The sequence below is a fragment of the Rhinolophus sinicus genome, linkage group LG07 (assembly GCF_036562045.2).
Source record: "Rhinolophus sinicus isolate RSC01 linkage group LG07, ASM3656204v1, whole genome shotgun sequence".
NCBI lineage: Eukaryota > Metazoa > Chordata > Mammalia > Chiroptera > Rhinolophidae > Rhinolophus > Rhinolophus sinicus.
Genome location: NC_133757.1, coordinates 19,544,463 through 19,616,551, shown reverse-complemented (window position 1 = coordinate 19,616,551; position 72,089 = coordinate 19,544,463). Strand labels below are relative to the sequence as shown.

The 72,089-nt window shown below is 37.2% G+C and overlaps 1 long non-coding RNA gene and 1 pseudogene across 1 annotated transcript; both read right to left on the bottom strand.

Moving 5' to 3' along the window:
• Positions 1 to 25,510: 25,510 nt before the first annotated feature.
• LOC109444057 (peptidyl-prolyl cis-trans isomerase A) lies at positions 25,511 to 25,889 on the bottom strand (annotated as a pseudogene).
• Positions 25,890 to 37,166: 11,277 nt separating this feature from the next.
• Positions 37,167 to 63,598, bottom strand: LOC141572791 (uncharacterized). Its single transcript, XR_012498286.1, has 3 exons — positions 63,369 to 63,598; positions 48,247 to 48,344; positions 37,167 to 37,972 (listed from the first exon to the last, which is right to left on the bottom strand). It is a non-coding gene; the product is annotated as an uncharacterized LOC141572791 (long non-coding RNA).
• Between the last annotated feature and the right edge of the window lie 8,491 nt (positions 63,599 to 72,089).

Here is a 72,089-nt window from a genome sequence, read left to right as displayed (position 1 = left end):
CATTTAACCAATCCTCTATTATTCCTTTGACCTCCTCTTTAACATTCTTCCTCTTCCCCACCCATTAGTCTTTCTGCTGAGGGAGAAGAGTTTCACACCCCTTCCCCTGTCTTCTCCTAATGGTGGCCTCCGTGAGGGACAACTGCAGAGCTGTAAAGCACAGTGACACTTGATTCGATGCTTAAAAACACAACATAGAGAGATTCTTCTGAGCATTTTAATGGGCTCTGTTTTCCTGGAACTGCAAAGAGAAGGAATAAAAGGTAGTACACAGGGTTCCTGCTTTTTTCTTACTGTTGCCATGGGGATAAAGATCAAAGTCTTTATCTGTGATTATCCATCAGACAAATGCAATAAAATGCCCAATTTGCAGTCAAGGCTAACTGTGTGCTGTCTTTCAGAACAGTTCATCTCCTAATCTTTTGAAAAGCTTCCCTCCCTGAGGCCCACAGGGCCTGTGAGGAAGCATCCTTGCCACTAGCAGCTCCAAAATCTATAGATTGTTATTAAATAATAGATTCCCTTGGGGCAGGGATCTGGCCCTGCCCTAGGCAAGTAGGGGGACTTAGTAAATGCTCCAGGAGCATAGGTATTTATGCATCCCTAGGAGGTGGTGGCATGCATTCTTAGGAAAGGATTCAGAGGCAACCAACATTGCATGTGCCCTTTAAGGACCTTGCTCTGGAGTTGAGCTCAGGGGTAGAGTAGATAACAGGCATATGACTCAGTTCATCAACAATACAGGGTAAATAAAATAAGGGGAAGTTGCTTGCAGGATTCAGACTTGTCTGAACTCAACTGGGATGCATGGGCCATAACCTACCCTCTCCCCTTTAGAATGTTTACTCCAAATGGGTCTCACTAATGTGGACAGCCTTGGGAGTGGATGGGGAACAGCCTGGCACACACTGAAAAGGATGGGCCACAAGGTAAAGAAGAAAATACATTTTTTTCCCACCATCAGAAGTTAACAGGAAGAAAAATGTTTGTCGTGCATATGGGAGGCCATAAAGAAAGCAAAGATTTTGAAGTGGTTTCTGTGGAAGGGATCTTTATTTTCTGTTCTCTCTTTTATCCCTTTATGTTTTTCTTCTTATTGTGTGTGGAGTGTGAGGGCCTCTCGTGTGATTGTTGAACCTGGGAGAACCTGACATGTGTGAGCCATTCATAGGAGGGCAGACAGGGCCACTATCTGAAATCCAGACAATGTGGGTCATCTCTCTCTTGGTTTCCTTGATCTTTTTTTCCTCTTAGCTTCTTGAGCTTCCTCCTTTTAGGAAGAGAGGGTTGAGTAATCAAGCAGAGTTTGCTTTTCGGGAGTCAGCAGGATGTCGTTCTCTTAGTTCTAGGTTCTCTGACTGCCGCAGTTCACTGTGGTCAGGCTGTATTCAAGTCTAGGATGAGGAGGGAGGTGGGAAAGCTTGCTGAATTCTCACACCAACTTTACCACGAGCAAATAAATCCACATTGGACTCAACGTCTTTTCCCAAGTGGTTGTAACACAGAGGGGAGTGTGGGTGATTCAACTCCATCCCAAACTTCAATGACTCTTAATTGGGATCACAATGTGTTATGTCTGGGACAGATGTCCCTCAGGATATTCTAGTCTAAATTTTATAATTTTCTAGGTAAAGTAAACTCGATATATTTTTATTGTGGTAAAATACCATAACATAAAATGTATTATTTTAACTATTTTAATTGTACAGGTCAGTGGCATTAAATATATTTACATTGTTGTGCAATCATCACCAGAACTTTTCCATTTTCCTAAATGGAAATTTCATATTCCTTAAATAATAACCTCACATTCCCTCCTCCCATCAGTCCATGGCAATGACCATCCCATTTTCTGTTTCTATGAATTTGACTACTCTAGATATCACGTATAAGTGGAATCATATAGTATTTATCCTTTTCTAACTGGTTATTTTCACTTAGCATAGTGTCCTGAAGGTTCATCCATGTTATAGCATGTGTCAAAATGTCCTTCCTTTTTAATACAATAATATTCCAGTGATGTATATACCACATTCTGTTTATCAATTCATTCATCATCTGTAAAGTAGGGAAAACGCTATTGCTTCTGCCATTATTTTAGAATGATGCTGTTTAATTGTCAGTTTGTTTTCATAGGAAGGCCCATTGGACTTACTCTTATCGGAAGCATGGAGCATGGTGACTCCAGACAAGTAATATTTTAAACCTTCAATGAAATTTTATGATTAAAAAATGTCAGGTAAATATATCATAATCTAACCCTTGTTAAATTTTATTGACTCCCTCTGGTCTGTTTATTTTTCTCACTTTAGATCAAAATCACAATTGCAATAACAAGCTGCCCATGCACTTAATTTAAAGCATCAAATGGTCTTACAAATTGTGGCGGGGGTAATAACTGTTCACCAAAATCTGTTGCCTCCTAGTTTTCCTTCCTACGCAATTTGGTTCCATTTTCCAACCTCTGTGGCAGTGAGGACTGGCCACGTGGCTGCGTTCTATCAAAGCAGTTGGGACAGAAGTGGTGTGACTCTCTGAGTCTCGCCCTTCACTACTTCCAGTGTGTGCTCCTTGCTCACCATGACAAGATGGGATAGTGATAAACTTGATTTAGATGTCAAGTTGAAAAAAGTAAACCTTCTTCCTAGCTGAGCTCATGGAAAAGAGCTGTACACACCATACAGAAACATTCACCTTGGGCTGTTAAATGTGAGAAATAAACTTGTTTTGTGTTTGAGGCCATTATAAATTCTGGGGTTTGTGTGTTACAACAGTTAGTGTCATCCTAATAATAATATACTGCCCTATAGCGGTAGTACTGTCTTGCCACCTCCATTATCTGTTCCCAGAGGCAAACATTTTCAACTCTCTAAATGGTTTATTTCAGTATTTACATCAGAATCTCTAAATAGTAAGCTTATATTGCTAGTTCTTTTTTTTCCTAATTGTCTATTGACTTTTCATTATGGAAGATAAGAATATATCTTTCACCACCATCCTGCCTACGCTTGCCCCACATTCTTACCTCATAGTTGTAATTTATACTAGGTCAATATTTATTATTTAAATTATTTTTTTGCCACACTAACACTGTGTAAGGTCTTTTGTTTGTATGTTTGTGTTTTTAATTTGGAATTTACTTCCTTTTCCTTCTCATCCACTTCACCCTTCTCTCTTTACTTGCTTAGTTTTCTAAGTACTTATCATTAATCCTATTCCAAATCCTTTACCAGCTGTTAAATCTTCTCTCAATATCATCAAATAAATTAATTTTTGTCAATTTCATTTTTTTTTTTGCCTTCCAACCACTTTCAATCTTGAAAGTAGCTCTCTGTAATCCTGCTGAATAATTGTCATTGTAAAAATTCCTTTTAACATCACCATAAGGAAATTTTTTACCTGCTATTTTTCTTTACTCTCCTATTTCCATATCACGTTTTGTCTTTTTTTGATTTTTCTCCATTACATTGATAAAACACATTTTCATATAGCTTTCCCCCGCCCCTTTTTAATAGCATACATAGCAGGTAACTTTTTTTTTCTTTTTTTGGGCACAACTGAGACTATCTGGACAATCTATCTGACTATACAATTCTATTTTGAAAAGAAAGTTTTCTCAGAACTTTGAAGATATTTCTCTATTGTGTTGTAGCATCTGAAATTGCTATTATGAATATAAATCTTAAGCTGTTATTATTCCTGATTCTTTATATGAATGTTTTTTCCTCATCTAGAAGCTTCTGGAACTTTCTTTTTATCACTTGTGTCTTCAAATTTGCAGTAATGCTCTTTGGTTTATATTTACTGGATAATCACATCTCTCATTTCTTGAAAGAAAAATTGAGTATGTCTTTGATGATATCCTCCCTCCATTTACTGTAGTCTCTTATTATTCAGACACTGTACTTCCAAATTGGTCCCCTAATTTTCCAATCATTTACCTTCTATTCTTCATCACTTTTCTTCTCCTTTGTTCTCTATGTGATTTTCTTTATATTCTAAATGGTCGATTATTTAAAAATGTTTCTCTATTATCAAGAGCTCATGTATGTTCTGTGCACGGCCCTTCATGTAGTCTTCTGTTCTCCTATCACAGATACAATACATCTATTTATCTTTTTGAGAATATTGATGACAGAAACTATTCAGAGTATATGAAACCAAAGATTTGAAAAATTGTTTATTTGGTTTTGGTCTCTGTTTCCCACATTTAGTGCCTCATCTAGTAACCCCCCCCCCTTTTTTTGCTTGTATTAAGTGGTGTGGGGGAGAGAGTTGATCAGAAACCTTATGGCCCTAACTCTAACACTATTTGAATAAGCTGTTTCCTTTGGGAATCCTTAATGCCAGTATCTTTGGTTCTTTTAGCTGAGATACATTAGAAGAGAGTTAATTCAATATTCCTATTTGGTGGGGGGTATAAGGTAGGTGCTAGTATTCTAGGGGCAATGCCATTTCTAACTATAAGATTATGTAATTTAATATTTCATTAATAATTCATTGAGTTATAGACTTCTAATGCAAGATTATTATCTAAATAGTTTGAGTTCTAACCTATTACCCATTCTAGGAAACTCTCCCCTTTCTGACAGTCACGCTATTCATGAGAAGGTGAGTCAATAAATATTTAAAGGGTAGTATAAAGTCTTTCAGCTTTCATTCAGCAAATATCTGTGACTGTGATATATCTTGTATTGAGGATACAACAGTTTACAATACATAATCCTATCTTTAGGAACTGTCCATGTGGTGAGGAATTCAGAAAAGTAAATATGAACAGACTACTAGAATGTCTTCAATATAGTTGACAACAGGGAATTCCAGAAGTAGGGTACCTACTATGATCAGAATGGATAAGAATTAAAGACATATTAGGAGTTAATATTTCCAAGAGAATATTTCAGGCAGATAAAATAGAAATAATGAAATTTTGGAGCTATAAGAGATCTGGTCAATTTAGGGAATGAAATATAATGCTAGAAAGAGATGGTAAGTCTAGACAGAAAGTTTGACATGAGCCAGATCATAAGAGGCTGTAGATGGCATGTTAAGTTGCTTAGACATTAACCTATGGACAATGATCAGACATAGAAAAGTCTTACCTGAGCATGACAGCTAAATGGAGTCATGTAAAAAACAAAAAAAAAAAACAACAACAAGAAATGAAATTACAAATGATCTACTAATGAGGATCCATAGTACTTTTGCCCATTCTGTTCTTCACTACCCAACTCATTTCCTTGTCCTTCCATGATTATTTAACTAATTGTGCTGCAATTAGTACAGCTCCCTGACACTCTTTGCAATCAGCCTAGCTCATTCATTGATTCTTAGTGCATTAACGACTCTCAGGAATTGTGCTTCAAAATTGTGTCTTCCACTTCTGAGAAAAGAGGTGAACCATCACGAAGCAAAGTTTTGTTCTGGTCCTTTTCCAAGCAGTAGAATGTGCTAGTTCTGATCCGGTGTTAAGTCATTAGAATGTAGAGTTAATAATGAATTAGATCTTGATTTAAGCCATTTTCTTTCAATTTGATGGCTGTAGATCATACATTAAATGATTTCCAGCCATCTAACAAATAAAAAGCTTTATCCTGTCAAAGTATCAGTCCCTCTGTTGGTGTCATTCAGAGTTGTGTGCCTTGGGAGAGTCTTATTATCACTATATAATCTAAAAGTTTCCTTTACACTACCCAACATGGTTGGGGATGGTGAATCTTTTTTATTTTATTTTTAGTTTTTAGTTTCAGGTGTACAAAACAATGTAATAGACGTTTATATCCCTCACAAAGTGATAACCCTTCCCCCCATCTACTGCCCCTCTGATATCTTACATAGCCACTACAACACCATTGACTATATTCCCTATGCTGTACCTTACATCCTGTGAATAAATACACACACACACACACACACACACACACATATATATTTAATTATAGTTGACATTCAGTGTTATTCTACTTCAGCTTCAGTTGTATAGCGCAGCGGTCAGGCACCTACATAGTCTATGAAGTGATTTCCCCTGGTAAGTCCAGTACTCATCTGGCATCCTACATTATCTTACAACAGTTATGATTATATTCCCCGTGACTAATTTGTATCATATCCCCGTGACTAATTTGTACTTTCTAATCTCTTCACCTTCCCCCATCCCCACCCCCGTCCCATCTAACAACCATCAGGTTTTTTTTTCCTGTATCTCTGAGTCTATTGTTATTTTGTTTGCTCATTTATTCTATTCTTTAGAGTCCACATATAAGTGAGATCATATGGTATTTGTCTTTCTCAGTCTGACTTATTTCACTTAGCATAATATTCTCTAGGTCATCCATGTTGTTGCAAATGGTAAGATTTCATTCTTTTTTATTGCTGAGTAATACTGTATTGCATAAATGTACCACAGTTTCTCTATCCAATCATCTATCGATGGGCATTTCAGTTGTTTCTATACCTTGGCTATTGTGAATAGCGCTGCAATAAACATAGGGGTGCATATATATTTTTGAATTAGTGTTTTGGATTTCTTTGGATAGATACCCAAGAATGGAATTGCTGGGTTATAATGTAGTCCCATTCTCAATTTTTTGAGGACTCTTCATACTGTTTTCCATAGTGGCTGTACTAATCTGCAATCCGACCAACAGTGCACGAGGGTTCCTTTTTTCCACTTGCTTGTCAACACTTGTTGTTTTTTGATTTACTGATGATAGCCATTCTGACCGGAGTGAGGTGGTGTCTCTTCATGTTTTTTATGTACATTTCTCTAATGGTTAGTGACATTGAGCATTTTTTCATATATCTTTTGGCCACCTGTATGTCCTCTTTAGAGAAATGTCTCTTCATGTTGTCTGCCCATTTTTTAATTGGGTTGTTTGTCTGGATGGTGAATCTCAATCTCCAATTCTCCAAGGAGGATAGAACAATGTAAGAAACAAGGCTGGATTGATAAGAATCAGACAAACTGATTAAAACCTTAGCTTTACCGCTTGCTCATAATATGACTACAGAGCACTAAGTCTCTGATGCCTTTCTATAAAATGGGGAAATATATGCATGTCCACAGGGTTATTCTAAGGGTTAAATGAGGTAATATAAGTAGAAGACAGTATTAGTATTTTAAATATTATCATGAATATTTTAATGTTCAATATTTCTACATAGCTAAGTGTGTATCTTACTTTTTGTATTTCTATTGGTTTAGTAGATGATAGGAATTTTGTCTTCTAATATTTTTATTATGATAAAATACACATAATATTCACCATCTTAACTATTTAAAATGTATGGTTTAGTGATATTAAATACATTCATTATATTGTGCTGCCATCATTAACATCCATCTCCAGAACTTTTTCATCTTGTAAAATTGTAGCTGTGCCCATTTAACAATAACTTCCCATTTCTCTCTTTTCCCCTGGGCTTCTGACAACCACCATTTTACTTTCTGTCACTTTGATTTTGACTACTCTAGTATGCGGAAGGGATTTAAAAAAGGAAATTATTGAATAAAAGAAGCCGCCCTCTAGGCTAAAGTTAGCTAGGTTTAAAACAGCTCTTGGAGAAACTGTGGATTCAACAAGGTTTTCTTTGAGTTAAGCTGGTCTCCACTTTCTATGACCTTTCAATTCTCCTTTTCCTGTCCTCCTTTGTCATCCTGGGTTCTTATATGTTCTTTCACTTTCTTTCTCCCATTTTAAAAATTAATTGCAGGAAAGAAGGAATGATTTATAGTATTCAAATATCATTTCTTTTCCAATTTAAGGAGATTTGGGGAACAAGTATCAGGAATTCCTTCTCTAACTGCTTCAAAGGTTATGGAAATAAAAATTTTAAATACATTAACTCCTGTATTAGGGCAGGATTCAGGTATGTCAATTCCACAGCTCAGTAGCATCATTAGGGACCTCTTTCTCTATTCTGCCAATTACAGCGTTGGCTTAGTCCTCAGGCTGGTAGCCTATGGAAAGATGGCTGCCTGTAATAACACCTGCTTCATTATTCACATCAAACATCCAAAAATTAGAAATAAAACAAAAAAATGTTTTTCATCACGATGGAATAAATGATCTTCCCTTCAGCCTCACTGGACCAAGTTAATTGCCTAATTCTACCTCAAGCATTGGTTTAAGAGTATTACTTTCCGCTGCTAATCAGCTCTGTCCTCAGGACTCTGAATGAGATCATCTTCCTCCAGGCCTGAAGGCTACCTGAGTGGCTTTGTTAGGAAGCAGGAATGGAGAAATTATGCTCTCTAGACAACTATTCATTTTAATGCACTTCTTCTTCCTCTAAAAATGACTTTTTCTTATAAAAGAGCCTTCATGACCTAGTGAGCAGGTAATAGGGTTAATTGGGAGGATGACAGAGCCAGTGCCAATGGTGCCATATGAATATGTGCCTGAAGGCCCACCCAACAGGGGACCAAGGCTTTTGTGGCTCTCATCAAGAATACTCATTCCCAGTGTGTTGTTTGAATGCCTGTGAACACAGAAAGTCAGTCTATACATATCCTCTGCTGGTTTTCTGGCTGAGTCAGCCTCAACTTTATCCCTAAGTCAGTCTAGCCTCTCCCACCCCCTGTACTTCCTACCCTCATTTCTTAGAGTCACTTAGAAAAGACAAGTGAAACACACATGTTGACACATTTTTCAGGAAAACCTCTTTTTTTCAAAAACCCTTCCAGAAACAGATGGTATCTGAATCCTCCAAAAATATGTCATAAAATGTCCTCCCTCCCCGCTACTTTTTACAAACAAAGGTGGAGTATAGAGATAGCATCTGAGGTTTGCCAATGATACAGGTTTTTACGTACCCACTCCAGTCTGTTTTCTCATAACCTCAGGGACAACTATTTGGTTCCATCAGCTTACCTTCATCACTACTGTCGGCTCTCCTGTATGCTCAATTCTCTTGGGTTTCTCTTCATCTCTCTGCCTCGCTCTGTCTTTCTCTTTGTCTGTCTTTCATTATTTTTGCATTTAGGAATGTGAGAGGTAGATTCATTGACATGCTTGCTAACATGGATTGTTGTATTCCTCACAAATTATATACTAAAAAAAAAGAAAAAAAAAGAAAAAGTAAAAGCCAGAGCTTGTGCCTTCATAAGTTTTGGAGACCAATAGTTTGTTTTTATATTTGGTTTCATTATAAAATCACAGATATTTGACAGAAACAGTAAAATTAGGCATTAAAAAATTAGGGATTTAAATATGAAAAAGAAAATTATTTACCCCTGTGTGATGTGTGTGATGGACAATCCACATAGAATTAGAATCTCAGGATCTTAAACATTTTATTAGCATGAACCCACTTGAAGACAAGTGACAAGACCCTAACTTTAAATAGATTACTGAGAGATTAGGAGATTTATTAGAAGAATGGCTCAGTATTGAGTAAAGAATGGAATAATCACATTTGTTAGAGACCAGAACCAGGACAATGATAATAATCAGTTTATCAAATATTACTATGGGCAGGCATTATTCCCAGAATTTTATTTTAACTCATTTAATCTTAAAGCAATTCTGTTTTTGTCATCTTGGTTTGGTTGCTGAAATCAACGGCCATTTTATTCTATCTCAGGCTTGTGTGGGTCAGGAATTCAGGCAGGGTGTGGCTCTGCACTATACTCCACACAGCATTAGCTTAAGTCACTTGGTGGTTTCCCACGAATGCGGAGAAGGTCTAGACCATCCAACATGCTTCTAACACACCCACAGCACGTTGAGAATGGCTGGAAGGCTGGGTTCAGCTGCACCCCTTTCACTCGCTATGTAATTTCATGGTCTCTTCAATAGAGTGTTAGCCTTGATCTCGCCACTAGACTGTTGGACACCTTATAAGGTGGCTTAGGGATACAAAAGGGATTGTTCCAAGAGAGATAAAGCGATAGCTGCCAGGTTCTTAAGGCAAGGAAACTGGCACAATGCCACTTTTTCTGAATTCTAAAGCAGTCACTGAGCCCTCCCTGATTCAAGAGGAGGGGACATAGACCATACCTCTCCTCTTGAGAGGAATATCAAAGACATTGAGGCCATCTTTAATCTGCCATAGCCCTGTGAGGTGGAGATGGTTATTCTCATTTTACTGAAATTTGCACGGAGCTAAAGAGAAGATACATAACTTTTTCAAGGTCTCACAGTTAGTGGAGAACTATGGATTTGAACCTAGGCAGTCTGGCTCTAAAACCTGTATTTTTAACCACTTGATGGTCCTTAATCGCTTCTGGATATTGGCATTTTCGTGCGTCGAAATTCTGCCTGCTTTTTGGAGGCTGACTTGTAGTTTTGCTTTCTTCTTTTGGTAACGGGCAGGGTCCTGGGCATCTCCAGGCTCAGAAAAAAAGTCCCCAGATCCTAATTAAAAAGTCTCAGGGAATGCCTTGGCTGGTACAACATGGGTAATGAGCCTATCCTTGGATCAATACAGATGGTCAAAGGGTAGAAATATCCTATTTGGTTTAGAGTAGGTTCTGGACAACCTTCATAACCAAGCAGACCACAGTATGTTTCTAGAGAGAGGAACGAAGGGCTGCAAGGCGGGCAATTTCCATTGAGACCCAAGACAATGGATAGCTAAGCAACACTGTAGCCTGCTACTTAAATCAATCCTCACTCGATTCCAGTGAAATGTTTCAAACAACTCAGTTTTCCAGGAAACTCATTGCCTTCCAAGGATGCCCATTACTCTGTAAAGAGTTTCCAGCTTCAGAGAGCAGATGAGAGAAGTGTTCTGGAGTGCTAAGGCCACTTCCAGTCTTTGCATTGGGATTGTGCTACCAAAACCCATCTGGTCTACCTCATCATCCATGTATTTCCACCATGCATCCCTAGAGTCCAGCACAGATGAATGGATGGGTGAACAAACCCAGTTCAGTGTAATTTAATAAGCACTTACTGCACCATCAGGTTGATTGGTTTTCTCCCCAGAAAAACTGATGATTTTGGCATTGAGGGTAATATCAGACTCAATAGATGTGATTGAGTCCTTAGGGAATCAAGATCCCCAGAGTCAAAAATGGCTGTGTAAATTCTCCAAAGGAAGGGAAGTTCTGTGCAGAAAGTCAGCAATAGCCCAGCCAAGTCCCTCTTTATAAAACAGAAGCTATCAAATCAAAGTTTCCATGAGGTCAAAGGGATCTGGACTATTAGGTGCAACACCTATTGAAGCAGTTACTCTCAGAGCTCAAATGTTAGCATTTAAGCTGTGTGATCAATCAGTTCTCTCCCAACACTGTCTATGATTTATAATTTTAGTGCTGAAAAGAACCATTTTCTGGAATGTTCTATATGATTTTTCTTTTGGAAATTAACTTATATTGTAAATGTGCTTGAGTAATGCAATTTAAAGGAACCCCTTCATGAAAAAACAAAATAATTATTTTCTATAATCTATCCATTACTCAGTATTTGTGTAAGTTCGAGTTTTCACAGATTAAATTTGCCTAAGCTGCCTCTGCAGTGTTTCATTTCCCACAAGACTTTTCTGGATTTGTTGTGGCCCCACATAGAGCCATGAAAAAGCTATTAGCTGATGATCTGCCAGCAGTACCTTCATCAATTGACTTTTAGGTAATCTAAGGAAATCCATTACAGTGGAGCACCAGACGAATTCAGAACCAACACAAAAGGGAGTTAGTTCTTTCAAACTGCCCCTGCAGATGGGAGGAGCTGAGTGGTGTGTTTCAAACACAAACAGACTTGGCTTTGTCACAGACAAAAATTATGGCACCAGAAATCACATCCATTGTTGCTTTCGGGGCATGTGGTCAATATGTCCTGGCTTACTAAGGGTCTATACAGAACTTCTAGAGTCACAAAATAGAATTTTGAAACTTATTTCAACTTCTTTTCCAAAACAGAGAAGGATTTAAATTCCTTGAGAATATTTATATTAACAACCCTAGTTATTATAGAAAATGACAAATACATATGTATGAGTGGGATTTTCACAGATACATGAATACATTCGTTACAAAAGATTCTAACTTCATTGTGCCAGGCAAATAAAAAACAAACAAACAAACAAACACATAAAAAACAATGCAAAACAAAATCCACCCCTGATAATCTTCTGGACCTGATTCAAAATGAACTAGTTACTCCTTTTTTCACGCAAGAATGTCCTGGGGATGAGAGACGCAGAACAAGATAAAAAGGACAGTTACCTCACTAAAGAAAATCAAATACCTGATCAAAAGGAAATATTAGACTTGGTCCACTAAGTCATGTTTTGTTTCATGTTTTCTGAATGCATCCCAACCGATGTAATGGGCAGATATTTTTTGTTTGTTTGTTTTTTGTTTTACTCTCTCAAATTATATGGCTTTAATCAAAATCCATGGTGTCAGGGAAATAAAAGTAAACAAAAATAAAATATCAGGGAGATATACTCCCTTTAGATTTGAAGTCAGGCCAATGCAAGGTGGCTTAAAGACTACACAGGCAGTCTCTCTCTCTCTCTCTCACACTCACACACACACACACACACACACACACACACAGAATTAACAAGTATGTAGGATCTATAGCAGGGTTTCTGAACAGTAGCATTATTGACATTTTGGACTCGATATTCTTTGTTGTGGGAGGATGTCTTGTGCCTTGTAGAATATTTAGCAGCATCTCTCACTCTGTGTACCAAATGCTAGTAGCATTCTTCCTCTCAACCAAGTGTCTCCAGACATTGCTAAATGTTGCTTGGTAGGCAAAATTGCTTCTGAATGCGAAGCAGTGTTCTATAGTAAGCACCTCAGTTACCTCTCCATTCTGACCATCCTAAACATTCTTAATCTACTATCGATATTATTATCAAACATTTATTGTTGAGGCACTTCATTTAGTTCTTTCTATTTAATTTTAGGGGTTTTTTTGTCTTAGGTTTTATTTCTTAGAAGAGGAGCCTGAGACCAGGATTTGTGTGCAAGCAGTTTGTCAAAAGAGTGTTCCATGGAGAAATCTGCACGGGAGGGAAGGAGATTAGGAAAGAGGAAGGAGCCCTAAATACATGGTTTCAGATGTGGTCTAGCCTCAGGCTGATCCCTTAGAAAGCTCTGTAGTGTAAATTGCACCAAGCAAATTGTCGGTTTTGAAGGACAAGTACTGGGCTTTTTGTACCCCACACTGGTCAGTGGTTATCTAAGTGCCACTGGGGTGAAGGTTGAAAATTGGCTACCCTGAACTGCACCAGAGCATCTGGTTATTTCCTGGGGGGGTTGGGTGGGATTGGATGAACTTGATTGGCTTAAAATATTTTATCCAGAGATGAATGATTATGAAAATGGAGGCATATTAAGAATGACCAATATTAGCATTAACCCTAATCTAACATCAATGCCTTCATTTAAAATACAGGTTTGTTTTTTGTTTTTTTTGTTTGTTTTTTGGGGGGTTTCGTTTGGTAAAAGATGTTTTAGTAGAAAGTAATTAGTGACATTTCTAAATGCCTTTTGACCATAACTATGTCCCCAAGCATAAATTTATAGGACATCTCTTAAATTTGTATTTGATCCACAGTGGAAATATAAATATAATGAGAATGGCAGCAACCCAAATCTCAAATATCCACTTGAAGTATGTCTTTTGTCCTCTTTTCCTATTAGTTTGTGCTCAGGGAAAGTGAAAATGATAATAAGAGCAGCACGGAAGGAAAACATTACCTTACACAAAAATGAGTAGGTTAGATTGGAAGAGGTGAGAGAAATTTAGAAAGAAAGAAACTACATTCTAAAAGCTAATGCCGATTAATTCCTAATTATGGTGTAGGGTTATCGTACCATTATTTTCCTGTATATTGGGGCAAAGCATACACACACACACACACACACACACACACACACACACACTGGAAATATGACTTAACATGAAAAAGCCCTTGTTTGAAAAAGATCTGTTTTTTTTTATATCTTCCTGAAACTTCATGAGAATGCCTTTTAATAGATCTATCATTTAGATATTATTTACAATTAAATGAGGTATAAAGTGTTATAAAAATTAACAAAACTGAACCTGGTTCAAACACGGTTATCTTTGTTTGAAAAATGGCAGTGCACACACTAGAGGCATTTAAATCATATGCTTACAAGTACTTTAACTGCTCTGATAATTGCTGCCATAGAAGACCTTACTTTTTCATAGTTTAGGTGAGTAGGTGGAATAAACACATGGGAGAAGATGACAATTACTTCAGGTCATACAAGTATGTAGAGAAACAGGTGGAGGCTATAGGATATGAGATAAGGAATTCTGGAGAGAGGGATGCTGTTTTCCTGAGTTAATTAGAACATACTATATGAAGAAGGTGGAATTTAAATTAGAATTTGAAGCTACCTTAAGTAACATATCTATTCTTAACAATCTTTAACTATTCAAAAAATTCAAAATTTATTTGTGATATTCTAAGTTCAAGTAGCAGTGCTAACTGCCTTAGGCAACCCTAAGGGAAAAGTGAGTTGTTCTCTTTAATTTTTTTTTTTTTTTTCTTTTCCTGTTGAAGAAATTATGTGTGCTTATTTTAAAAATTCCGAAAGTCTAAAAAAGAAATTAAAGATGGACCATAATGAGAACCCTGTGTAAACCATTATTATTTTTTTTATAAATATGAATGGATTTCTTGTAAGCGTCTGAGAGGCATAAAATTGCCTTAGACACTATAAATAGTCTAGAAGTGAGGTGAGAAGTTATAGTCTAACCTGTATTAGATGCTTTATCATCCACTCACCTACAAATAGCTATCCAATGTCTTCTGAAACCTCTCTGTGACAGGGAACCCACTAACTTTGGGGGAATCCCAGAACATGAGTATTTTCAGAGACTTAATGTAGTTTGAAAATGCTTAAATGTATTAAATGTAAGTCTTCCACCTGTCAGTTCCTATGTATATCCCTGATCCTGGGTGCCCCAAGAATAAATCAAATCTTTCAACTGTGAGGTTTTTGTGGCTTCTTTGTTCCCTTCTCTGTCTTTTCACCAAGACCCTGTTCACTGTCCACTGAATACTGTTGGAGGTGTTCACAAAATTTGCAGCAGTAGTATATAATGGAAGAAATTCGAGATATTCTCTAAATTGTGCACAGATAGATCAAAACTGTATTGTGTTTTGAAAAAAAAAAGTAATATATCTAATCATTGTCACATAGTATGAACAAAAGTATTGCTATTATGCAGAAAAGTCCTTATTACTCACTAACCAACTGCCCCTCACAAACTCCTACAATGAAAAGCTCAATAATATCTCCTGGGCTTTTTTATTCAGTGTCTAACAATAATTATGTGTGTCAGCTTTCAGATGTCAAAAATATAAAAGAGAGAAGATGACTTATAACCGAAAAATTGAAATTTTAACAGTTTGCATTTTTATAAATTCCTGTGTTTTTTAAGGGAGCATGTGTTGTTACGCAGTAGCTTGAATTCTTTTGAAATCTCTGTGTCTGTACCACCATTTATTCTCAGTGGTCACCAGGGAGTGTGAATGCTCTGTACAAGAAAGACAGGCAATGAATTCTTTTAGTACCAGTGTCCCCTGAATAATGTTAAGAGAAAAAAATCAGTGGAAAGATAAACTTATGGTGGGGAAGTTCATACTGAGCACGGTAGGTAATACCCTTATCCGACTCCCAACTACTCTATCTAGGGGTCTCAAACTCATATAGGGGTTAGGCAACTACCTTACATGAGTAACAAGGGCTAGGTGAAGGCATTGTTCACTGAAGAGGTCACAGACCATCTAAAGGCAGAAGGTACATCTCAGCATCAAATGAGTATTCCTCTGTGAGAGTTTGGCCCCATTCGCTGTTGTCAGATATTTTTCAATACATGCCCCCACATCTTTACTTGTATGCAAAATTGCTTGCATTTCTACTGTTGGTAATTAATTAACTTAAAAGCATAATGTGGGTCAAACAAAAAAGTTATGTGGGCTGAATTTGGACAAAGGTAATACCTGTCTGAGACCCCAGATGTAGAAATTCCTTTGATGCCAACTAGTGAGCCTAATAAGCTGCTCGATGAAAGATCTAAGAAGGGGTCACAGTGCCCCTTGAAGGGCGAATAGGGGTGAGATCTGTGGAAGGAAATGGGAACATCTGACATAGAACAAATCAACACATCTGAAAATAGAGTAATGGGAATAATCACTAATGTGTGGATGTGGCAGCAGAGTATTGCAGTGTTTGAAGTATGTGGTACTAACTGAAGAGGAGAAGAGAATTATTGGATAAGCTGTATGGGTCGTGACAATGGAGGATATTTAATGCCAGCCAGAGGAGGAAATATATATATATATATTTGTGTTCACCACCCAGAGTCAGTTCTCTTTCCATCACCATATATTGAATCCCCCTTACCTTCATCTACCAACTCCCTCCCCACTTATCCTCTGGTAACCAGTAAACTATTGTCTGTGTCTATGAGTTTTTGTTTCTTCATTTGTTTGTCTTGTTCTTTTGTTGTTTTCAGTTTTATATACCACATATCAGTGAGATCATATGGTTCTCGACTTTTTCTGTCTGACTTATTTCGCTTAGCATAATAATCTCAAGATCCATCCATGTTGTCACAAATGGTACTATTTCATCTTTTCTTATGGCAGAATAGTATTCCATTGTGTATATATACCACAACTTCTTTATCCAATCATCTATCGAAGGACACTTTGGTTGTTTCTATGTCTTGGCCACCATAAAGCTGCAATGAACATTGGAGCACACGAGTCTTTATGGATAAATGTTTTCAGATTTTTTTGGGTACATACCAAGGAGAGGGATTGCTGGGTCATATGGTAATTCTATTCTTAATTTTTTGAGGAAACTCCACACTGCCTTCCATAGTGGGTGCACCAATCTGCATTCCCATCAAAAGTATATGAGGGTTCCTTTCCGCAGCCTCTCCAACACTTGTTACTATGTCTTGTTAATGATAACCATTTTAACTGATGTGAGGTTTTATATCATTGTGGTTTTTATTTGCATTTCTCTGATGATTGGTGATGAACATTTTTCAAATGTCTATTGGGCATTTTTATGTCTTCTTTGGAGAAATGTCTATTCAGGTACTCTGCCATTTTTTAATTGGATTGTGTTTTGTTGTTATTGTTGTTGTTGTTGAGTTGTATGAGTTCCTTATATATTTTGGATATTAGCCCTTATCAGAGGCATTGTTTGCAAAAATCTTCTCCCATTCATTTGGTGGTTGCCTCTTTATTTTGTTGATGGTTTCTTTTGGTGTGCAGAAGCTTCTTAATTTGATACAGTCCCATTCATTTATTTTAGCTTTTGCTTCCCTTGCCTTTGGGGTCAAATTCATAAAATGCTCTTTTAACCCAAGGTCCATAAGTTCAGCACCTATGTTTTCTTCTATGCATTTTATTGTTTCAGGTCTTATGTTTAGGTCTTTGATCCATTTTGAGTTAATTTTGGTACACAGTGACAGATAACAGTCTAGTTTCATTCTTTTGCATGTGGCTTTTCAGTTCACCCAGCACCATTTATTGAAGAGGCTGTCTTTTCTTCATTGTATGTTTTTGGCTTCTTTGTCGAAAATTATCTGTCCATATTTATGTGGGTATATTTCTGGGTTCTCAATTCTGTTTTACTGGTCTGTGTGTCTGTTTTTCTGTCAATACCATACTGTTTTGATTATTGTCGCCCTGTAGTGCAAGCTGAAGTCAGGGAGTGTGATACCTCCAGCATTGTTCTATTTTTTTAGGATTGCTTTGGCTGTTTGGGGTCTTTTGTGGTTCCATACAAATCTGATGATTTTTTGTTCTATTTCTTTTAAATATGCCATTGGGATTTTGATGGGGATTTTATTAAATCTGTGTATTGCTTTCGGAATATGACCATTTTAACTAGGTCAATTCTTCCAATCCATGAACACAGAATGTCTTTCCATTTATTTGTGTCTTCTTCAATTTCTTTTAAAAAAGTCTTAACAGTTTTCAGTGTATAGGTCTTTCACATCCTTGGTTAAGTTTATTCCTAGGCATTTTACTCTTTTGTTGCAGTTGCAAAAGAATTGTTTTTGTTTTGTTTTTTATTTTTCTGAAATGTCATTGTTAGTTTATAGGAATGCAATAGACTTTTGTACATTGATTTTTGTAGCTGGCAACTTTACTTTATTCGTTTATTGTTTCTAATAACTTATTGATGGAGTCTTCAGGGTTTTCTATATGTTAGCATCATGACATCTGTAAAAAGTGACAATTTAACTTCTTCATTCCAAATTTGGATGCCTTTTATTTCTGTCTCTTGCCTGATTGCTCTGGATAGGACTTCCAATAATATGTTGAAAAGCAGAGGTGATAGGGGACAGAACATAGAGCAAAGAACTTCAGTTTTTCACTGTTAATTATGATAGTAGCTGAGGGTTTGTCATATATGGCTTTAATTTAGTTGAGATAATTTCCTTCTATACCCATTTTATTAAGTCATATGATTTTTGTCCTCTATTTTGTTTATGTAGTGTATCACATTGATCGATTTGTGTATGTTGAACCATCCTTGTGCCCCAGGGATGAACCTCACTTGGTCGTAATGTGCAATCTTTTTAATGCATTGTTGCATTCGATTTGCTAGAATTTTGTTTAGGATTTTTGCATCTGTATTCATTCATCAGAGATATTGGTCTGTAATTTTCCTTTTTTGTGTTTTCCTTACCAGGTTTTGGTATCAGGATAATGTTGGCCTCTAAAATGAGTTAGGGAGTATTGTCTCTTCTTCAATTTTTTGGAGGAGTTTGAGTAGGACAGGTATTAGATCTTCTTTGAATGTTTGGTAGAATTCACTAGTGAAGGCGTCTGGTCCCGGACTTTTGCTTTTGGGAAGGTTTCAGATGACTGATTTAATTTCCTTACTGTTGATTGGTCTATTTGCTATTTAGATTTTCCAATTCTTTGTGATTCAGCCTAGGAAGGCTATGTGTTTCTAAGAACGTGTCCACTTCTTTTAGGTTATTGAATTTGGTGGCATATAATCCTTTGTAGTATTCTTGGATGATCCTTTGTATTGCTGTGGCATCTGTGGTGACTTCCCCTCTTTCATTTCTGATTTTGTTTGTGTCTTTTCTTATTTCAGGGAGTCTAGCCAAGAATTTGTGAATTTTATTAATCTTTTCAAAGAACCAGCTCTTTGTTGCATTACTTTTTTCTATTTTTTTTTGTTGTTGTTGCTCTCTATTTCATTTAGTTCTGCTCTGATATTTATTATTTCCTTCCTTCTGCTGACTTTGGGTTTCATTTGTTCTTCTTTGTCTAGTTCTTTAAGGTGTAATGTGAGGTTATTTATCTGGGGTTTTTCTTCTTTCTTGAGATAGACCTGTAATGATATAAATTTCCTTCTTAAAACTGCTTTTGCTGCATCCCCAAAATTCTGGTAGGATGTATTTTCATTGTCATTTGTTTCTATGTGTCTTTTGATCTCTTATTTCTTCTTTGACCCAGTCTTTCTTTAAAAGTATGTTGTTTAATCTCCACTTATTTGTGTTTTTTCCTGCTTTCTTTTTGCAGTTGGTATCCGATTTCAAAGCCTTGTGATCAGAGAATACACTTGGGGTTATTTCAATCTCCTTAAATTTGCTGAGGCTAGTTTTATGTCCCAATATATGGTCTATCCTTGAGAATGTTCCATGTACACTAGAAAAGAATATATAGTCTGATATTCTAGGATGAAGTGCTCTATAAATGTCAATTATGTCCATTTCATCTAATGTGTCATTTAGGGCTGCTATTTCACTATTTATTTTCTGTTTGGATCCATAGCTGTCAATGATGTATTTAGGTGCCCTACTATAATTGTGTTTTGGTCAGTTTCTCCCTTTAATTCTGTTAATAGTTGCTTAGTATATTTTGGTGCTCCCTGATTGGGGGTAAAGATATTGATAATTGTTACGTCTTCTTGTTGTATAGTCTCCTTTATCATTATGAAATGTCCATCTTTGTCTCTTGTTACCTTTTTTTATCCTGAAGTCTTTTTCATCTGATAACAGTATGAATACACCTGCTTGTCTCTGAATACCATTTGCTTGGAGTGTCAGTTTCTACCCTTTCGCTTTGAGTCTGTATTTGTCATTGTAGCTGAGATGTGTCTCTTGGAGGCAGCATATAGTTGGGTTTAGTTTTTTGATCCAATTTGCTACTTGTGCCTTTTTATTGGTGATTTCAGTCCATTTAAATTTAGGGTGACTATTGACATTTGAGAATTTCCTATCGTGCTATCTCTGGTTTTCTGGTAGGATGGTGTCTCCATTGTTTCTTTGCCGTTTTGTTGCTGCCTATTATTTCAGTGTGGTGGTATTCTATGATTTTTCCCCTCAATTTCTTCTTTTTTTATGTTATGTATTTCAGTTCTGGATTTTTTTTTCTTTGAGTGGTTGCTATTAAGTTTATGTAAAAGAAAGTTTCATATTTATAGTATTCCATTTTCTTCAATATGCTTACTCTCTTCATTCCCTTGTAGCAGTTCAGATCTTTAGTCTCTCCCCTTTTATGTTTTTGTTGTCACAAATTATCCCTATTTATGCTGTGAGTTGATTTCTGCACTGTAGTAGCAAGTTGTCTTTTTCCTCTTTTTTTAAGTGTTTTTTTTTTTTTCTTCTTTACCCTGTATGTTATGTTTAAGTGTATAGTATCTGATTTGGTGTACGGGTTGCCATTTCCTGCTTCTGTCTGTTCGCAATACTGCTCATGGTTTTGTATTCTTCTGCTTTTTTTGTTTCAGGTCAAATAGCCTCCTTCAGCATTTCTTGCAGTGCAGGTCAAGTGTTAAAAAATTCCCGCAGCTTCTGTATGTCTGGAAAGATCTTTATTCCTCCTTCATATCTAAAGGATATCTTTGCTGGATATACTATTCTTGGCTCATGATTTCTCTCTTTCAATAGTTTGAATATTTGATTCCACTCCCTCCTGGCTTGTAGAGTTACTGCTAAAAAATCTGATGATAACCTAATGGGCTTTCCTTTGTAGGATACTATCTTCTTTTCCCTGGCTGCCTTGAGGATTCTTTCTTTGTGGTTGATTTTAGACAGCTTCAATACAATGTGCCTTGGAGAAGGCCTGTTGGGATTGAGGTAATTAGGTGTTCTATTGAATTTAAAGAAGGCTTATTCCATCCCTAAAAACAAATTAAGTTTCTGCACATAAACTTTGTATATGGATCCTGTTTCTATAAGGGAAAAATGAGCAGGATGTTTCAGGAAAATGCATGTACATACCAACTAAGAGTGCCATCTATCCACCCATTCAGTGCTTGGCACTTAGTAAACATTCAATAAATGTTAGTTGAGTAAACCAATAAACTCACCATGATGTAGCAGTGGTCAACCCCTTGAATAATATGTGCTTTTGATGGGGAACAACAATGCTTAACCAAGTGAACCCATCTAATGGTAGAATTCTTGGCTGCTCGTTAGAGAGAAATTTGGGGACCATAGGTGCATTCCAGTGCTGTTTGCAGAAGCCACTGATTAAAAACAAAAGCTGTGCTTCTTATATAGTAACTGAACTACTGATAAATTTCATCTGCAAAATCACATTAATTTATGCAAGAAAGACATCCTGAAGGACAAAGAATTTGAGAAGAGCTTAGCATGAGTTTAGAAGATGTTAGAATCACAGATGCTTATAAAGAGGAGCTAACACCTTCTGGCTCATCTTTTTCTTACTCCTAATTCATTACTCTTCAAAAAATAAGATTTCATGTTCTGTGAATTGACTTAGGTTCATCAACTGTAAAAGCTAGACACGTTACAAAATGTTAGCATATTGCTTTTCCGTAACTTGAATAGTAAGAATAAATACCTCTACTAAAATATTCTTGGCATTTGCTACTTATATTTTTTAAGTGGGGCTCCCAAGCCTGCCTGTATATTTAGAAATCCTGAAGGTATTCACTTTTACTAACAAAAGTAATATTACAAGTTGCAAAGATGGGTACACGAGTCGAAATTATATTAACGTGAAAAGACAATTATCTACATAAGACTGAAATGTAACAATTTCCCTCAATTGAGACAGAATAGTGCATTGTCCCAAGAGTCATCACTACAAATTTTAAAATACTTTACGTCACACTAAATCTGGCAAACATCCAGCACAACTGACATTCTTCCAATTTTAATACTTTAAACTATATACCTGGATCAACTCCACTGACAGACAATATGTAAGATGCAGTAATGCAGAAAGGCAGAAATTTTCTATTTGTAGTCATTTCACCTTCTATCACCTGAAAACTGCCCAAGTAGGCTATCTATTTCACTTCAGACCTATAGAATAATGGTTGCTGGTGAGTTGTTATGCAGGCAAGTCCAGAGAATGCTAAGGAAATTACTATTTTTTTTTAACCCCCTTTTAATATAGTCTACTATAGTGCAGTGGTAACACAATTCTATAGATTAAGATAAAAGTTGCCTCAAGTTTGTTTGTTTGTTTGTTTGTTTGTTTTTTGCCACAAGATAATAAGCTGCTATAACAGCACTAGTATAAAATCTTAGTTCTTTATGTTCCAAAGTTGTGGGAACCAACATGATAACTCAGAGCAACAGCAGGTGATCAGTTTTCTCCTTCTCTGAAAGGATCTCAGCTTGTTGGCACAAGACTTCAGCTTGCTCTGATACCAGTGACTTGTAAGGTGGAAGGTCAATTGCATGAATGTTCATAAATAGACATGACTCAGAGTTCAGATCTGAGAATGGGAAGGAATCTTAGAGGTCAACACTTCCTACCATTACTTGCCCTTCTTGTTTTGTTCAGGAGCTGGGGAGAGCAGGCTAGAGTTTGAGGATCAAAACGAAGTTAGAAAGTGCCCCTCGGTATCTGGAAGTGCATTCCAACAACACTGCACAGCATCAAATGTCCGCACATACTGTCCTTGCTTCAGCTAAAATCCCACACAATAAGTGACGGGTGCTTCTAATGTAGCTTTAACAGAGGCTCAAAGTTACTACTGCATTACAGCAGCTACCCCAGATGGCAGTGTTGTAGATTTGTACCCAATTTCTATAAAATTGATAAATACTAGTGTCTGGGGGTTTTAGGCCACTGGTGTGACATATTTGGGAAGTCCAATACATTTAAAACAATGTTCAAACACTGTATGGTTATTTTATTTAAACTTTAATTTTCATAACAACCCTACAAGGTAGGTGCTATCTATGCCCCCATTTTACAGGTGTGGCAACTAAGGCATAGAAAAACTCATGTGTGTTGGAAAAGATCACACATGGAAAAGCCAGAATTCAAATCCAGGCAGTGTTATTATAGCATCTCTGATCTCAAACATAAACCTAAGCTACCACACTGCCTGTCTCATATCTCCTCCCTATCTGACCTTCCCTCTTTTCAGGAGGTTTGAAACTCAGTTTGTGTGAGAATGCTGAATGATGTCAAAAATGGTGTCCAGACAAGGGGGGGAAATATATATATAAAACATATATATATATATACCCTTTTTATTCATCTCATTAGTGAAGTATTGAAATAGGTGATAATGAGGGATATAAGTCTTTTGGATTTTTATAGTAGAAGTTTTTGAGGACTCAGTACACAGTTTTACCTGTGAGAGTTTTCAGGCTAATGGTCAAGACCAACAGCATATACCATGTTTCTCTGAAAATAAGACCTAACTGGGAAATAAATCCTAGCATGGTTTTTCAGGAGGACATCCCCTGAACATAAGCCCTAATGCATCTTTTGGAACAACACTTAATATAAGACCCAGTCTAATTTTCGGGGAAATATGATAGATGTTTTGAGTGGGAAGCTTTAGCAAAGAAGGCTGTTGGAATGCAGGGAGTGGGGCTCAATGACTCTGTCCTGAGAAGCCCCACAGAGAGACCATCCTATGAGGATAAGATAACTATGGACCTCAGTCTTCTTGGCATACAAACCAGATTACATCATCACAATAGGAGCTCTATATCTTATGAAAATGATGTATATCAGGATGACAATTCATTATTTTGCAGTGAGAACTGTAATCACCCTGTGGACTGGAATATTTGCATCAGCATGGCCGGCACGTTCTCATCCTGTAGGCAGACCAATGCGGGAAACCAAATTATAATCAGAAGGTTGCTTGATTAGTATAGAATTATAGAAAGGAGAGTGAGTTCGATGATTTTAGGCTTAATGGTGTGAGACAAAAACAGCCTGATGTGTCCATCTCCACAGCAGGGAAGGCCTTTCAAATAGCAATATGCATATAGTACTCAAATTTCATTGACCTAAATTCTCTCTTCCCTAGGAAACTTGAAGAGGAACAGCCAACTTTTCTCTTGTGATTATGATTTTTCTATAATTTTTTTCTGACCAATCTCTCAGATAGAATTATCTTTGTTTTTAAATATGTTGAATATTTTTAGTTTAATTTGCTCAAGCCAAAAAACTCCTCTTTTTTTACCATCCCCACCCCCAAAATTACTTATACTAACTGTTCTAATGCATCTTTGGAGTCTTGCTCAGAGATTAGTGCAGGTTCCAAGTATTTCCATATATTATTAGCTCAGCAGAATAAAAACCTCAAAGAAGTAGAATATGAAAAGTATGACTTCCTAATTACCCTCACTTATGCCTGTACATTTTGCTTATTAAAAAATGTTAACACAAGTCAATAATGTTTTTAAGAAGATTTTAAAAACTAATAGCATGTGTTGCTCAATTTATATTCAATTCAGACTCCTATATGTTTTTCTATCCTTAGTCCATGAATCAAGAGAATTGACTCTGAAAAAGATTGGTTTAATGTCTTGCAAGGTACTAAACATTAAACAACTATTTATTCACATTTGCTGGACTGTTCTTATTAAAGCAAGTAAAGCAACCCTGACTGTGGAAAATTATTTTCATCAAGTGTTAAAAACAGAATTTTAACTTGTTTTTGAACTTGAAAATTCAATTTACCAGAATCCCCTGTTCCCAAGTTTTTGGCTCAGTTGATATATTTACATTTAATCAAATCTATAAAATGAAAGCTCTTATAGTTTCGACCATGGCTCAATGCCCAGAGCTTGCTTTAGGCTTGGTAAACTCCTAGAGGAAGGGGCTATATTCTTAGATCCATTCTTCCTTGAATTTTGCAGTGTTAGCAAGTGTCCCTTATTCCCAGGCATAGCAGCTGCTGGCGATAACCTTTCCTACATCTACTCATCCACCTCTAAGCTTATTTGAAGCTTTGGTGGACCCTTCCTGAGCATCCTGATGGCTTCTCATGATAAGAGCCTGTATCTTTGTTTCTCTGCGTGACAGATTTCTTCAGTTCCAAGAGAGCAGGGCACCCTAAAAATGCAGAAATGTGATACACCCAGGGCAACGTTATTGTAGTTGGCAGACAAATCCCCAGCTTCCATAAGACAACTGGGTAGAGCATTTGTTGTTTGTTTGTTCAGCTTTTATTTCATAATCATAAACTTAACTCTGCAACCCAGCTAGACTTGGAATGGGGCAAGGAAAATATGGAGGCCAACGAATTGCAGTGAGAGCACAAAGATTATTGGATGTTCCGAGCAGATGGGCCAGGGGTGCTCTCCCGACAACAGAGGGAATGGACTGGCTAAGATAAAAGCAGTCAAAGTCATCACAGTTGTCTACAGTCAGCAATAGTGATCCTGTTGCCATTCCTGGACCCACAGCACTCCATGGCTTCCACAATATTCATGCCATCTTTCACCTGCTGAAGTCCACATGCTTGGCATCTAACCACTCGATCTTGGCAGTGCAGATGAAAAACTGGGAACCGTTTGTGTTGGGTCCAGCATTTACCACGGACAAGATGCCAGGATCCTAAGCCTCCAGGTGAAATTTTCATCAGCAAACTTCTCACCATAGATGGACTTGCCACCATAGATGGACTTGCCACCCGAGCCGTTATGGCATGTGAAGTCACCACCCTGGCACATAAATCCCAGAACCATTCTGTGAGAGCAGGAACTTTATAGCCAAACCCTTTCTCCCCAGTTCTCAGGGCATGAAAGTTTTCTGCTGTCTTTGGAACTTTGTCTGTGAACAGCTCGAAGGAGACGCGGCCCAAAGGCTTGCTGTCAATGCAGTGTCGAAGAACACGATGGGGTTGACCAGGGCTGGGCACTGGGCAGCTTGGGGCAGCGGCATCTGGAAGACCTAGAGCATTTTTTTTAAGACACCTGAAGGTTCCCAGGGGGGTGAGTCCCAATTCCCAAAGCATCACTCACTCATTAACACACATTCCCTGCCTCACTTTCTCCACTCCCTCACTATGCTTCCTGGGAGATAAACTGTATCCATGTCTTGGTGTCAGGGTCTGCTTTTTGTGGGAAGCCAAGAAAAACAAAACGTCCACTTCCAATTTTCTGTCATGATGAACTCATTATGTTTAGTTTGCTAACCACATTCCACAATTACACATAGAGAATAAGCCTCTGTTCAAAACCACTAAGTGATATATTGTGGACCTCCATCTAGGACTTCCCTAGAACGTGAAAAGAAAATTTGCTCCCTGTTTCTGAAGGTTTCTCAAGAACTATAGGTGATTTGAATTTTGCTGATCATCAAGCATGATTTTTTAGCAAGAATCCAAAATTTGAGTTATTATATTGTTTTTAGAAAGTGACTTGATCATATATTTAAGAGGCAGTAACAATAGTCATAGCCTTTGACCCATTAACTCTACTTTGGGGGATTTACTTAAGGAAATTCATATCACAAAAGGCATATATTCTATCAACATAAAAATATGCATTTCTGGATTGCTTAAAACAGCAGTTGAAAAAAGCTTGAAAATAATGTATAATGTCCAACAATGAGGAATGACCAATTTGATTATAATGCGTTAACTAGTTGTAAAATTATGCAGCCATAGAGATGTCACCAATGATCATGGTTTTGATGTGATAGTAAATGAAAAGAAGCTACGGAAAATATACATTTGCATTACAATTGCCTTGTAAATATAATGTTTGCATGGGGACAAGAGATGGACTTACCGGTACTGGGTAAAGTAACCTACAATCTATTAAAACAGCTATTTTCTCTTCATCTACCACCAACACCAGATATGAGAAGCAAAGAAGGTTGTCAGGACTATACAGTTTGTTTGTTTTTTTTAAATGCCTGTAGACTTGCCCATATATCTGCCCCTAGTATTAAGTATAGCTTAAAAACAAATGCTGAGTGTCTCACCAGACTTTCTTCTCAGGCAATGAATGGGATACTCACCTCTTTTTAGTATGTTGTTTTTGGACAAGAACTCTTGGTAAAGATGGTGTCAAATAATTACAAACATTGTTAGACATTTACCTTTATCCTCCCACCCTTTAGAACAAAAGTAATAGGTAAAAGTCTGAGAACTACACCCATCAACTTATAAATCCTAAATTAAGAATGTTAGATAAAAAGGCACACAGAAAGGAGAACCGATCCCCCAAAATGAAGTAATTTGCTAAAGTTAATTAGTGGTGGGGTCCAAATCAGCTCAGGTCCTCTGAGTAGGGCTCTGTCAATATTCTTATCTGTAAATGCAGCAATAGCTCCTGCCGTACTGCATGGAGGTCTTTGGCTCTTACAGGAATTAAATGAAAGGAAATTCATGAAGGGGCACTTGCATTGCAAACCCAGCCCAAAACGAAGCAATGTAGAGTTTAAAAGAAAAGTTAAGTGATAATGGTGGTTGCCTGATTTATAATATGTTGAGGTCCAAGGAGTAAATTCTTGGAGAGAGGCTCATTATCCCATATGCAAGTTGCAGTATATTGGCTGTTCCCATGGTGGGCACTGAAGGATGGGTGCCTTAGCCAGAGGTGTGGTAGATCAGCTAGAAGCTACTGATGCATGATTCCCTTGCTTCAGGCATGACAGTGCCCATTCTTTGAACCTGCACCACCTGGGGGTGATTCAGACAGAGAAGATCTAGAGTTGTCAGCTTTAGCTCTATTTCCTCTCATCCTCCTTTTTCAGCCACACTGCACACACTATCTTCCATGATACTTAACTCTGTTCTCTCCCACTAGGTCCCTTTTCCCGGCCCCAGCTAAGCGCAGTTCAGCCCAGGGTTTTAGAAAAATCCATGCCGAACTCCCCCGATTGTCTAAAGGCTCTTCACAAATGAGAGGCCTACTGAGAGATGTAGGGGCTATGAAAAAAAGAAGTGTTTCCACGTGGGAGATACCAAACACGTGCTAAGAAAGGATAAAACTGTGCAAAGTGACAAAGGGTTCAAACTGTGAATTAGTACTTTAAACACTAAAAACTGTTATTAAAAACATAGATGATATAGTAAACAAGGGATTGGAAAGTTTAAGATCTGGGGTCTTTTCTTAGTTCGGCCACAAACTTGGTTTATGACAGTAGACAGTTATTTGAATGCTCTAAGCCTCTTTAAAAAGTAAACAGAATTTTCTAGATAATTCCTAAGATTTCTTTAACGCTGAAGTTCTATCACTATATATGAACAGCATCAAAGATAATGAGGGATTGTATACGTATATATGTGTGTATGTATATAGGAAGGCCTTGATAGGGAGGCCAATTTGGGGTGTGTGTGTGAATATCCCCCCCTCTCCCCGCAACTGGCCTCCCTATCAAGGCAATGGTATAACAGTAAAATAAAAAAAGTTTGTACGACATATTGCTCAATACTAAATCATGCATAGTGTGTATATCGATGCAGGTTTCAATAAATAACATTTCAATTTGGCTGTATAAAAGGAGAGTGCAATAAATAGTATATTTCTGTCAACTTTTTGCTTAAGGAGGGCTCTTTCTTTCTCCATCTTTCTGCCTTCCCCACCATTCTACCGGATAGCATAGATTTTAAGAACACACATTTAGCCAGATTGAGTTCAAAGTCAAGGTCTCCTAATATCAAGCCGGGTGACCTTAGAAAATTAAACTTTTCTATATCTCATTAAAAATAATTATAATAATAGGCCTATTGTACTAACCTTGAAGTGTAGCAGCAAATATTAAATGGCATTATGTATAAAGCTCTCAGGACACTGGAGTAACTTAGTATGTGCTAACTCTTAAGAGTACAATTAAACTATATAAATATACTTGTATATTTAGTCTTTACAGATGGAACATTATATATGGAGAAAAAAAGGTAAAGAATTTGATGTGGGAGAATGTTGAGTGTCCATAGACTATCCAGGTAGGGATACCTAGTTCAGGAAGAGATCCAGGCTGGAGGTTTACATCTGTCAGGATACCTGCACAGGTAGAGATTTCACATCTAGAAATGGCTGGCATTAGCCATGAACAAAAACTGTGTTGTGTGGAAAGACAGGAGGGTAAAAGAACACAATTTTCTTTTGCCATCTACACTTAAGGAACAGGTTAGTGCAAAAGAACCAGTGGAAGATACTGAGAAAGATTGGTCAAGGAACTAGAAGAGAGTGACTCCATAAAAGCCAAAATATGAAGTTTCAAACAGGAGGCTCTCAAGACAGTCAATCATGTAGACTTGAAACCAGATAGAGGCTGAGAAAAAGTCATTGCACCTGACAATTCCTAGACTGTTGCAGACCTTTGAAAGAGCAGTCTTGGAGGGATGAGGGAGGTAGAAACTAGACTTCTGTTGGTTAAGGAATAAATGGAAAGTGAAAAATATCAGGTAGGAAATGTACATTGCTCTTTGAATATATTGTCAGGTAAATGGAGCTCATAGCCTGATAGAGCGAAGGAACATGATAAACCTACCAAGAGATTCATGTATTTTTTAAGACATAACTTCGTATGTTGCGCATTTCTTCTTGGGGAAGTCTTTAAAGCAATGATAGGCAACAAAGTTTTAACTGGAAAATAACTTTAAACTATTGTAACAATATACAGAATTTCAGGGGATTAACACTAAAACAGCTACTTAATAAATATCAAAAAGGTTGTATTCTTAGCTAATTATTATGGGATCTAGTCTATATGATACCCAAGCAACCACAAGTTAAGTGGGAAAACTTAATCAGCCCATGTTTTGTCTGCATAGTGCCAAAAAACTCCTTTGACTGATATTCTCACTAAATTGACTAAATGAAACATTTGCGGTCTTATCATTTAGAGAAAACCAAGGTGTTTAGAGGGGCTGTTCCTTATTTGAATTGTACTACCTGACTACACTTTACTCATCCATAAAGGTGAGGCAAGATTAAATAAATATATAAAATATACACATGCACACATATGCATCTATATATACACATACAGTGTACATATATGCATATATTCACATATGTGTATATGCATATATATATATATATACATATATATGCATATATATAAAATAAACACTATTTAACATTTAGCTGTCTGGCTGATTTTTTTAAAGCTAAAAAAAGTATTTTTTCTGATATTTAGCATTCTTAGGGTGATGATTTTGTGTATTCTATATTATTTCCTGGCTTCATTTACATCAGAGGAAACTGAGTCAAGTTACTGTTTATAAAGTTCATTTTATTTGAGATGGTAGAAAGTGAAAAGACAGAAGAAAGGTGGAAAAGTTCAAAGAACTGGGATTTTGAATAGGGTAAGAAAAATAAAGAGACGAGAAAGCTGAATGAAAACTAAATAAGTAAGTAAGTAAATAAATAAATAAATAAATAAAACAAAACAAACAAAAAAGCATTGCTTCTGGAAATCAGAAGGAAGCTAAGGGTATCTGGGGATGTGCTTGCTGATGAATTCCATTCTTATCCTGGATATTTTTTCCAATTATCAAGTTGAGACATTTTGAGGAATATATCTGGGGTCATAGCTGAAATTTTCAAATCGGGATTAGTTTAGATCTCCAGATCTCTGACTCATGACCTCTTAAACAGAATATAAATTTGCTCTCAGAAGAAGGAAGGCAATTTAATCTAGTGGAATGCTTTAAGTAGCTTCCCCCAAAGAAACATTTTTATATGTTCTGCTTAAATGGGAGAAAAGGCTAAATTTAGCTGTAACAGACCTCAGAGTCATCCAATAAATACCATCATGACTGCTTTCAATAAAATAACCTTATGCCAAAAAGGAAAGGCCAAAGAACCCAATATGAATACCATTATTATAAATAACTAATTCAATATATGTCACTATTTTAGATTAGTTCAGCAAGGAAGAACCGTAATGATTATTAAGCATTTGTTATTGCAAACATTTTCTATGAAATAAAATCACTCTCAAAATAGATTTTGAAAAATATATATGTTAATATCTGATGTGGTGTTGTCACAGGAACATGCAGCTAGTGAAGAAAATCCAGGAATAGAGGCAGACTCCAGGGTCACAGAAGTGTGAAAAGGCATAATGAACAAATGTGAACTGGCCATATGTTTTCTACCATTCCATAAACTCTACATCTATATATACATTGTACTTGTCTTCAAAGAAAGATGCCTTAATTGTGTTTACTCAAAGGAGCAAAAACAAAACAAAACAAAACAAAAACAGAGACAGAAACACCAAAAGCAAAATTACAAAGGAGACCAAGTTTGGCATAGGTACTCTCTGTTCCCTTTTATATACTCCTTCTTATCCACATACTTCTTATTCGGGGTTTTGATTTTCAAAGATTCTACTCCAACAGGAATCAATAAAGATGTAGGCTAACTAAGTGGCTGTTAAGAGTTACTCCCTCCAAAGTATCTGAATTTTAAACAATCGATCAACAAATACCCTCTGTGTCTATCTCATGTGTGCAGGCCTTTGGAGTTATAGAAGAGCTAGACAGTTCTCCAAGCATATTATCTTAGTTGGGTTGATAAAATATGGTACATGAGAGACGTGATAGAATCATGTCTTATGTCATTATCCATTCCCAACAATTTAGTAATAAGACAGAGTATAGCTTTTCACATAGTTAGAATTATAGAATCTGGGCCAACCTATTTAGGGTTCACATCTTGTTTCTGCTATTTACTAGCATCATGACTGCAGGCAACTTCCTTAAACTACATGTGCTTCAGTTTTCATATATTTAACATGGGACAAATATAATACCTTCATCACAGAATTGTATTAAATTAGGGTTATATATTAAATTATTATGTATTTATAAATATACTTATATAGTGCTTGCTATGCTCCAAGTATTCTAAGCATTAGAGTTGTTTCTGTATATAGATGGTCTCATAATCAGGTACCATTGTTTAATCAGGAACACATAACAATTGGCCATTATATACTAGATACATTATTGGTTTTCAAATAAGTTATGCAGTGCGCTCTTCAGTTGGTTCAACAGTAAGTATTGAGGTATTACTTTGTTCAACTACTTTTGAAGGTGCTTTTATATGGTAGTAATCATTACAAAGTCCTTGCCCTCATGGAGCTTACATTCTAGTGGGGGAGATAGATAAACAGATATACAGCCTGATAATATCAAGTAATACTGACTGCTGTGATGGCATAATGAGTGGTGAACATGCCAGTTTTAAATAGCATTGTCAGAAAAGGACTCTCTGAGGACTTTCTCTATGAGCAGAGAAATGGGTTGAGTGAGGGAGAAAGCTGTGTGAATAGCTGGGGGGTGAATATTTATGACAGGATTGGTGAGTGCAAAGACCCCTAGATGGGAAGGTACTTGCTGTGTTCAAGGAATAATGGAGGAGGTCAGTTTGTTTACTGTGGAATGAGCAATGGACAGAGCGGTGAAAAATAAGTATAAATGAGAAACCAAGGTCAGGATCATATAGAAGCTGGTGGATGAGGGTCTTATTCTCAATATATGGGCAAATGATTGAAGGGTTATAAACCTTGGTAAAATGATCTCATTTACATTTTAGAAGTATTGATGAGGTTAATGGTGGGACATGGTCCACAGTGACTTTCAGACACTAGTAGAAGAAAAATGAGTTAGTAATTCAAGTGAAAGCTGGGACTTGGGTGTAGTAATGGTGGAGGTGACACATGATCCACCTCCCCCTACCTGTAGGGGCTGGAGTGTTCTGGGAAGCCTATCTAGGAGAAGTGAAATCTGAACTGGGTCTTTAATGAGCAGTGTAGGTTTTGACTCAGAAAAGGGAGGATGAAGGCATTCTATGAATGACCGAATATTGAACATAGCAAACTCTCCAGACCCTAAGATTGATGCTATGGAATGGAATGAAAGGCAGTGAGCTGACACTTGGGGGAAGGAAGTCGGGGTTACTTCTCTCCCTAAATAAATGCTGTATACATTGCTTTACCTATTCACTAAGCTCTCAAGAACAAGTACACAGGAGAAAGTATCTTGATTAGAAATGAGAATTCTAGTGCATTTTCCAGCAGTATTTGTCATTCCTTCCTTCTCCATCCGTGAATGTTGGTGCGGGATGAAGCCTGCCAAGCAAGTCCCTCTAGCATTCTTTCCAGGTATAGCAGGTAGACATGAATACAAATGAGTCATCGTCTCTAACTAGCATAACGTGGTCATCTGATAGGACTACAGCTGCCTCTTTATGTAGCAACATTAAATTTATTTTCTTCTTCATTGGAGTCCAGATGGCTACAGAAGAAAGGCCAGAAACCACATGAAAAGCTGGTGCCAGAGCTCCGGTGGTACAGGGGTACCTCATCGTGTTGTGCTTTGCTTTGTTGCATTTCATAGATATTGTGTATTTTAGAAACTGAAGGCAAAACTCCACACCAGCACAAGGATGACTCACTGTTGTAACACTCACATTATTGTGGTCTGGAACCCAACTCCCAATGTCTCCGAGGTGTGCCTGAAGTAGGAAAAGTCCCTGCCACTAAACCACAAGGCAATGGAAGTCATTTAGCTCAGGGACACCAGTGAACGCATCCTTCCTCACCAGTGGAAGGGGGCATGGCTCAGTGGTATGAGATGCTCAGGCAGCAGTTGTCAGGGGGTGAGGAAGTCCATGCAAAGCTTTCGTTCTAAGGGAAGTAAATGTTTCAGCTGCTAAATAGGAGGGCAGCTGGGTGTTGACCTGACATTTGGCTTGCTACTCCTGGAACACTTTCCCCAGCACATGTCCTTGCCTACTGTTTTCCTGCTATTGGTATGTCTCTCTCCATTCTCTCCATGTGCAGATATTTTACTTGTTCTTCAAAGCTGTACTGATTATGAATAATAAACTGGGTTCTCCACCACTTCCCACAAAATATAAAACAAAGATAATAAAAACGGGTAGAGAAAAAATACATATAGATTTATACAACTGAAATACACAGGTAAGTCCGGGGGTGGGGGCTTAGCTCCAGGCATGGCTGGACTCGGTGTTTAAGTGATGTCATCAACAATAGTGATACAAGAATAGAACCAAGATATAGAAACACAGCCAAACAATAAAAGGATACCAGTCTTACAGAAGAGGAAGGCGGCTTTGCCATTGGGCCAAAGGCAGCCTGGCATCATTGGCCCAATTGGTTTGCCATGGGTTATGTGTCTACCCCTGAACTAACACTGCAGCTAGGAGCACGGACTCTGTGGACTGGCCCAGATCCATTTTTTTTTTTTAAATTAAAGTTTATTGGGGTTACAATTGTTAGTACAGTTACATAGGTTTCGGGTGTAGAATTCTGGAATACATCATCTATATATCACATTGTGTGTTTACCACCCAGAGTCAGTTCTCCTTCCATCACCATATATTGGATCCCCTTTACCCTCATCTACCACCTCCCTCTCCTCTTACCCTGTGGTAACCACTAAACTGTTGTCTGTGTTTATGACTAGCCCAGATCTTGTTAGGTACTCACACATTACCAGATAGCACCAGCAGACTAAAAGAGCTGAGACTGGGAGAGAGGGAAAATAAAATCATACCACCCTGTTACAAGAGGAAAAATAAGTGGTGGCTGTATGGCCAAAAAATTAAATTTAAATAAAAAAATCAACCACCACCACCACCAACAAAACTATACATACCTACTGGGAAGGCCTTGGTCGTGTTTTATTTCCTTTGGAACTTTTTTTATGATGTGAAACTTTCCTCTCCGAACTCTGTTAAGCAGTTCTGTTTGCCTTGTCATATTGACTTGTGATGTGCCTTCTCTCTCCTTTTGTAATCCTTGGGGAAAAAAAGGACTGTGTTTTATTTGCACCTGAATTGCACATAGAGTATAGCACAATGTGTTGTATACAAAATTGTGTCATTAAGTAGGGGTGATTGCTCAATTTATGTAGAGAATTTCTTTGTATTTGAAAAATAGGTTATACCATTTTTAGAAAAATAGAATAAGTGTAAATGATTAGGGAACCATGGAAATCAGTAATGAACAGTTCTGGGGGATTTGTCATACTATGAACAGAGATTATTTACTGTTTCTACTTAAGATTTTCCTAGATCCTTAATCATTCCCATTTGTTTCATTTCCTAAAAATAATATAACCAGTATGTTTTGAATGATTTTATGTATAGGGAATTAATAAGGCAATTTTACTTTTTAATATCAATTTCTTACATAACCAAGTATTACAATCTCCATTTTACAGATTGTGAAACTGAACTGAATAGAGGTTAAGATGTTTGGCCCAACAGTAGGGCCAGAGATAGATAGATACTGGATTTGAATTCAGGTCTGTCTGATTAATAAACATGAGTGTTTTCACCTTACCATGATATCTTATAACATTTATGTGTCCTGGATTCCATAGCTTGGACGTGAGCTGATGCTTTTTTTATGACATTTATTGGAAGATGAGGGCGTGTTTTTATGGTTTTCTTATTTTTCAAGACACTAATATCAGGTAATATATTTTCCTTCCTTTCTCTCTTCCTTCCTTCCTTCCTTCTTTTTTTGTTATCATCTTTGAAGAATGAGTTGTAAAACATTCAGCATAGAAAGATATAATAGCATTGAGGGTCCCTGCTTGGCTTCTTGGGGTGGGCAGATTGAAGCTCAATCATTGCTTCCACCACTGAAGATACTGTGATATTGAACAAGATAGTAAACCTTTGTTTTCTTTTTTCTTAAAGGGGCTAATAATAATAGTACTTACTTTATAGGGTTGTTATGAGAATTAAATGGAATACTTTGTGAATGCAATTAGCTTTGAGACTGGCACATAGTAAGCACACAAAATTTTTGCTCTCTTGGCTACTATTTATTTTATGAAGTAAATTTGATCCCTCAGATTTCAGAATCTGTGGATTGTTTTAAAAAGTTGAATATCTATTTCCAGGACTAGAAAGTAGAACTTTTTGACATAATCAAGAGATAGCAGTCAAACAAATGTGAGTGAGAATTATTTATGTATGTGTAGCAATGAATACATAAAATGATAATAACAGAATCCCATGGCTGTAAGGTAACAGAATATGATAGAAATGGCCCAAGGTTATTATCCCATGAACTCAAAAATTCATGGAATCAGTTTCTAATGAGGTCAACCACATCTCATGGGCAAAAATAGGTCCAAAATCTAAGCAAAGTGAAAATTAGCCAATGAAACTGTTGACAATACTTTGTTTTTCAGTTAGATCTTTCCTCACCTGAAAAATGTAAGAAAGATCAAAGGTATAACATCCAAACAGGACATTGTTATTTTGGACCATAGCACACCCTCAACTCTATGGAAGATCCCTTTTCTTTAGTTGGGACAGAGCATTGGCTTGAAGGGGTAAGGATGGAGTTCTGGGTCTGAAATGATCAATAGTAGCATGATAGAAAGGGAGATAAGAGGTAGATCATATTTAACATCTGCAGACTTAATGATAGTTTCCTCTTTCTGCAACCTGCTCTAACATCCTCCTCTCTCCAGTGTCCTATAGTTGCTAAGCAACCTCTCAGAAGTAGTGGAGTGAGCGAGATCTGTCAAATTCATTATTGTTGCCTTAGCAGTGGCTATGATGAAAGCAAAACCACTATTCTTTAACGCTGTTTATAGTTGTGTAGAATGGAAAAAGGGAATTATTTTCTTTCTCTCAACTCCACCCCTTTCCCACTTCCTGCTTTTAAATATGAAACTCATTGAGATCCAGAAGAATTGGAGGTAAACCTATGTTTAATACAGAAAAGGAAGCAAAGAAAGAAAAAGAAAAGATAAAGTTGAAAACTTAACGTTTTATTCTGTTTTTAATTTCCATATCCCAGTTATTCTGGAAGCAAATCTCACATAATCTTGGAATTCAGCAAAAGAAGAACAGGAGGGAAATTGATGGTAGCTCCGTCCAAAAACTCATATACTTTAAGGAGAGAAGAAATCATAGCTTCTGTGATCCATCCATTACATGTTTTTGAGAATATCTGATAATATTTGATATGTATGAACTATAAATCTAAGGCAAAATTAGACTCAGACAGTTTGGCAGTATAGTTAAGACCCAGGTGGTTATACGCAACACCTGTATGTCTGCATATAACTGTCTCCTAAATATTATATTGGAATTGGAATTTTTTATGTTTGATTTGTTCCACTGGAATTAATTGCACTGGAGACTACATTAGTCTGTATTTCTTTCTTCCATGGAAATCTGATGGATCTCTTTAAAATAAAGACTTGCTCTCTTCCCATGGAATAAATAGTTATATAAGAATAATGGTGGTTAATAGGATTCATTTTGAAAGTACACAAACATGAAGTTATAGCTTAATTGTAATTTACTAGTTGCGTTAATTTGGGATAATCATTTAAGCCTTGCTAACTCTTGATTTTCTAATCTTATAAAATAAGGCAATTAAAAATACTGTCTTCTGGGGTGGTTGTGGAGATTAAATGAGGTAATCGATGTAAAGTGCTTACAAGAGTGAATTATACAAAATAAGTGTCCAATAAGTATTATTTTTGATGTTCATTATTTTTAATTTTAATTGTTCCAAGTGCTTCTCCATTGTTTGAATGTATCACTATGTGTATGCTTTATTTCTATGACAATGCTAAGCATAATGTTAACATAATAAAATCAAAACAAAACATCCTCATTCAAAGTTCATATATTCTTTTTAAATGCCATTTTCCAGTCCCATTGAATGCCAGAGATTGTTGCTGAGAAGATTTCGTTCTGCTGGAAGGCCACGTAGATGTCATTGATCAAGGTTGGTGACCCAGTGTTCCTTTCCTCTGCTTGACTCCAGTCCTTTAGTAGAGCTAGAAGTTAAATCAATGAATGGTCTTACATTTAAATAATAATGCAAAAGTTATAACTGAACAAAGTACAGTCTGGAAAGATTTCTGAAATAAGATGAAGAATTTCAGGGTTTCAGGAATTTATTGGAGTTTCAATATAACTGAATCAGGTGGGGAAATTCAGAGAGTCTTGTAATGCCTAAACTATCCTAAATAAATTTGAGTGTTTCGTTTCCATTCTTATGGGTTAATACTAACATTCTCTGAGTCTTGTTTAAACTTTCATTTTCTCTGCAGCCACCTGTTACTTGTAAGCCTGCTTAAGAAAGGCAAGTGCACAGTAATTTATTGACAACTTTGAGAACGGAGGAATTTAAAACTAAAATAAATGTTAAATAGTAAATAACATCTGCATATGTGTATTACATATTTTAAATGTGGTGTAAACAATTCTTTGTGAGAAGATACCCACATTAGGAGAGGAGAATGAAATTTGAGTAATTCAATCATAGACCTCATCAGTGACCCTAATCAGTCTTTTCTCACCTGATAAATAAGACCAATTATCACCCTACCACTGTATGGCATTCAAACTATAATTAATAAATAAGAAAATCTCTAACTCTTTTGGAAAAAACAGCCTCAGGTTGAGGAATTCATAAGAAAGTTCCACTGATTCAACTAGATTTGGGGATAAAGACGATTTCTCTGATTTTTCCTTTTGAGTGGCAATATTTTATAATGGTTAAGGGCACGTATTTTGAATCAGTCACATCTGGATTTAGAGCTGGATTTAGATCTGGATTCCAACATGCACTTAGTTGGTGTCTCTACATCTTGGTGTCCATTGTAAATGGAGAGTGATCACAGCTGTTGTGATGACTATACGTTCAGCACAGCGGCGGGAACATACGTGAGTTATTATACGCGTCATCATCACCTGCATCAACGTTACCCTTTCCTCATTTAAGTCCATGCATTCAAGCCTGTGTAAATGCTTTACAAATGAGCAAGTGTTCTTCTGAAAGCATTCCCAAGGCCAGGTAGACCTATACTTTTAGGTGCCAGAGGAGGCTCAGAGCTTCTATCAGGGGATGAACTCCCACAGATGTTAACTTCTGTGGCTTCAGTTAGGTGTAACAGTGATTAGAAGTTAGGCCAGAATGAGCAGAGATGCTGACAAACATGTCCAGTGATCAGGAGTTATGAGAATTATGCCTTCAGGCCTTGGGGATACTATACATTCTGATTGCAGTATTCCAGTTCAGAAATTTCCATGGCAAATAAGCTTTGAAAGATGAGCCAGAAGAAATGAAGTTTAGGCCTAGACTTGACTCTTTTGTGAACATCAATTTTCTCACTTACAAAGTTAGGTATTATTTGAGGGTTTACTTGGTGTAGACATACTATAGGTGTTTCATGGTGAATAAATCATTCCTCTTGTGGTTATAACGTTATATACCTGTGGTTATAGTGTCTTATCCTTGCTTTCTCTCTCAACTTGGACTAGTTATAAAGAATCAGTAAATGTCATGCCAAAGAGTTGAGAGTTATCATTTAGTTTCTCTCAAGAGAATTGTCTACTAATCCATGGAATACAATGATGCCGCTGGGATCATGCTTATTGTAACCATCTGAGATTGTGCCATTAAAGTCTCCTTAACTCAAAAAGAAACAGAATCTAATGTAAGAATGCATAATATGAATGCCTAGCATCTCATCAAAGTCTTCTTTCAGCTCCAATCATAGATTACACTCAGGCACTGATTTCCTGTGTATTTGTAAGGAAGGTCATCTTAGCCATTAAACTTTCTGCTCTACAAGTGGATTTCAACTACTACTGACAGATTTATGTTCCTTTTCTGGGAAGTTACATCTACCAAACCAGTTCCCAATTCATTGACAGCGGCCTCTTTTCCAAGATGTAATACATTTTCAAGAACTCTCCTAAAATATATTTTTTAGTTTAAACCAATGCAACTACACACCTGTGACATACTTATTCCACATATAAAATGTACTTCATTTGACCAGTATTTACTGTGTGCCTAAATGACTGTCTTGCCTGGAAGGCTATTCTAAACTAAGTCATTTGGATCAACCTTTATTTTCTAGGATCAGCAGGCCTATATTTGTGAGTTGAAAGTATCACAGATGTTATCATGAGATGATGGTTAGATGTCTGGGAAGCAAAGCTTTCTTCCTGTCCTCGGTATAGATTTGCCTTGTTGGTAAAACACAGGGCCAGTTATCAGATGCAGAGCCACAGACATCTGTTTTTTTCAGGAATCAATTCTATCCAATGCAGATTACCTCTTTATGTCTCTTTATCTCTGTCTCTGTCTATCTCTGCCTTTGTCTCTATCTATACCATCTCTATCTCTCTTGCTCCATATACATATAAATTGGTCCTTATGCTCTCTGATATTATGTGCTGAATACATCAGGCTGTGTAGCTTTTATGTGTTTCTACCATAATTATGTAGCTTTGACCTTTACACATGAATAAGTTGCCTGTATGGGTGGCAGGATGAACAGTTAAAGAGCACTGCTATTGCCAAACAAGAGTGTGGGAATCAGACTAGCACAATGACTTGAAAACTTTACACTCTCTTAAATAGCTTTCTGTTGTGGTTACATTAGAGTGAGGTCTCAAAAAGGATTACCAGCATGCTTGTTTATTCACAATTGCATTTCTTCCATCTCTAAAGAAATCACAGTTTTTTTAATCGTCCCTGAAGGTTCATGTATTGGAAGGATCCCCTCTTATCAGAATCATTTGTTTACATCAAAGCTTACATTTATCCTCTCCACATCAACAGAAATGAAGAAGCTACTCCTTAGTGTTTATATTATCTCTCTAAATACAGCTGCTAGCCATGTTGGGTCAAGATTTCTCATAGAATGCATGAAACCTATGTGAAATATAAATAAAAATAATGTTAACAATGTTAATTATGAAACTTATCAAACATTTTTATTATCCTAAGATATTTTACTGTGTGTGTATCATGGTTTGTATGTGTGTTAATGTGTGTATGCAGTGGGGTAGGGTTGGATGGGGTTAGAAAGACACTAGTTATCAAGAAGCTAAAGCATCACGTTCCTTTGTGTGTCTTTTTCATTACATATCACTTAGATTCTGAACAGTTGCTTCCAAGAGATGACTAAAACCTTGTTCTGAAATACAACATTTAGATTTCTTTATTCCAAGACTTTGTTATTATAAGCACTCACGGAGTCCACACACCTAACAATATATAAGGGATATGAATAGAATTTAGGGAATCAATGTATCCCTTTTATATCAGAACTTTTATTGAAGGTCATGGTGTTCCACAGAAGGTAGCAGGAAAGGTCAAAAAGCAGAGAAGGGATTAGAGCATAGGCTCTGGAAGATGAAGGCTACAGGATATAAATTGAGAGCAAACAAATCCACAAATCCAGGTAACTAAACTGTCCTTTAACTGAACTGTGTCTTATCAGAAGTATTAATGAGTTTGACTACTGACTGAACTTAGATGCTATAAATAATTAGTTAAGAATTTCAAATGTGAGTTCACTTACTAATGATAACTAATGACTATGATAACTAATGTCTATAACCTAGACAGAAGCTTTCCCAAGCAAAACTCATCTATTACCTCTCTCAGTGGACAGGAAAACAAAAACACCATTTATTCCACATCATACACATAAATTAGGAGTCAGTCTTTCACCTTGATGCTTACTGGCTAAAATCGAGGATAATTTGAACTTACTAATTTCTATATAAATTTATAAGGTGGGCTAACATGTAGTCATGCTAAAATCGTAAGGCTCTGCTATTTGCTTTGACTGCAGAAGGGTATGTAAAATGTTAATAACCATTACTCTTTAAAGTGGATTAGGAATGTGTGAGAAAGGATAAAAGCATAACCCAATTTTTATTTATCTTTACATTTTAATTACCATTTTAGGTGCTTTATAATGTTTATGCTTTTCGGTTTGGACAGCAGTTAGTCATTTTTGGTTAATTTTTAGAATGCCTACTCCCATTAGTAGCCACCTGAGTTTGTGTTTTAGTGGAACTATCTCCATAAAATACAGCTGCTTCTCAGAGCTCCCAGTGTCTCAGGGTTAATTGGAGTATTAGTTTTATATGCCGTCACACCTGATCAGTCTCATGTTCTTATAATTAGAACTAAGGCTTTGCAGCATGCTTATTAATTTTTTCCAGCACCAAAGGCATTGTTTAAGAAACAAAGGCAGGCAGGTTTGTAGTTAATGCCTCTGGATGCATGGGGAGGATGAGAAAAATAAGTTGTCCTCAGCCTAGAGTTGGCCGAATTTGGGAAAGAATCACACAGCTGTATTTTGTCTGACTAAGAATCTGAATTTCAAAACATTGTTTAGATCAAGAAAGAAGCAACTGCTACCCTAATCAATAAATACCAGTGGGATTTCGGCTGATGAAATAAGGAATTTTGAATCTACAGTACAAGTTGAATGTGGTCTAGGGATCTGCTGTTTACACTGTGCCATAAAGAAATGGTAATGTGTAAAACAACATTTTATTAATGAAACTATGGAAAAAGAAAGGGAGAAATGCACCCAACAGACATGATTTAAAGTCCTGGTGCTGTGTCTTTGATAACCTATCAGTTACCTGTAAAAGAAGAAGAAGTTTGTAGGAGACAAGTTCTAAGCCTTGACATTCTGTGACTTGTTAAGTGTGGGTTGGTTTGCACTGAATCACAAAGGGTGTTGAGAGACCAGGCACCTGTGGATGGCTAAGGGCAGGCAGGATTGGACCAGGTGGCAAAGCATTTAGTACCTTTGCCAAGGACACATGTTTTGGATAGATGCAGACAGCCTCAGCCCACATTAATTACAAGCCCGCCCCCTTGCTGTTTCTAGTCTCTCAGCCTGATGGCAGTTTCCCCCTTTTCCCCATTTCAGGATCCTGTGAAAGAGAATTTGTTTTGTTTTGTAAAAGTGCTTACTTGGCAAGCAAACTTGCTTTCCTCTCCCTTCTTCCAAACACCATAATAATACTTAAGCACCACCGAAAGAGGCTAATTTTGCCAGACTTGGATTCCCATCAGCCAGCGCTTTCCAAAGATTGCCATGTTATTGCGAAATTAGACTTTTTATTACTGGAATAAATACTGTGCAGTCTTTGTAGCCAGCACTTAATGGATTCCTTTGCTAATTCCCCTGAATAACAAGGATTCCTTGTGAAAATAAAAGGCAGACAAGGTAGAGTAAACTGGCAATTACATATAATGTGCTGCTGTTAGCCTGCCAAAGCGCTTCATAAACCAGGCAGGGAAAGACTAGGGCATTTTTCAATGCTTTCACCCCAATTGCCTTGCTGAACGCCTCCCTCTTGGTGAGCTGTTTACATGGAGGGGAATAGATTCTGCAGCTGTCTCTTTCTGTGTCCTGGTAGGAAGGCTTTATGACTTTCTTTCCCTTATTCCTTTCCCTGAGAGAATTCAGTTTCCATCCTAATACCTTATTTGCTTAAGGGCCAAATTTGTATAGATGCCAATGACATGAAAGAACACAGTACCAGAAGCGGGTCATAAATTGCATTGCTTGTATCATTGACAGATTGTATTGGTTCAGAGCATGGGGTTTAGTGTTAGGAAGATGTGAGTCCACATGTCCTATATCCACCACATACATGCAAGTCAGGTGACAGTGGGCAAGCTATAGGACTTTCCTCAAGCGTGGTTTTCCTGTTTCTAGGATGGACACAATGCAGTGATGCTCAAACTTGAGCTCATGTGAGAGTCACCCAGAGAGCATGGGTCAGCACATCAGGCAGTCACTGGGTTTCTGATTCAGAAATATAGCCTGGGGACCAAGAACCATAGTCCTTTCTAACATGCTGCCACATGATGCTGATTGTGCTGGTCTAGGGATCTACAGAACAGTGATACTGTGAGACGCAATGCATCATAAATGTTCGTTTTGCACAGTGCTGCCATGTAGTCATCCATCAGTATTCTACATGTCTGTGTAGATACACACCATCTGTTTTCATGTTATCACTGAGAAACTGTGGTTACTCTCTTTCTACCTCCTCAAACTCTTATTCTCTTCTTGATATTCTTTGTTAGCCCTGTTGTTTATGTTTATTTTGAGAATCTTGAATTTGAGTTATCCTCCCTCCCCAGTTTAAAAAAAATTTTTTTACACATATTGGAATTTATTTGAATGGGGCTCAGAATTCACTTGCTACATATTTATCAATCCAGCGAACTACCTTTCCTTATTTCTAGTGTACATCCTATAAAGCCAGTTTTTGTTTGTTTGTTGTTATTGTTGATTTTGGAATGATGCTGATGCTTACATAGCAATAACTGTTTTGTCCATGCATTCTGTGGCCCTCAAGTTTAAATTGAATTTCTTCATTTGTCAGTCATCATTTTAATTTGTTGACACCCACGAGGAAAAGTGGTAAGACTTTCTTGTATTTCTACTAGAGGGAGGAGAGAGGACGACCCGCTTCATATGTGGCTTAGTTCCTCTGACCATGTGATGTATGTATTCTGGAGGTTTATAAAGGATCCTGTCCCCAGAAGGCAACTTCTTCCAGACAGCACAGTGTGAGCTGTCCTGGGAATGACAGAAAGATGAGTGAGCAGCCAGTGTGTTGAGCTGGCACCTTCGTTTAGTCACTAGCTACCTGAATCATTATGGCTGACTTGCTTACCATTTCTACACTAGGAATGCTATTCTACAATGACCATATGTAAAACATTAGGGAAATAATTATCGACGATCCCCATTAGTTCCTCAATTCTGTGTTTCTTTGAAACCTTTTCTAGAGATCTCGCACAAAAACTATTATTAAGGGTTTCGGTAACTTTACTTATTTTCCTAAATTTATCAGGTGGTGAGATTTAAAAAAAAAAAGTGATAAAAGGATAATTTTTTTGGGAAAAAAAGCAGCTTGACCAGCATTTCCCAAACTGTTTTAAAAAACAATGCTGTAGAAAGTAATAATAGATACAATATTCTTGCCCCCACCCGATTCCAATGTTTAGTGAGTACCTGTTATCATTGCCTCTTTTGGAAATCCACATGGCATAATATAATGCTAAGTGAAATAAGTCAGGCAGAAAAAGCAGACAACCATATGATTTCACTGCTATGTGGTATATGAACCAAAAACAACAAAAGAATAAGACAAACAAAGGAGAAACAAAAACTCATAGACACAGACAATAGTTTAGTGGTTATCAGAGGATAAGGGGGTAGGAGGGTGGGAGATGAGGGTAAGGGGGATCAAATATATGGTGATGGAAGGAGAACTGACTCTGGATGGTGAACACACAATGGGATTTGTAGATGATGTAATACAGAATTGTACACCTGAAATCTATGTAACTTTACTAACAATAGTCACCCCAATAAACTTTAATTTACAAAAAAAGACCTCCAAGAAGTCTTGTAGTAAATAAATACAATTTTTTTAAGTCCATCTCACTTGAACTTGGATGAAAGGAAAACATACATTTGCAACACACACACACATACACACACACACACACACACACACACACACACACCACATTTTTTCCATACCAGTAAGCATTCTCCTGAATACTAGTCCAGAAGAATCCATTTGGGGGAAGCTGATCTGGAATTGAGTCCTAAACAATTTGGTTCAAACTATCTAACTTTCAGGAAATCAGAGCAGGGAGATCACAGCAACAGCTGCAGAAAGCAACAGTTCCATGGAGACCTGACTTTGAAGAATGGGTAGAACTGGGTTCCTGCACCTGGTATACAAGTATAGTGCCCCACCAGTATCCACCACACCTGTGAGTGATGAGGCCTGAAACTTCTCTAAAGCAGCTTGCCCCAAACCACATAGCCAGGAAACAGAAGACACATTAATAATGCACAGCATTTGAGACCAGTACACTTTGTACTAATGTCTATCCTATGTCCCCTTCGTTTGCAACATACCTTTATCATAAGGGAAGCAGTTTAACAATGTGACAAATGCGAGTGTCCGTTAGTGACAGTGAGCATGTGTGGCCAGAAAGCTGCCTCAGAGATATTTTGAAAGGATGGGACTTCTTGTGCCTCTCCAGTTATGTCTTGCTGCAACCAAGTTTGTATATTTGCATAGAACCTGTCAAATACAACATGCCACTTCTGAGTGTGGTGTGCATTCCAGGTCATGTGCTACCAAATACATGTTCAAGGTCTAAAGCTTGTAAACAGAGGATGCATGCACTTTTATATATGCAGGATGCACAATAGGCAATGTATCAAAAGTGCTGTAATGGCTTTCTCTTACATAAAGGAGCAAGCAGTAATGTGGCACCTGCCTTTGAGTTAGAGATTCCATCTTAGCCAGTTTTCTATGTATATGTCTGGGGGTACATGTCAACTCATTAAATATTTCTGTGCATCAGTGTCCATATCTTTTTAAAAGTTTTTTTTTTAATTTATTTTTCAATTATAGTTGACATACAATATTATATTAGGTTCAGGTATACAGCATAGTGACTAGACATTTATATACCTTATGAAGTGATCACCCAAACAAGCTAAGTACCATCTGGCACCATACATAGTTACTACAATATTATTACCTATATTCCTTATGCTGTAGTTTACATCCCTGTGACTATTTGTATAACTGGCACTTTGTACTTCGTAATCCTTTTCACCGTTTTTGCCCATCCCAGCCCCCCAACCTCCCACCCATCTGGCTACCATCAGTTTACTCTCTCTATATTGAGTTTATTTCCATTTTGTTTGTTCATTTGTTTTGTTTAGTTTGCACATATAAGTGAAATTATATGGTGTTTGTCTTTCTCTGTCTGACTTATTTCACTTAGCATAATAGCCTCTAGGTCTATCCATATTGTCACAAATGACAACATTGCATTCTTTTTTATGGCCTAGCAATATTCCATTATATACACATATATATACCACATCTTCTTTATCCTTCTTCTATTGATAGACACTTAGGTTGCTTCCATATCTTGGCTACTGTAAATAATGCTGCACTGAACATAGACGTTTTGAATTAGTATTTTGGATTTCTTGGGATAAATACCCAGAAATGGAATTTCTGGGTCATATGGCAGTTCTATTTCTAATTTTTTGAGGACCCTCCATACTGTTTTCCATAGTGCCTGCGCCAATTTGCAATCCCACCAACAGTGTGTGAGGGTTCCCTTTTTTCCACATCCTCACCAATACTGTTGTTTGTTGATTTATTGATAATATTCTGATAAGTGTGAGGTGATATTTCATTGTGGCTTTTATTTGCATTTCTCTGATTAGTGGTTGAGCATCTTTTCATGCTGGACATCTGTATGTCCTCTTTGGAGAAATGTCTATTTGTGTCCTCTATCCATTTTTTAAATTGATCAGATTGTTTTGTTTTTATGTTGATCTGTATGAGTTCTTTATATATTTTGAATATTAACCCCTTATCGGCCATATCATTTGCAAATATGTTCTATGCTTTTTTGTTTTAATGGTTTCCTTTGCAGTGCAAAACCTTTTTTCAGTGTCATTATCTTAAATAGGGATAATGGCTGGGACTCTAGAAACTCCTATACTGTCCACACTCTGTTCTTCCTGTGGGGTGGGGAAAAACATTGGGAATACTATGCCTGATACCATAAAGCTTACAAAAATTGAGAAAGTATCCATGTCAGAATTGTTCTTTGAGCCATGAGAGATGATGTATGTGCTATATCATCTTATATAAATATGAGAAAGCATTATTATATGGGTAGTATTAGTAGTGATTTGTTTATTTGTGTTAATCATCATTTCCTGCAGATTCCTATTTTAAAATGTACATATCCCCACAGAATTAATGTTTACACTTGAAACATGAGTGCATTGAATACATTGGGAGGAAATATACTGAATATGAAATAAATGAGGAAAGGAGATAGATTGGGATGATGCCAGAATTCCAAGTGGAATCCCACCGCCTGCCCTCCATGGCTTTGCCAAAGGATAGTCTGAGGAGGTCTCTGAGGCAAGGGAGCAACAGAAGTCTGACCTGTCAGGGGTCCGTCTTGAGATGTATTTGTTGAGACTGTTTTTGACTGCAAGTAATAGAAAAGCATCAAATGGACATACACAAATAAGCCACAGATGGGGAGGAAAGGAAATATATTGTCAAACTTCTTTTTTAAAAGAAACATGAACTGGTAATATACAAGAGATTATGCATCCAGAGAAATGCCCTTGTGCAAAAGAAACACACACACACACACACACACAAAAACGGAAAACAATATCTTTTTACTTACCCCTTCCAAGATAATTTTGATGCATTCCAACTTTCTAAGATGACTTTAATTCACTCCAAGAGGTAGTCTTTTTTAATCTGAATCAATCCTGGTACTTTCTGCAGTAACGATACAAGGATATTCTTCCTAAATTACATTATCTGGTTGAAATGCATTACGGTGATATAATTAACATGGCTGTCAAGGAGGAGTTTGGTGAATTGCCAACCTCCTAAATGTGGTTTGCCAGAGAAAATTCACATGTATACCTTCTGGAACTGCAGATGTACAAATATAGCAGGTCAGGAAAATACCAGGGCCCTTTGAACTTGTGTGATGAGTTCTGAACAAGACCAGGGATGGAGGGGAAAACAGTTATCTCAAGACTCACAGATACATGATCATTATCATCACCATCATCGTCGTCATTATCATCACACCACTGTCATCATCAACAGCATCAGCATCATCTATTCAGCCCTGATTATGTCACAGGATCTGGGATATAAGCTTTTCAAGACACAATGAGGTATATATTATTATTGCCCCCTTTTAATAGATGAGGAAAAGATGTGAAGACATATTAATACAATACCCAGTGTTACACATTTATTAATGGTAGAGTTAAGATTCAAATTCCAGCTGCCTAATTGCACAATCTCAATACTACTTTTACATTAAACTTTCCATATTGTGTATTCAGAATGACATGCTGGTGAATGGGTAGATCTCTCACTGGCTATTGTGTGCCAATGTCTCTTTCAAAAGATATGTGTTCTAGTTCATCACTTCTTAATTTAAACATGAACTCATCACAATAAATTTGAAACCATCAAATACCTAGAGATAAACCTAGCAAAAGACATGCAAGACCTCTGCACCAGAAGTTACAAATATAACTGTTAGAAATTAGACAAAACTTAAATAAATGGAAGGATGTATCATGTTATGGATTAAAAATTTAATATTATAAAAACATCAATTCTTACAAAATTGATCTATAGATTTAAAAAAATTCCAGTCAAATGTAAACAGTTTTGTTGTTGTTATTGTTGGAAATTGACAAATGGATCATAATATTTAAATGGAGACACAAGGCCCAAGAATAGCCAAGAGAATCTTGAAGAAGAACAATTAAGCTAGAGTATTATACCACCAAATATCCAGACTTATTGTAAAGCTACAATAATAAGACAGTGTGTTATTCATCTGAGGATAAAAAAAGAACCAGTGTAACAAAATAGAGAATTATCAGACAGTTACCTACTTTATGACAAAGCAATACTGCTGTGTTGTGAGGAAAAGAATGGTCTTTTCAATAAATGCTGCTGGATCAGTTAGTTTATTTCTACTCTATAGGGTGAAAAATGAATCTTGACTCCCTACCTCCCACTCTTTATAAAAATCAGTTCTAGATAGATTGTTAGATCTAAATACAAAAGGTAAAACCGTAAAAGTTTTATTAAAAATAGAATATTTTCATGATGTTGGGGACAAACAGAGATTTCATAAACAAAACACAACATGTGCTAACCATGAGGTAATAAAATGAGAAATTGAATTACTTTAAATAAGAATATTAAAATATAGCGCGGTAAGTCATATAATAGGAAGGATGCAAAAATATAAAAAGAATTGCACAAATAAATAAAATCTAGGAAAAGAGACCAACTAAAAATGGTCAAACAACTCAAATAGACACTTCACAAATAAGGGTATTCAAACTATCAAAATACGTTCAAAACTTTCCCAACTCACTAGTCACCAGGGAAATTCATATTAAAACCACAATGCACTAAAACTGCACACCTGCCAGAATGGGTAAAACACAAGCAGGCGATCCCAAGCGTTAGTGAAGACAATGAAGCAACTGGGCATCTCAGATTCTTTTGCAGAGAATAAATCTGTTCAACCACTTTGAAAATTATTTGTGAATGTCTAACAAAGCTGATCATATGCATAACTTTTACCCAGAAATTTTATTCTTGAGTATGTACTACTGTTCACACCAACACTGTTCTTAATAGTCTCAAACTGAGGACGGCTCCAATGTCCTATAGTAGAATGGATAAATTGTGGTATATTCATATAATTAAAAATAGTTTGAATTGAGAATAAATAAATACCATTACAGCCAAAATATTCACGAATCTCACAATATTGAGCAAAATAAGTCGGATGCAAAACAGACATACTACACGATTCTATTTATATGAAAGTTCAAAACGAGGCAAAAACCTCTATGGTGGGAAGTTCAAGGTTTTTGTAGTCCGGGGGGAATGGTAACAAATCACTGGAAGGGGAAAATTAGGGGGAACTTCTGGAGTGCTGGTAATTTTTGTTTCTTGATCTGTGTGTATGTTAGAGGCATGTGTTTCCGTTTTGAAAATTTATATGACTGTAAATGAGATTTGTGTACTTTTTTTTTGGTAACACTATGGATTCTATTTCAAAGGAATGCATATTTAGAAAAAGAAAACAATGAAAAAGAAACCCTTAAATTATTTTCACATCAGTAATTCTTGCTAAAAAGTTCCACAAAACTAACCCTGTGCTGTGGTTAGAACCCATGTCTGCTTTGTATAGATAGCACTGCTTGTGTTTACACACTCTATGATTTGTAAGCTCCAGGCACATGGACTGATTCTGAGAGGACAGATGCTTTATTTGCAAATGCTTACCCTCTTGTGCTGTAATTAGCAGCCTGCTAAGCAGGCTGCATACAGAACGCGCTGAGATTTACAGCTTAGATGTACATGCTCAAGAAAATGATGGAAAACATCGGTCTAACCAATGATTCCATGGTGACGAAATGCCAAGATATTGTAAAGTCATACGATATCCAAGAATAACAAAGGAGAATAATTCAGGAGTCCTTGGGGTTGGGCCTGCAGGAGGTCCACTACTATGACCTCTGTATTCCTATGAGCAGTGGTCAAAGTTGAGGCATATTCCCAAATTCTCCACTCAAAAAGAAATATTAAATTCCTTTGACCTGATCATTCCTGGCAAGGGGCTATGAAATATAACAGCAAAGGTGCAAGTGAAGTGATAGAAATATCCTCTGCCCTCAGGAGACTCAACAGATAATCCTACTAGTTTTGAAAGACCAAGAAGCATCTCACCTTCTACCAGCTGAACTTTAGATTTTGAACTTAAGAAATATGTCACTCAGAAATTAGCCACATTTTAGGCTTGCAAGACATAGTCAAGATGCTCATGCCATGAGCTCATGAACCATCCACCATTGTCCTGCCACCTCTCATGCACACACATCTTGAGTTTATTTACAGAGTGGAGTGTTCATCTTCGTTAGTGCACTGCCTTCTTCCTTAGTTTGGGGGGGCTCTAAGATCATTGAACAAACCTTGGTTCTCAGAAGCAGCAATCAAATAGAGGGGAAGGGCTGCATCTCAGATGAAGACACAGGCGTGGTACATCTAACCTTGTCTTCCACGTTTATGATATTGCCCAGGTATGCTTGTGGCTACCACCAAGGTGCAATGGCGGTAGCCAGCTGTCCCATGCAGCCTGAAGACCTCACCATAGCTGACTATACCCCTCTGGCTCCTTTGACAAAGGTGGGACAACAACCTCAGCATCTGATTAAACCAGGCAGTGGGTCTGTCTGTGTGCTGTGAAGGGGGTTGTGCGGCAAGTGAGTCCCATTTTAATTCTGTTGAAATGTCAAAATATGGGAAGAAATTGAGAGTTACTAGGTCAGGGAGCTTTAGCTGTAGGTTACATTATCGATGGAAACTCCAAATCTCATTATTTCCTCATACTGTATACACACTAGAAATCTGATCCAGGAGCAGTGATGATGCAGCACTAACAGACATGAAAGCAGATTTGGGGAAGCCCTTATCTTGCACAGAGTAACAAATACGATTGCCTTCACTGCATGTGACAATATACTATTTCTGCGGCATAGCATTTCTTCTGTAAAATTTAAATGATCTTCCCTTGTTTAATAACCAGAAAATGAGCCATGCCACACGGCTGAGAGCTGCATCACCGTGTGGAGAACGTACACTAAATCAAATTCCTGGGCTGACTGAATCCCCTTGGAGGCGGACAGAAGTTCAGAGAGAGCACTCATACTTCTGAACAGACCTCTCACACAGTGTCATCCGGGGACAATTGATTCCAGGACCTCCTTCTTTAACAGGAAGAAAAGAGTAGAAGAAGGCATGGAGATATTAAAAAAATTTAAAAATCAAGGCAGAATTATAAACTCCGATAGACTTAGAAGTTTATAAACTTTATTTCTCTAACATTCCACCTAGGTATTTTAAGGTAGGCTGTTTATAGAATTCCTCTCAGAAAGTTATCAAACTCGTATATACATGTATGTATATGTAAATACTGGGGGTGCCAAACTAATGTATACAAGTGGACACTTTGATCAATGTTGCTCAAGCAGTAGTTCGCCGTAATCAGAACGCTGGATGCTGAGGGTAACCACTTTGAGCGCCTCTTGTAATTGCAGAAGTCAAATGTGACTTGTAATCATCTTTTATTATTGGTATATATTGAGTATTACAATTTTAATACAGTTTTTCTTTCTTAAAATGTATATACATTTTTTGGCACCCTCTGTATGTATTTATATATATATATATATATATATATATATATATATATATATGTGTATATATATATGCATGTGTATGTAGATATGTGTGTATGTGTGTATATATACATGAAACAACAAACTGATATTTAACTAATTCCCGTAAAGAAACTGATGCTGGGTGATAGGGCCTGGATTGTTCAATGCATGGAATTGTCTATGTAGAGAAATAGAACTAATGAATCAGGAAGAAATGGTATGTACTTACTTAGTCATGCAGGCTATACTGAACTACATAATAGAAACAACAACTATAGCAATAATAGAAAGTCAGAATAGAGGGAGTTGAGCAGTGTGTATAGATTAAACAGCACCCTTATGAAGTAGTTTGGCTCCAGGCAAAAGGTGACAATCCTTCAGACCTGACCAAAGGCCCTAAGGATATACCTGGCAAGACTCGTGGGAGGTGTTGACCTACCCATGTGAGACTTGGTTTACAGCAAGTGCATGGCAGTTTTCGGGGAAGAGTTGCATTCAAGGACTCTGCCCTCCAAACAGGGGCCTCCTTATTGGGGTTCATAGATGAGGAACTTTCCAGGCGCTTCCACCAAGATCCCCTCATTAGGAGCCTCGGATGAGGCAGTTTTCTCCACTTTGATGCAGTACATTTTCATTTCTAGCCCTTGCTCACCTCCCTCCCCTGTGCCTATATGCACATAAAGAGACAGGGTCCCTTTGTTTGGGGCTTCTTCACAGTGAAACAATTAGATTTCCTCTGTGCTGCATCCACCTGACCCTTCCCTGGTACTGTTCCGTGGGGATACATGGACTCATTTATCCTCTCTGGCTTGCACTGTGACAGTAAATAAATAAAGGTTGGATTGTTACATTCAGTTTGGTCAGTTGTTCTAATTGACAATCTTCACAACTGACTGCTTGACAAAATTAGAAAACCTACAAGTGATGACTGCTTCAGCTAAGGTAGAGTAGCTCTTATCAAACCATTCTACAGAGAACAACTATTAAAGTTGAAATAAATAATTAAAAAAAAACACCCCAAAAAACCCAAAAAACAACAACAACAAAAAAAAACCACCCAGCTATTTGACGATATTAGTAAACAACTAAGAGGGTCAGGATTTCATGGGCCTTGAGCCCAAGAGATTGGCGTCACAATGAGGTAAGCTAGACTTGATTCATCACTTCCCCCCCCCCGCCCAAGGCATTAGCTCTTCTTAAGTGTCACTGGGCTGGGAAGATAATCAAAATTGAGAGACATGAGCTTCCAGCAGTTTTGTAGGGTAGTGATATAAAAATTAGAAACTGGTATTACCAAAAACCAACATTTTGGGGACAAGGAAATCGGGAGAAGGAAGCCTGATATTCAATATCACTTTTCTCCGCGGGGCATTTTCTGATTCCTAATCTTTGTGAGGCAAGCAGGCTAGAAATCAGCAGAAAGTGGATGTTAAAGAAATGTGTGTAGTTTTGTTGACCATTGTCACCCCAATAAATCTTAATTAAAAAAAAGAAACTAAAAAGTTAAGCTGAGCTTTTGATATTCTTATAGTGCCGTAAGGACAAAAATTGGACCAGAGAAATAAGGGGTTGGAACCCTGGTAAAACCCAGGTTTTCAGTTGAGAGTGTGAAAAGGCAACCCTGCAACAGTAACAGCATTCTGTATAGACCAGTCTTCATGGAGACTGAGTCCCATGATTGAGTCATTTGGAAAACTAACTGGATTAAGGCAATCTTCTCTTACATTAACTGTGTGGCAGGAGAACACCAAATCCTCTCTGGATAAAGATAACACCCCAGCGCCTCGGAAAGATTTTGTCCATATGGACTGAATTCAATTTAAAACCAGACCATCAGATATGCCTAGAGACAGGAGCAAAACCAAAATCCTATAAAGAAAGGAACAAAACAAAACAACAGAAAAACCAAGCTTAATCCCACACTAGAAACAGATCCTGATCTTGAGTTTTCAGATACAGACTGTAAAATAATTGATATTTTATTTTTAAGGAAAACAGATAATACATTTCTCCAAAGAACTAGGATCTATAAAAATAAATATAAATTATTAAACTACAAAATGCCATAAATTAAATTTAAAAAAAAAAAATCAGGGGGTTTAATAGCATATAAGACACAGCAGAAGGAAAGATTAATGATTGGAAAAGAAGCCAGAACAAAATATCCAGACCGAAGCACAGAGATTCAAAATGGATGGAAAATACACAAAAGGGAATAAAGACCTATGGACCGTGATGAAAAAATGGAACAAATGCATTTGGAGTCTTGATGGAGAGAGGAGAAAGAGTGGAGTAGAAGCAATATATGAAAAGATGTTGGCCAAGAAATTTTCATAATTGATGCCAGACTATTGATCCAAGCAGAGTAATCAAACATATATAAACACATTACAAAAATAAATAAGTGTAAAAAAATACTGTTAAAAAACAAATGTAAGTACAAAATATTTAAATAAATCAAAGGAAAAACTATTTAAAAAGTAGTAAAATATAGAAAACTGACTTGTGAATGAGACAATAGATGCAAGAAAGAATAATATGCTATCTTGAATGATCTGAAAGAAAATAGCTGCCAAATAGCTGCTGGCCTAAAATTCTATATCCAGCAGAAACATCCTTCAAAAATTCAGGCAAAGGAAATATTTTGAGCCAAATAAAATCAGAGGAATTGCCAACAGTTTCTTCCCTATTCAAAATACTAAACCAAATTCTTCATGTAGAAATGATATTAGTTGGAAGCAGGATAATACAGGAGGTAATGAAAAACAATACATGCATACATATGGAAGTAAATTTAAATAATATTGGTGTATACATAAGAATTAAAATGTTTTATTGTGTGATTTAAATTTAAAATTAAAATACAGGACAACAGTAGTATGTAAGTAGGGAAAGTATGAAGGGAGTAGATGGAGATAAATTTTTATTAGGTTCTCTCATTATTCAGGAGATTCAAAATTTATATTAGAATTAAAATGTTAATTTTTGTAAGATGTACACTATAATGTATATGATAACTCTAAATTTACATTTGAAAAGTGTATCACTAGTTAATAGAGGGGGAAATATGACAATGATGATGATGATGATGATTATAATATTTGTTTAATGCAAGGGAAAAGGAGGCAAAGAGAAAAATGAGAACAAAGAACAAATGGGAAAAGCAGACATGAATATTATTATGGTAAATTTATCCAAACATTCTAGCAATTACATTAACTATAGAAAAACTTTGTAATTTTGTTAAAGAACATATAATTTCAGGCAAGATACTTACAAGAGAAACACCTTCAATAGAGGACACAGAACAGAGGATTGGAACAGATATAATTATGTAAACATTAACCAAAAGAAAACTTGAGCAGTTATACTAATACCATGTTTCCCCGAAAATAAACCTAGCCGGACCATCAGCTCTAATGCGTCTTTTGGAGCAAAAACTAATATAAGACTCGGTCTTATATAAGACCTGGTCTTAGTAAAATAAAACTGGGACCCATGTTCAGGCCTTACCTTCAGTGATCTTCCTCAATGGAAATTCCTGCAACTTGAAACCATATCCAACTATCAAGGGCAAATTCAAGCTCCCACTTCCTCATATTACCTTCCTTGAATCCTCAGACTTTTACATTCCCATTCTCTCCATTAAATTTCATCAATGCTTACGGTGACATTCATCTACCTCAACTTTACTACACACCATTTGACAAGTTGTAAAGCAGTAACAAGACAACCCCAAATGAACGGTCATATTATCCAGTAGGGCAATGGATCAACAATTCCCACTTGTGTCCAGTGGTGAAATAAAGGAAAGAGAACTTGGGCATTGCACCAAAATTTCAACTGCAGACAGCCCTGTACAGCTGTATTCTGCCTGGCTGCCTAGGATGAAAGACTAATCTTTGGATTTTGCAAAACTTTAGTGATAAAAAATATGGACATACATATTTTGTATTTAAATTTTACTAGCTCTCAAGAAACAGAGATATCAATGTTCTTTTAAGAAAGATTGTTTCTTATATTTGAAAAATGAAAGTGTCTTTTCTAACAGATAAGATAGAAAGGATGGGAGAGGAGTGAAAATTCTCTTTTCCACATGGTCTCTGAGACTGAGCTTGTAATTGAAGGTTGAGAGTTAATTGGATGCTTTCAAAAGAGACTTTGTTTGCTCTGAGCATCAGCTGATTGGCCTCTGGAGAGGAGAGCAGAGTACCATTCTTTCCACCTCTATTTGGAACCAACCTCTATTCTAATGAACTCGGATTAGTAGTTACAGTGAATAATACATTGTCCTCTTTTATATTTTATGGGATTATTTATGGTATATAGGAGTGCTGTTATTGTTTTTACATTTATTTGTATCTGGCTGTCATATTGTCCTATTTTATTTCTTCTTAGAACATCTAGGTAGGTATCCAAAATAATCATTTCACTATTTGCCACCTTTCTAATAGTTAACGCATGTACTCTCCTTGCCTAATCATTTCAGCTAATTGCAGAGGAAATGGTGTAGGGATTGCTGAGTATTTAAAGGAATGATGGCTTTGAGTACAGAGATACTAGAGGTAGAGTGACAGCTATGGAGCCACAGCAGTGACATTTTATGTGTTGTGAATTATGACTTAGACTAGGTTGTAGGCTAAAGAGAAAGAAAACATTATGGGTCAGGTATTTTATACAAACACTTCACTATATTTGATTATATGAATATAAAACAAAGAAAGTGCATAGACTTTAGACCTGGAACGTTCTATCTAATCCAGGGGCTCCAAAATCTGACAATTCATTGGAATCAATTTTGGAAGTTTTTCAGAACAAACGTCTGGGACTTACTGATTCAAATTTCATAATTTCTTCAAGTAAATTCCAAGAATCTGTTTATCAAAGTCCCTGGATACTTTGATAATCCATATTTGGGAAGCTCTTTCAAATTAACAATGACTGAAGAATTTGCTATAGTTTAAGAGTTACCAAACTGTATTTCTCAGGGAAGAGTTTAATAGGCGATTGGAGTTGTTTCTAAATTTTATTTTGAGAAAAATTAGCAGTATTTGAACATTCTTCTATGCTGTACTATCTGGCATTGTAACTACAACTAAAACATCTATAGCAATTTATATCTATGAGCTTTATTTTTAATTATCAAAGCAGCTTTACAAATGCTATTCAATTTGCAATTCGTAGCGTGAAAATTAATAGCTAGAGTTTACTAAACATTTATGTATCACCGCATACTATGGGGAGCACTCAGCATGCACCACCACATTTCATCCGTACAACAACCCAATAAGCAGGTATAATCAATGCCTCTGTTTCAAGCCAGTACATTCTATCACTGAGGCCGACAGAGAACAACCAATCATCCAAGTTGACAAAATTAACAAGTGGTGAAGTAAAGGTGCAGGCTCATAGAATCCATCACAAACCCAGGCTGTGACCCTTCCACCTGTTGTATGTCCATACTCTTCAACTGGTGACATATCTAATGTGTCCCCTAGGCTGCAGTTTGTGGCCTATGGGAGCAGTAAGCAAAGCAATGCAAGTCAGGTTCCTTTGCTTTCATTTACTTGTGGTTCGCTTGCTAGCTAATCCCACTGACCGAAAGTTACAGAAAACCAATTGTGCTTCTCACGCTTCCATATTTTCAAATATGTAGTTCTCTCTCCCCCCAAAATCTGTTCTGGCCATGTGGACATGATGAAACTCAAATCATGGTTCTGGCTTCCATCCAAGCAGGGGATGGCATTCACACCTTCCTAGAGAGGATGAAGGTGGTCTGGGTGTGTATAAGCAGCTCCCTCCAAGAGAGTAAAGGGAATTACCATAGTATTAGGTTGGTGCAAAAGTAATTGCGGTTTAAAAGGTTAAAAATAATTGCAAAAATTGCAATTACTTTTGCACCAACCTAATAATTATCCTAGTATGGCCCTATTTCAAGGCCAAGGGGGTTAGGCTGACAGTGAATATAACACAGGCCCTGTTCTGCAAGTGCTCCTTATAGAAGCTGAGATGGCAGCATCACCTATGGCTTTGAGGCTTCAACAGTCTGTACTCTGATAAGCTTCCTGGCATTGCCCAACAGAAACCCTCATGAGCCTCCTGCCCCAGCCCTTCTTCCCCAGAGCTTTGGATTTGGCTCAGTCAAACTGAGTCTCTAGATCACAGAGGAAATAGAGAGGCCTTTGCATTGTTATTAGACACACACAGTAGAAGGGAAGGGGGCAGGACGTCAGACGTGGCCTTATGATTATATTGAGCTGTAATGCCACCTCTTCTTCGTGGTCCTTGTGAATGAATTTTCTGTGTTTCACATATCCGATGTACAAAGAGTTTCCATAAGTGACTTAAAAAGCAGGAGAAACAGGGTGTCACCTAGTCTGAGAAAAATATTTGTGAGGTTCCTGGACTATAGTAATACATAACACTTGTAGGGTACTCTCTCTTTGGCCAACACTGTGTCTTGTAAACATTTTGCTTGTACTGTTATTTAAGTCTCTTTACAACCGTTGCAAGGTTAATGCTACATGTGTGCCCAGATAGGGAGGTAAGTCCAGAGTTAGAAAACAACACTGGAACCAATCTTCTTAACCACTTCTCATCCACCCCAATCTTCAGGCTGTGTTTCACCTCATGGTACGAGTCAGCTAGCATCAAATGTCTAAATATATTGAGCTATTTTAAGGGGACTGTTCTCTGCCAAGTGCTGTCTAGAGTAGCAGCTTTCGGGCTATACTAAAGTAAAGCAGATTAATACAGGTAAACACATAAGGAGTACACAATCAATCTCTACCAACCTCACATATGAGTCCAAAACGATGTTTCTCCATAGAGTATCCCTGCTCTTTGTCCACCCTCAAAATGCCCATTCAGTATTGACCCTCTGCTCTGCCAGCACTTGCTTTCCCAGTCCCGTCAAATAGCTAATCACTACGATTAAAAAGGCACAGAGGCAAATCACTAACAGCACTAGAACAAAATCACCGTTCCCAAATGCTATCAGAGAATACATCAGTTCCTGTTTTATTGGAAGCAAATATCAAATGACAAGCATTATTTAATACCTATACTGAAAGTAGGCCCGTGTAAGGTATGTACAATTCCCAATTCTATCTGGCTTTGCTTCTTAACACATGTAGATGAAGGGAAAGCCTTCAAGGCTGGTCCAAGACAAAATGCTAAAAACTGCCTTTTCTATCATCTTCACCTCTATGAGGATAGCAAGTTCCACATGTGGCAGGACACAGTCAAATGACCGTTCGCTTCTTGAATAAATTATGGGTCTAATAATTTCTAGAGATTTTTGGAAATAGAATATATGGTGTTCTACCATAAACAGAGCATATATTCTCATTTTCTTCCTGGATTGAGAAATCTTCCTGGGTTAGGACCTAAATGTATTTGTTTGTATATTATCTGTGCAAAGGCTCATAGTAGGTAGCCAACACATGTTTTTAAAAGGAACTGAACATGCTTAGTGCCCACGTACCTTCCTACCTGTCATCTGTTCAACATACATTGAACACTTATTGTTTGCCAGATGCTGATGTCAGACACGTTTACTGTCAAAGCTTCGTATGTATTCATATAAGAGCTAATGACATGAGTTAAATGCTCAGTGAGATGTGGGAATTTTCAGAAAGAGGCAAGGAAACAGGACAGCATGCCTTGAGAATAGAGAAATGTACACAAACAGGGGTTCAAGGTAAACATCTCCAAAGCACAGCTCCATAGTGTCCAGTCTCCAAGGAAACAGTAACTTGTGATGGGTGAAATGCACAGGCTGTAGGATCAAGAGATGGCAGAGCCAGCACTGAGTCTACCTCTGTCTGTATCCCAGCTGTGGTAACCTGTGCAAAGTACATAATCTCTCTCGGCCTCAGTTTTCTTACCTGAGAGTGGAGATGACAACACCTTCTCAAAGAGTTGCTGGGAAGACTAAGCAAAGGAATGGAAATGTTAATACCTTTTATAGCTTAAACTAGTAGTCCCCATTAGTTGAATACCTATTATTTCCAGTGGGATGCAGCAGGCCTATTCTGTCCAGAACCTGGCATTTCTTTTAATACAAGAGTTATGATTATGATATTGATGAGGATTATGCAAAGTCATAATTGAGGGCAGTGCTTTATGTTATTGACAAGCACTTTTGTTTATGTTTTGGTTCTAGAGTTATGATACCATGTTCAAAATGTGTTTGCTCCCCTATGGTACAACCCAGACAAGGAAGGAATCAGGATAAAACTTTCCAAGTCTAGGAGTAGAGATGGGGGGCAGTGGAGCGTAAGACCTGAGGTCAGATCTTGGCTCTGTCACCTCCTAGCACTGTGTACGTGGGTTAGTCTTCCAACTGTCATGAGCTTCAGTTTCCTCATCAACATAGTGTATAAAATCACAGGTCACACTGCCTATTATATGGGCCTTTGTCATTTAGTCAATAGGATGACAGTGCTTTAGGGCTGTCATAGATACTCTGATTCTCGCTCAATCTTGGGCACACGTAACATTGCAATTCCCCACCCAGTTGACTCATTTTAGTAAATGACATGTAAACAGAACTGCCCTGTCACTTTTAGGTGGAAGCTTCAAGGGCCAGGGTGTGCTGAACTCTGTTCTCTTTCTTCCTGTGCCACAATGACCAGCATATTATTCAAAGAAGGAGATGCTCCTAGAATCAGGCAAGAGAATGACATGGAGCAAAACTCCCAGCAAACACTGGACTTTTGCTGTTTTATCCCACTGAGATTTTAGCTTTATGACTGCAGCCTAAACTCATTTACCCTTTCTGATATTAATAATAATATTTATATTAATAGTATGATTATCATTATTGGTAGGAACCTCAACTTTGTTTCTGAGTTCTTCACAAAAAAGTTAGTATCTGTTCCATGAGGTAACAACTCTCTTGAACTGCTAGTTACTATTATTAATAATAACAATAGCAATGGTATTAGCTTTTGTAGACTTATTATATAGTAAGTTCTGTTTGATGTAATTTCCTTATAAGGTTTAGTTTTCACAATGATCTTATAAAGTGAGCCCTATTACCCCATGTTACACATGAGGAAATTGAGACTGAGACTTGAGTTTGAATCTTGACACACCCATCTAATCACTTATGTGTGTGATCTGGTCCAAGTTACTTAAATTTTCTGTCCTAGCACAAAGCATTTTTTCCTGGGTCTCTAAAGGATGGCTGCCAGAATCTAACATCATGGCATGGCTTAAATATGAGGTCAAAGAAAATAAAGAAACATAAAATTATTTAGAAATTTGTGTTTTGTTTCTTCTTTATTGTTCATAAAGTTTGAACTGATTCATCTGCTTTTGTTTTAACTATTGTATGACTTTTACTTCCCTTTTCCTTTCCGTTTTTTGTTCTGTTTTGTTTTGTTTTAAGCGTTGTTCCTCTGTTAGGGACAGTGAGTAGTTTTTCCTTTGGGCCCAAAGGTAAAAGTGGAACTAGGTACCTACAAGTAGATGATTCATATTGACTTTTCTATTATCTGCCTCTTCCTCTCCATGCTTTGCCTTTTGTTTTCGACCCTTCACTACCTGAAAGGCTGTATGTTAGCAGAAATAATGTAAAACTTCTTTCTACCTTGTCTACCTCCACAGGAATGTCAGCAGTTAAAAACAAAGAAGAGATGTTTACATTTTCTAGACAAACTGTTCTAGTCTCAACTTCCTATGTATAAAGATGCACGTCCCTACAAGCATAGGTCATGCTCTGCCCTTGATCTGGGCTAAGTGGGGCTCAGAACCACTCAAAGGGATGAGAGAACACCAGTGTCCCCAGCGGGGGGGATGGTCTCAGGGAGGAGAACCTATCTTGGAGAACTCCAGACAGACTTCTGTAATTCAGGAATTAAAACCAGGCTATGGGAGATGAGGCACATTTAATCAACATTTTAATTTGCTGAAGTTTAATATGTTGTGTTCTCTGACTGGGCCAGGGTCATTTCTAGGACGTAGCAGTACATCACATTTGTTATTTTAGCTAGCCTTGAGCCTATCTTCAGTCACTCTCACCAGAATCGTGCCCTCCCCCTTTCACAGCATTAATTTTTCCCTTGAAACTTACTCCTTTCTCCAGGTTTAAAAGTAGACTAGACTCTCTCACCCTAAAACCACATGAGCTATTTAGATGGTGGTAAAATCAAATGCAGAGATATAAAATGGGCCTGAGTAAGACATACATGCCCGTGAACCAAGCCTGGCTTGAGTGAAGAAGCGTTTAATAACGTCTATTGTTGAAAAAGAAAACAAAAGAAAAGAGAGAGAGAGAGAGAGAGAGGAAGAGAGGAAGAGAGAGAGAGAGAAAGGCACATGATGATTATGTGTGGATGGTCTAGCCTACCACTTTCTATTGAAGATATAAAAATACATCAGTTTTAATATTTCTCAAATAATATGAACAACTGCAAAACGCTTGAATGAAAAGATGCTGTGGTTTAAGGGAGGCAGGATATAAATGCATATGAGATACACATACCTGCTTTATCTAAGAATGTCAACAACAGGCACATACCTCAAATACAGCTTTATATGAACATCTGAAATCTCCCTGAGACAAGTGCGGTGACTTTGATCTTGACACATCCTTTTCCTTTTGTCTTTTGAGGAGAGTTGCCTTTTACCTGAAGGAAAGCAGTGTTGTTTTCTGAATGGTTATTTTCTAGAAGGGGAGCTCAGCAAGGGAACTGCAGCAAAGCCCCACTGATTGTGCACTCGCGCCTTCTGTATGGGTTGTAACCTGGATCTTCCTCGCTCATGCCTCCTTCTCTGTGGACAAGCAGTGCAATAGAAAGCAGTGGAAACCCAAGAAGGCAGGCTCTGGGAGCTGGCCAAGTGTGTGGCTTATGAGGACTCTGTAACTACTCCTTTGTCCTCTTTGTTTTTATCTTAGACAGAAGCAACAGATCTGTTACAGAACATGTGCCAGATAGAGCATAATCTCTGGATGAAAACTGTTTGCCCAGTGCTGTTTCAGGAATTTTACTGAGTGAGACTATACAGAAAAATAAATACCTTCCCTCTCTCAAATTTCTGAATAAGAAAAAAAAAAAAAAAAGCGGTTCTTGAAATTTGAGCTTTAAACATTTTCTCAGAGATTCTACTCATGGCTACATTTAGGAACCAGTGAGTTAATCAAAACTTCTAGTATAACGTTGGGTATCCTTGATCATTTCCTTAAAAGTAGTCACCTACCATCTTTCCCCGAAAATAAGACCTAACCAGAAAAAAAGCCCTAGCATGATTTTTCAGGATGACATCCCCTGAACATAAGCCCCAATGTGTCTTTTGGAGCAAAAATTAATATAAGACCGGTCTTATTTCTGGGGAAATATGGTAGGTGCTGTAGGTGCTATTTAAATTTCCTGTGACAGGGAATGCAATACAATTCTATTGGGTACATTTTATATTTGGATGGATACACTTGACAAAAGAGTCTCCTTTTACATGACTGGATGATACTTTTGAAGTAGTATCTAATGATTTTTTACACTGGGACATGTGTTTTGGGAAGAAAAATTTCAAATGTATGTGAGAAATGAAAGTTCAGTGAGTTTCCATCTATCTAAAACTCGGGAAGGAAGCAGTAGAGTTAAACTGAATGTGATGCCAGAGGCAGGAAAGGCAACCCTGAATTTCCACAGCATTGGAATAGTTTCAGAGATGCCCAGATTTTCCTGTGCCTCTAAGAAGGGTTCAAAGGTACGCTGCGAGAGAGCTGATATATCCAAAGTGGGTATCCCATAGATGAAAAGCTAGCTGGCTCATCAAACCGAGCACCAGGTGGAGATGTGAACATTGTGTTGGACGCAGCCATTTACATAAGCCGCGGAAAATCTAGCTATGAATCTAAAAAAAAAAAAAAGATGGGAAAAATTCTGACTTTACTAAACTTTAAACCTGAAGTAACTGAGAAAACACTGAAGTACCTGAGTTTACCCAGAAATTACTTAGGTAACATGGAGATTCAACAGGGAGGTGAAGTTGAATTTCAGAAAGATAAGAAGATGCAATTGTTACTTTTTGTCTTTTGCATATATGAAGATACGTCTTGAAAAATATTATATCTACTATATATTGAATTGAAATTGACTTCTCTTAAATTGCTCTGTATTGTTCCTTCTGGAGTCATTAAAAATATCATTTTTCAAATGAAAGCTCTACAGAAATTGAAAGATAACTCTGATGCTTTTGCTAAGTCATTTCTTTCCCAGGATAAGCACGGTCAGAATAATCCAGCTGATAATTCAATTTCTTGATTTCCAAAACTTTCAGCATCTTGGTTTCTCTTTTGCCTACCTACTGGTTTTAGACAATTGTCTTCAAGCAGTGGATGACAAACATTTCCAGAGGGAATATTAAAAACAATACCAAAGCTTTGGCTCCCACCTCCAAGGTTTTTTGATTCATTTGGTCTGGGGTGGGGCTTGACTTGAGTGTTTTTTAAAATGATGGTCATGAGAGTAATTTGCAAATGGTCTTAGAAATTAAAACCCAGACTTGAACACAATACATATGATATGAGTAGTGTAGGTCTACTTGATCACTTCCCTTTTCTATCCCTAGGCATTCGTTCTTCATCATGGCTGCCCAATACAGTATTTTCCCTAGGTAGCCACCTAGCTAATTGTATTACCCAGTCATCTAGCCTATCTCCCCTCTACCCTTTTTTGCTGATGAAGTTAATGGCTCAGTATTAAACAAGTATTTATTAAGCATACTCTTGGCAGTATCCACAGTGTCTAACACACTGGATCATCATTAGTCTTCTACACAAAGATGATATAGGTATAAATTATATCCTTGAGTAATTTATGGTCTGCTAGGAGAGATTGATAAACAGATAACTTCAGGGCAGTGAGGTAAGTGCTATAATAGATAAAACTATATCAGGTATTCTGGAGGAGCACAAAAAAGGGCTGGCTGTTACCACATCTGGGCCAGAAGACAATGTAGGGGTACTGAAGAAATAGCATGAATCAAGGCAGGAGAAGAGTTGGGTATACATCTGAAGTTGGGGAAATTCTGGACTGGAGTCTGACAAGCATAAGCTAGGTGCTGACCATTCCTACAAAAACTGATCATCACAGTGCCATGCTTTCAACACAAGAAAAGAAAACGTGGTCTCAGGGTAACTCAGCTAAATGTAACAATTGAAAACTCCTAGTCTACTTAGCTAACAATCTCACTTATGCCTACTAGATCCGTGTTTCACCAAAGTGCAATAATGAGCATACTAATCCTGATTCCACAGGTCTAAGGTGAGGTCTGGGACTCTACATTTATGGCAGCCTCCCTCAAGTGACCAATCTCACTGATCTGAGGACTACACATTGGATAGCAAAGTACTACAGAAACACCGTGTGAGAAAGGAAGGCCCTGTGTTCTGAATCTGGGCAGCAAAATGGTAGCTAATTCTCAGAAAATGAATCAACAGAATACAGAATTAGAGGCCTCATCAGCACAGTAAGAAAGGACATTTTCACTAATTGATTCTAATTTGCCACCAAATCATCAACATGGAATTATTAGAGGAGTTCATTACATAAAAGGATGCTCATTGGTTTGGTAATTGAGCCTATGTAGGCTTCTGTGCTACCCATCCATAAATCTCTTTTCTTGTCATTCTTTCTAAGGTATAGTGTAGTGATAGGTCCATATTTATCCCATTTCACACATGAGTCCATTTCTATGAGGGAAGTGACAAATAGGAAGTGGATCTGGTATGTGATTCAAATAGACGGCCTGCCAGTCCTGCTCATTCAGCTTCTATTCTCTCCGGCTAATTTATCCTACATGGGAATGCATGTGCATGTCAGGGAATATTGGAACAGATTGAAACAAAGCCTTTCATCCACTTTCGCTGCAGATTTCAAGTATCAGTGTACGATGGCTTAGGCAGAATGTTCCCAGCAGCCTGCATCAGTTCACATTGGGAAACCTACTCAATTTCAGGTACATCAAATGTTTAACAACATGTCACTGTTTAAAACTCAAAAAGACTGCTTCCGGGGTTTCACAGGCTCTTGGTGTTTCTCAGCTCACTTTGCCATGACACTGTTATTCCTATTGTCCTGTTTTTCAACCAGACTTTCCCTGTGCCATGTGGTAGAATCCTGCTAAAATGTCTTTACTCGTGCTAGGTTCTGAACATAGTCATATTGGTTTAATTAGCGTTCTCTCCTGGGTAGTGAGCCCCAAGAGCACTCATGGAATGTCGAGAAGCATAAAACTCTGTTCCTTGTCCTCAATAGGCTGCTTCAGAATCCTTTGTCAGTTAAATTTAAAACAAAACAAAACAAAACATCTCCCAGGTGATTCCAATACAGACCTCTGTTTGAGAACCCCTGGATTAAATAAAATAAGAATTTAGGAATCGGATGGTTGGATACTGAAATAGAGGGCATAGGATTTTCTTTTCTCGAGAGCTAGAAGACTTAGGCAGATATGAAGAGACATTTTATATGCAGTCTAGGGCTGAGAGCTTAAGGTCAAGATTTTGGATTGGCTGTCTACAGATACTTTACCCTGATTTCTAAAACACATTCAAACTAAAAACGATGCAATCGCAAAGCACATTAATACAGAGAGGATATCCAGTCTTTTACCTGCAGAAAATAGAAAAGGGCAGTAAGCAAATAAAGACCATTTCTGAGTGACCAGATTAAAGTTCCTTTTCAATGACCTTCTAGGTTTTTTGTGATGGTTAAATGAATGATGTGAATGAAAACTTCTTGCACGAGTTATAGCATAAATACTAATTTACCTTCCAGGCATTTAAATTTCTGCTAATCCTATTTTTAACATTCATGGCATTATTATTTACTGTTTGTCTTTTTTATATATCATTTGGTTTGTTTTGCTTGTGCTAATGATCTTATTTTTGAGGTTATCTTCTATTCAGTGGAACTATTTTTGTCAATGTATTTCTTTTTTTTTATTGGTTGATTTCTGTCTTTTTTATTAAAAGCTCTACTTAAACATCTCTTGTGACCTGACTGTATAGTCACAGTTTACAGTAAGTTACTAAAAAGCTGATGATCGGAAACTCCGTGTTTGTTGATGGTGAGTCTGACGATTGGTCCATCAGACAGTCATTTCACTGGAGAATCCTGAATGTCAGTGCGCAGTATGGTTTTGTTTGTTTGCTTTGTTTTGTTGGACTCATCAGTTTCTCCAGATGAGAATCTGCAATCTTCTGTCTAGACAGCTCTATGTTCTGTGAGCTGAACAAAAGCAGGGGGATGGAGGTTGCCCTAGTCAGTAATGGAATGGTGGTCAAGTCCCTAATGTCGGTACACCTAGTCATCCTGCGCTGCAATGCCTGATTTCCACATGGCTCCAAGGACTTTCTAGCTATTATTCTCCAGGAAGTAAAACTTTCCTCCCTGATATGTAGAGAGGAGGTGGCGTTTGCCTGACTGGAGTAAAGAGGACATCTCTGGTAATTTGATAGTTCTCTGGTAATTTTACAGAGGAATTCGTTTTGTTTTGGGCCACTCTTCACACATCTTAAGAATCTCAAAATGCTACCATATCTAAGAACTTTCCAGTATCCTGAGCATGGGTAAGCTTCATATGTGCTGATGTCATTCTCTGCTGGAACTTATATTTCAACTTTCTCCTTTCTGCTAAATCATTTTGCCCTCTTCCACCTTCTTTCCACCTACCCAACACTGTTTGTATTGCTCATTTGCTCTTATCGACTCTCCCATTCTATTAGTCATTTAGGATTTATAGCATTTATTAAAATGTATCTGTTCCTTTCCAATGTCCCATTAATATAGTAGTAGAGATACAGGAGTGTGTTCAACCTGCCACATAATGCGCAAAGCTGCAGTGTAATTGTGGTAGACAGAATAAGGCCTACCCCTCCAAAGATGTCCCTGTCCTAACTTCCAGAAACTTTGAATATATTACCATACATGGGAAATAGAAATTTTCAGGTGTGATTAAGTTAAGTGTCTTAAGATGGAAAGGTAAGCCTGGATTATCTAGCTGAAATGACTGAAATTGTAGGAGCTCTTATAAGAGGGAGATAGGAGTATTAGAGTCAGAGAAGATGTGATGATGGGAGCAGGTGTGTGTGTATGTGTGTGTGTGTGTGTTTGTATGGAGAGAGAGAGAGAGAGAGAGAGAGAGAGAGAGAGAGAGAGGCTATTGCTGGTTTTGCAAGTGGAGAAAGGAGCCATAGCCAAGCAATGCAAGCAGCCTCTAGAAGCTGGAAAAGGCAAGGGAAGAGATTGCCTTAAGGCCTCAGAAGAACTGTATCTCTGCCAATATTCTTCTTTTCACCCTGTAATACTCATTTCTAGGTTCTGACTTCCATAACCGTAAGATAATAACTTTGTGTTGTTTAAACCTACCAAGTCTATGGTAATTTGTGTACAGCAGAAATAAGAAACTGATGTATTGTTTTTAAATAGCTGTCATAAAAGAGTCTTACAGCAACACAATTCTGTATTTTCTTAAAAATCTGTGCATACTAATATATATGTAGCTCCAAATACATATCTACAAATGCATATCTATCTCTCTATCTATCTATTAATATCTATCCACAATAGGAGAGAAGCTAATAATTATATTCACTAAAATATTAGTAATGGACCAAACTCTGAGTTTATACAGGATTGTGCAGGATTTTAATATTATTTTATTTACTTCTCTGCAATTTTTAAATAGCCGAAAATTAACAAGAATTAATTTTACAATTGAAATGAATTTTATTAAAAGTCAAGGGTTTTACCTTAACACATTATGGCATTCATTGCTATGGGGGTCGAGACATTTATGGCAATTTGCTTTCCCTAAATACTTCAAGTGTAGTCCCTGCCTCAGGGCCTTTGCACTTGCTGTGCATTCTGCTCACCCATTTCATTCAAGTCTCTGCTCAGATTTTATGCTATGAGAAAGACTTTCCAGAGCATGCTACCAACACTACCACAGACAGCCTTGGTTCCTTACTCTCTGTCCCCATACGTGGTTTTACATTTCTCCAGGGTGCTCATTGCTACCCATTATATATTCATTTCTTTGCTTATTTTTTGTACCACACCCACTGGAATACAGGCACTCCAAGAATGGGCCTTTGCTTTGTCCACTGCTGTAGGCTAAGCCTTTGGGAGTACACGTAAAACACTTGTTGAAGACAGGAAGGATGCAGGAAAAGAAGGAAGTAGGCTTTCAAAAATTCTGTCTCTTTGGACAAGAGAAAGGACATTTATCAGTATCTCAGTGGTTTCATCAACTGTTTTTCTCTAGTCTTGAAAATAATACTATGTAGTATGTACAGGGATATTTGGGTGCAATTCTTGTCTTGCTAGTTCTAAGTTTCACTATCATGAGCATGTGATTTTTGTTTTTTTTCCCCCATGAAGCCTTCTTTACTGTTTTGTAAGATTAGAATAATAACATTTCATAGGCTACATTTAGGGTTTTAGGAATTAGCATATGACATGGTATCTAGCAAAGTGCCCAAAACACAGCAGGCATTCCAAAGATTAGTACTGCCCTCTTATTTAAATATGACATTTTTCTCCTAGATTCCAATGGTAAAGGAAGCAGTTACCCTGTTTTCAAATGTCCAGGTTTATTTGGCAAGACTGAAAACATCTCATTTACAAAGGCAGGAACTTGAGAAAAGGAAGAAACCAAAACTAAAAAGTTGGTGAAAAAGGAGTCCGTCTTCCCTTCCCACTTTTCAATCAGACCAATTCTCATCAAATATATTAAATGGACAGAATTTCTTGGGCACCTTTCTGATTTTTATCACCACTTGCGTCATCTGCTTCTGCAATCATAGGACCTTTGTCGTGTTAGTTGATGATCTCTTAGGTGTTATTCTTCTATGAGATACCTTGAACTTGGAGATGGATATGTCTCCAAACTCCATGAGAAAGGGATTGAATCGGATCAGTGCCACATAACCTTACACTCTGTGGATTCCCATCAGTCATTGTATGGGAGTAGAGCTGTAGTGCCCCTCAATTTTTACCATGGAGATGCTTACCCAGGAATAAAAGAAATTCTCTCCTTTATAGGACAAATACTGCATTTTTTTGGTGCTCTTGAAAACCATGATTTCCCATTATAATAAGCAATTCATTTAGACTAATGAGGAAGAAGGCAGATTTGTAGCACTGATGTCACATGACCAGGAAGGGATTATCACAGTTGTCAGTTTTGTTTTTTATTTTTTCCATCTCCTGTCACCAATAGGAGTAATAGGTGTTACTCCACTTGCCTTTCCTAGTTCTAGCTCTGCTTGCTTTGGGGGAATTTGAAGCCACTCAGTCTGCCCACATACATCCCTAAGCATAAATCTCACTTGTGCTAAAGTCCTTCAGAGATTCTCTCCTTGTTCTTTGTTACATGTTTGACCATTTCTTATAGAATGAGGCTTGGAACATTCCTGGAGATGTATATAAATAATTAAAATTGACAATGCCCCCTTTTCCTTCTTTGTTGTGTGTGTGTGTGTGTGTGTGTGTGTGTGTGTGTGTTTTCCCAAAAAGCTGTGGATCTAACATTGCCACTGAATGCCTTTAATCTTAATGGTGTTTTTCTTTCTTTCTTTCTTTCTCTTTTTGCCATTGGATGATTTTTTTATGATTATTATTTTGGAAAATAGGTGATCTTCTTTTATAAGAAAAGAAAAAAAGAAAGCCAAATCAAATCAAGCACAAAACTCTGGGCTCTATTATAGCATTAGACTTTATATCCCAGAGCAGGTCAGGGCAAACATTTGATATATGAAAATTTGTCATTCCCGGGTACATTTCATTTACTGAAATGCTGTTTGAGAGCAACTTTATTAAAGATGCAAGACACTGGTACAATGCCACTTTATTTTGTGTCACTGCTTTCATATAAAATCCTTTCTCCAAACACTTTGGAGAATTAAATAATATAAGACAGAAGAGAGTGTTCAGTATAAATTATACAACACTATGGCATAAGGAATAATTTAAAGAATCAGTTAGAAGGCTCAGAGAAATTGAAAAAAGTAGAAGAGATTTTTCAGATTTTTTTTTTCATGCCAAAGGAGAATTTTGTTACAGAAGGTGGTTGAAATAGTGAGGCAAAATGAAATTCCTGGTGAAACAAGGGGTCAATGTTTTACTATCTAAAAATGCAACCTTCTCACTGCTTTCCTACTACTATATCACTTTCGAAGTTGTCCCTGGTACTTTCATTTTGTGAATAACCTATGAGTAATACTAATAAGTATTAA